The sequence below is a fragment of the Buteo buteo genome, chromosome 6, assembly GCF_964188355.1.
Source record: "Buteo buteo chromosome 6, bButBut1.hap1.1, whole genome shotgun sequence".
Taxonomy (NCBI): Eukaryota; Metazoa; Chordata; class Aves; order Accipitriformes; family Accipitridae; genus Buteo; species Buteo buteo.
The window spans coordinates 7198956-7259903 of record NC_134176.1 but is presented as its reverse complement, the minus strand read 5'-3'; the positions used below and the strand labels follow the sequence as shown (position 1 = coordinate 7259903).

At 41.7% G+C, this 60948-nt stretch overlaps 2 protein-coding genes across 2 annotated transcripts; one reads left to right on the top strand and one right to left on the bottom strand.

Moving 5' to 3' along the window:
• Nucleotides 1-8682: 8682 nt before the first annotated feature.
• On the bottom strand, nt 8683-11100 carry SIX6 (SIX homeobox 6). The gene is made up of 2 exons (XM_075031042.1): nt 10057-11100; nt 8683-8878 (listed from the first exon to the last, which is right to left on the bottom strand). The coding sequence occupies exons 1-2, from the start codon at nt 11067-11069 to the stop codon at nt 8710-8712; spliced, it is 1182 nt and encodes a 393-aa protein (XP_074887143.1). The 5' UTR covers nt 11070-11100; the 3' UTR covers nt 8683-8709.
• A 12005-nt stretch (nt 11101-23105) lies between these two features.
• Nucleotides 23106-53875, top strand: C6H14orf39 (chromosome 6 C14orf39 homolog). The gene is made up of 17 exons (XM_075031041.1): nt 23106-23154; nt 23486-23542; nt 26609-26735; nt 32135-32224; nt 36736-36923; nt 37404-37446; nt 37862-37982; nt 39194-39288; nt 44142-44281; nt 44742-44821; nt 46919-47004; nt 47100-47164; nt 48268-48335; nt 50017-50174; nt 50708-50843; nt 52359-52416; nt 53673-53875. The coding sequence occupies exons 1-17, from the start codon at nt 23106-23108 to the stop codon at nt 53873-53875; spliced, it is 1764 nt and encodes a 587-aa protein (XP_074887142.1).
• Nucleotides 53876-60948: the final 7073 nt, after the last annotated feature.

Below are 60948 nucleotides of genomic sequence, written 5' to 3'. Positions count from 1 at the left end.
TGTGCATTATTTCAGCTGGAAGAACCATGGTAGGTAAAGTAACGATGATGGATCTAAACGATAATAAAGTCTCCCTGTTGAAAATTTAAAGTGCTATACAACTATTTTTAGTGACGTCTCCAGCTGAGATAATGCAGAAAGCTAACTAGATGTGAACATCCGTCTTAGGTGAATTGATTCTTACAGTTTGCAAACCAAGGTGAATTGTAGGAGGTTAATGCTCATGCTCCAATACAAGAGATATCAGCTATATAAAAAAGATGTATACTGTACATGTAAAGAAATAACCTATTAAATGTCTAATGTGGATGCAGTGTGTTTTTTTTTCCTTTGAGCACATTTATTTCCGTAATGGACATTTAGTTTAGACACAACACTAAGAGCTCCCTCCCTTGTATCCTCCTCCTTTTCCTCCCTCTGTGTGTGTGTATATGTGTGTGATGCATGTGGGCATGAGAGGGAGAAGACTTTTGTCTTTGATTCGGGAAAGCAAACATTTCCTGGCTGGGGTGTTCTGATCCCACATTGAGACAAAGTATTTAAATTTGATTTTCCAAAATCAAAGACATTAAAAAAAGTTTTAAAATTGATTTTTCCTCCCTTCAAGCATGCCCCAAACCTGAGTTCTTGGGTTGGCATTTTCAAATTCAGGACTTTAAAATGAAGCAACTATTTTTTTGTGGCTTCCTAAATTAAAGAGCTGAGCACCGTCAGCTCTCTCTCTGCAATGAGATGCACTGCACTGGGTGCCTTTGCAAAATGCCGCACATATTCCAGGACTGCTACAAAAATTTTTTACTTCTCAGAGCTTGTTTATTTCGGAATGGTTCCACATCCAGCAATGCAGCCTGCTCCCCCTCCTGTCCGAGTCCTCAGATGGCAATTAGCAACATCAATAAGTAATAGAACAAATACTTGTCTCTAAAAAAACAAGGCACAGACAGATCAGCTCATTCACTTTACTCTGAGGCTGCATTACAAACCTTAATTTTTTATATTTCAGCTGTTTAAAGCCCCAGTGCTACAGACACTTAGTTTTGAGATGAGACACTTGAAAGTCAATGGGTGAAGAAGGATGGGTGAAAGGCAGGACCCAACACTGCAGGGGCCCAGAGTGAAAGCCCCACGCACACCACGGATGTCAGCGTAAGGAAGATTTTCAGCTGACTTCCTGCAGCTCAACTCTTTAGCGAAGAGCTTTCGGAACAGAGAAATGAGTCTGTTGACCTGCCACCTCCTGGAGGCAGTGAGTTTCCAGCAGAAGCAAAGCCACAAGAAAATGGTGAAGACCAGCTAAAATACTGTAATAGGAATGCTTATTAGCATTGCACAGTAATAAAATGAAATATTACTGGGGAAAACAGCTTTAAAAAATTGGAAACTGGTGAGCAGATACACCAAGGAGTCGTGAACTATGTGCTCGTAAGTACCAAAGTGACTCTAGCATTGCTTCAAGATCCATTCCCTACAGGACACATCCCACCACTAAAGCGCTGAAGTACTTCTGACCCACAAGTGACCTACTAAACAAGTCTGCTGGGAAACACTCCAGCAGTTTAAGCCTAACAACCAAATTAGTTAGCATCGCTCCTTCAGCTCTTGGAGATGTCAAGGGATAAAAAGGATCACCGATGGAGTGGGAACAAGAGTCACAGAAACTCAACTTTGGCCTCGGGAGTGTCACCTACCTCTGTGGTCAATAGGCAGAGACAAGCTTTCGCAGGCGGTGAACTTGATTAGAGAGCTGATCTCGGTTAAAACTGCCTAGATCTTCTTGCTGCTAAGGATGGAGGGGGAGGAGGGTGGGACCGTCTCTCCAAGCAACAGAGCCAGATTGACGGTGCCGGATTACCACGCTGGCGTAACTAGAGTGAGATTAGGTGCTGTGAGTCACCTACCTGAAAACTTCTCTCTCCTGCTGACCGCGGTGGCAACCTGCGGAGAGCAACCTCCATTGTGTCAGTTTTGGGGACATCCATCCCCACGGTGGCTCCAGGGACCAGCTGCCGACCTGCACGGGAGCAGACATGTGAGAAAGTGATTGCAAGCCAATGTAATTTTGAAGAACAACCCACAAATTGACTTAAGAAACAACCTAGCCTGAAGAGTTGTTTCCAATATAAATGTCCTGATAAAGATGTTTACAAGAAGGCTTTTTTCCCAGCTTATAGACACAGCAATTTGCTCCCTGGAGAATGGTTGCATGTCCTTGTGTTTCTTTGAAGTGCCTGAAAAACACTGGGCCCGTGTGTCCTTATGTGTGGCTGGCCTCACTGTACATTTAATGGGGAATTATCTTACAACATGATGTTCCAGAAGAAGAGCTATTATTCTGTCCTCAGCTACCTTGGTATTACAACTATGTGGTATGAAAGCATTTCAAGAATTGGTTCTGAAGAAGCACATGTATTTCAGTAGTGAAATTGGGAGGAATGGGGTCTCTCTGTTCCAAATGGAGCCACTAATGTTCATTGAAAGAAGGTTCAACACAACAAAAGTCTTCCAGCTGAAAAAAATCATGTCCTACTCTCCTGTTGTAGAGCTCTCCATTGAAATCAACTGGTCTTGAAAAAGAGAACGTAATGCTAGAATAAAACTCCTCACTTGTCCTGGTGAAGCCCCAAATAGTGTGTCATTGCGGGTTACTATGGAGTTATCGAATAAAGGCTGAGAAGCTTGTTCTGCTGATCAATACCTCTGTGTGTGTATGCAGATCTCAGCAGTGGCTGTGTATCTCCTGGAGGCTCCCCTCCGAAACATGCATTCAGGTCGTGTGAAGTTTTCTAAGGGATTGAACTTCTGAGACCAGTGCAAATAAGGTGTGGGTGCTCAGGACAGATGGACGCTCCCTTTCTGCTCCTGCCACTAGGTTATGATAACGGCTCTTTTCACATCTTTGCTTTATATCGGACTGTTAACAAATAACAAACAAACAAAAAGTATCAGGAGGAACAGCTTTAAATGGAAATAAAGAGATGTGTCTAAATCCCTTAGGCTGTTTGGGATGTCTCAAGTGATTTAGGCCAGCTGTATCTGTACATTAAAACGTATAAGGGCACTGAGGTTCATCACTCATCCTATTAAAACGTTAGAAGAGTCCCTGTCACGGATTGCCTCAGACCAGGCAGAGCTGACCCACACGGTCCCCGGGGAATGGCTCAATAGCCAGCACAGGGTGTGGAGCCTTTCCCATCTGCACTATGGACACAGCCACCCTATTTGGAGGGTGAGAGGGCTGAAACGCACCAGTGGGCAGCAGTGCCAGGACATGTCATTTAATAGTGCAGACATGGCAAAGTGGCTGCCTGCTCCGTGACAGGTCTCTACTGTGACATTAAAAAGCTAAAAACCTGCCAGACTTTTTCCAGACAGGAGTCTGTGCTGGCTGAAGGCATGTTGGGGGAAAGAGACCACCCCATGAGCCTGGTCTCCATGTGGACACCCTCCCAACAAAGCTGTCCTGGTTGTCTGAGGGTGAGCTGCAAATCCAGATTTTGGGGATAGCAAGCTCCCAGCCTTGTCTGACACCGTCTCCATCTTTATTCGGCTTGGGATAGGCACGGTGGGCAGGGAGTCCTGGAGTTCCCACCAAGCCCCTCCTTTGCCATCGCTGGAAAGGAGACGCTTTTCCCACAGTCATAAGTGGAGAGGGCGCAGATCCCATCCCACCCATGCCATGTGCATGGGTCATGGTGGGGAAAGCCACAGCGGGGGTTTAGCTCAGCGCTATGGGGCAATCCCAAGATGCAAGAAATCCCCCTTGGGTTTTACTTTATGTGGCGCAAGAAGAGTCTGTGAGGGGAAGCACTGGGTGATTGGCACCATTTTTATGCTTTCTGGGACAGAAAGAGCAGAAGCGGTGCTGAGGGCTGATGTCCCGGGGCTAAGTCCAGCGGGATGGAGTGGCACCAACTCTGCTAAGTGTAAGGGGACAACTAACGAGGTGTGGAGGGTTGTGGGGCCACGGTGCATCTCCCCTACCTCTGGGAAGAGGCAGAGGGGACAAATATGTGAACCCACTTTGCTTTTATAACATTTGAAGCCAGAAACTTCCCTCCAAACCATATTTCTTGTGGGGCAAGGTGTGTGCCAGAAAGGTCCATGTCACAGATCAGAAGGTAGTAAGGTTAAAGTGGGCTGTCTAGGGAATTTCTTCATTTGGCGGGGGGCTTAAACTGAATGTAGCAAGTAATGAAGGGAGGGGAGCCATTTCCTCGCCTTTTTCTGGGGGTCTTGCAGCCTGTCCTGAAACAGAAGGGAACAGAAATCCAAGGGCTTTATCCATCACCCCGCTGCCAAGAATAAATGCCGATAGAGTGCAAAGTGCTGTATCCCTTGGGGGATCTAAGATGGTCATGTTCCTTCACTTGATTCCCAGCTACGTCTCACTCTCTGGGCCCCCCTCTGAGGGGGGGGCAAGCCAAGGTCAGCCCAGGGTTCAGGGTCCTTTGTGGGTGCTGGGGCTGTGGGGTGGCCTTGGGGAGGGGACAAGGGAGAGGATAGGTCAAAGTTTGGCAGCTTCTGCACCCCACAGTGCCCTTTCCCTTTGGCCTCCCACACTTCCACCCTCCCCTCCAGCAAGCACATTTGGATCTTCTCCTGGAAAAGAAAGAAATAATATGAATATAAAAAAGCCAGTGCCCGGTGTTGCTGAGAGGCAGGTACAGACATCGCTGGGGAGTGTTACACTCTCTCTCATGGTATTACCCCTGCATCGGCCAGGGGTAACTGGATCTGCGATAGAGTCTGATCCTCCCAAGCCTTTAATTGGATGCGTGAAAGGTCCAAAATGCAGCTCACTCTCATGTTTCCCCCAGTTCTGAGCTACAAGGTCTTATTGTCACACAAGGGTGCTTCCCAATGAACCCAGCCTCCTTTCTAACCTCTGATACCCCCCAGCTCCCAGGCCAGCAAGCCAAAGCGGATCCGTTGTAAAGGAACCCTCCCAAGCCGAGTGCTGGTGGCGGTGAAAGATTCAACAGCTTTCCGGACACCCACCCTTTTTCTGTTCTGCAAAGAAAATGCCATGGTTAGATAAGGAGCAAAAGGGGGTGGCAGGACAATTAGGAAACAGTCGCTCCCTTCTGTGGGATCGGGCTGGGGGCCGGGATGAGTGCTCGGCAAGGCTGGTGCAAACTGGAGCGCAAAGATGGACGTGTGGGGAGCACTCACGTGTGCCAGGCAGCAGCTGGGGCAGCACTCCCGGCCTGGAAAGACCAGTGTGGCTTTTCCAAGGTTCCTGTATCCCCCAGCCCTCCCTCCACACCGGTTTCCAGCGCAAACAGCAGCAGCCCTCCTCTGCAGCGCTGGGGTTGGGACAATACATCCCGGATAAGTGGGCCTTCTGTCCCCTGCTGCACCGGGGCCAGGCTCTCCCCAACCTGCAAGCCTTTTGCTTTCCTTTTTTTTTTTTCCTTTTTTTTTTTTTTTCTCTTGCAAAATCAATTTACGGACAGCTCACTCATTTTTCCCCCTTGCAAACTTATTAGCTATTCAGCCCCGGCGAGCACTCGTAAGCATCCTTTGTCCCAGGGAGGGCTGGAGACCCCTTCATTAGCAGTGATTACTCTGAGCAGTTTGACAGCCTCCCAGCCCGCTTACAAGACTTTCCCATTCAGCCCTGCCCGGGGCTGCCCCGCTTCTCAAAAGAAACGGAAATATTCAAACATTTCTTCCCCCACCCCCCCAGCTGAATAGAGGAAAAGCCGTTTCTCTTCTCCGCCCTCCTCATTCACTTCACTTTTGATACAATATTTTCCTTCTTTGTTAAACCGGAGAGAGAGGGGTCAAGGCAGACTTTTTAGCGACCCTTTTCTGAGCGTTTTGTTTAATGTAAATACAAGCTCCCTCCGTCTTCCCCGATTATTATTATTATTATTATTATTTTTAAAACAGCCGAAGGCTCGGGAGGGCGATGGCTTGGGCTGATCTTTAGGAAAAAAAAAAACAAACCTGCTGAAAATGCCAGGGGAAGGGCATTCCCTTTCAATGCGGGAAGGGAAAGGGCAGAAGGAAAAAAAAAAAAAGGGGTGGGTGGGTGGGAAAGCGTTTTTCTTCTGTGGGTCTTATCCGTACAGCCCCGCGGCCCCGGTCCCTGCGGAGCTCCGGCGGTGAAGAAGCGGGGCTGGGAGATGCTCAGCTTTCCTGATTCTCCCACCCCGAGCAAGCCCGGGGACCGGGGCTGCTCTTCTCAGGGTGGCTCCGTGCTCCGCTCCGCTCTTTCGGAAGGGGAAAGGTTTTGTGCCCTCGCTGCGGCTGGGGGCACGGGGCATCCTCGGGAGGGTCCCTCCATAGCCCACTCGGGAGATCCAGCATCCTTCAAACCACTTAAACTCTTTGTCGAAATATATAATATTCACGCCGTTGCCTATTGTCCAAATTCCAGCTTTTTTAGTTAGAAAGTCATTCCATGTTATCAGAGGCTGAGCGTGTATATTCATATAATTCTCCACCTCTCTCTATGTCTTTTCGAAAGCTTTAATTCCCCACAATAAACGCCAGCAGAAGCCAATGGAGAAATTGCAATCCGCTTCACCGATTCCCGGCGAAGGAAAGAAAGAACACGGTGTGTTTCAGCCGATTCCGTTTTGAGGGGGGAAACGGCTTTTGCTCCCCCCAGAACACTCGTGGGTGGGAAGCGTTGCCCGCCAGCGAACCCACCAACTCCAAAACCGAGGCAAAATCCCCACCTCGTTTGAGGTTTGAGTAGCAAAACCAGGCTCCCCTCGCACGGCTCTGTCGGGCACAAACCCGCTGGGGTTTAAGAGGCAACAAACCTGGCAGAGGGTTGGGGTGCAAGGTGCGCTCCAGGGCCCCCCCCGCAGGTGGGTACCCCCTAAAAGAAGCTGGAAACTCCCCCCGCTCCCCGGCCCTGCCATCCGCTGCTTTGGCAAAACACAGCTCCCGACACCCTGAATTACACCCCGCCAGGGAAAGAGTGGCTTGTAAATGGACTTAAAAACCAGCTAATAAATACCTGCTACCTGCCCCGTCCCTGGGATGGTCTGTAAGGAAAAGCAAGGCGCATGCATTGGGGATGAAACATAAATTTAGACATCGGCGGTGCCAACGCCTTTCAGGCTTTAAATGCTAACTTAGGGGAAAAGCCACCGCCGAGGCAGGAATATACCTCTGGATAAAAGGCAGCACGATTGAATTAATCTATCACGGAGCTGAAATGGCCCCACGGACCCCCCCGCCGCCTCCGTGCCTTTGCAGGGGAGCCGGAGCCGAGCAGGAGCCGGGGCATTGCTCGCAGCCGCTGCGGGTTAGCTCTGCCCGGCTTCCCCCGATGCAAGGCTTCGGCTGCTAAATAAAACGAGCCGAGCAATCAGCTTACTGGGGAGGCATCTCTCTGAGGACAGGGAAGTAAACGCGATGAGACCGAGCAGACAAAAAAAGCACAGCTCAGGCGATTTAAAGATCAATGTCAAATTGTATAATATAAAATCCTTCTGCTGGGGGAAAAAGCTTAGCACGCTCCTTAGACCTGGCGTTTGGTCTCCTCCAGCAAAACCGCCGCAAAACAAAAGGAGGGAGGCGGATGGAGGGGACAGCCCCTGGCACATCGCAGGGCCGGGATTTGGTGTGATTTCGCCCCCGATCCGGCCCTTCCCGGGCATGGAGAGCTGTTCATTCCCCATCTTCTCCTTGCATTTGCCAGGTGAGGGCTTCCCCGGCTGCGCTGTCCCCAACCATTTCTCTCCTCCTTTATTTTTTTGTTTGTTTGTTGGTTTTTTTCCTTTTTTTGTTTTCCCTTCCTTTTCCCTCGTCCCTGTCCGAAAATTCGCCGCCGATAATCCCAAAAGCCTCAGTTTTTGGGATAGGAGAAGCTGCAGCGATGGCCTCCCCTTCCCCGGGCACCCGCATCCTCCGCCAGCCCCGGCCCCGCTCCCCTCGCTTCGGCCCGGCTCCCCCCGGCTCCCTGCCTCGCAAAAACATCACCCCCGGTCCCGGGGACCCGGCTATTTCGGTTCCTGCCGAGCTGCTGCTGAAATCCCCGTGGCCTCGGAGATCTGCTCTGCGTAAACTGGCGGGCTTGAGACCGACACCGTCATTTCAAAGCAGATGCGAGGGTCGTTCACCAAATATTTTATTATGGTTTTAGGCTGCTTCATACAGTTTCGTCCTGCACATGCTCTACAAGTCACCTGTGCACATAGAGAACAAGCCAAAAATAATAATAATTAATAATAATAATAGAAAAAATCTACCATAGCAATCCCTTAAATAAGTAAATAAACATTATATATATATATATAAAAAAACCCTTTAAAGTAAAGCAAAACCCAACCAAAAGAACAGCGTCTTTTCAACATGAAACATCCCCGGGGGATAAGGGCAGGCGCTCAGACATTTTGCAACTTGGCATTCGGGTTTTTTGTTTTCGTGTTTTTTTGTTTTTTTGTTTTTTTTTTTACGTTTTCTGGACTTTAATTAATTTTTTTTTTCAGGCATCAATTCTGCAAATCCTTCGAAATAAAGGCGACAACGACTTTTATCACGTTTTTTAATGCAGTCTGCTGCGGGACTGGGAGGGAGGCGCGGGCGGGCGGCGTGTGGCTGGGGAGAAGAGCCCCGTACCCCGGCTTTTGGCGACGGCGGCCGGGCGATCGCAAGCCCAGCTGCTCCGGCCGTGTCGGCAGGCAGGGAGGCAGGCACCGGTTAGCCGGACCTCCCGCTCCCCCCCGGTTTGTCATGGCGGTGGCGTCAGATGTCACATTCACTGTCGCTGGATGTGATGGAGATGGCGGAGGTGGCCGCTTTGCTGGAGAGGCTGGCTGCGGGGCTGGAGGCGGCCCCCACCGCCTCCCCGCCGCTCTCCTCCTCCGCTTGCAGCGAACGCACCGAGCCCTGCGTGAGGACCTGCTGCTGTAGCCTGCAAGGAACCGGCACACACACAGCATCACCGCCCGGCCCTCCGCCACCCGGGGACCCCCCCCCCGGCAGCCCCCCGCTTCCCCCTAACCGCCCTCCCCAAGGCACTCCCCCCGACCCGCATCCCCACGCCGCTTGCCCCCACCTCCAGCTCACACCAGTTAGCCCAGTCTGGCGACTCTGCCTGAGGGGTTGGGTGCCCACCCCAGGGCCAGCCCCGCTCCTCTGCTGGCACACCCGGGACCGGGGGGGGGGGGTCCGGCTGCCCTCCGCGGCCTGTCCCCAAACCGGGCCTCATCCGAGGGGTCGGTAACCGCCCGCAGCATCTCCCGGGCGGCGGTTCCCCTCCAGCAGGCCCTTACATCTTCCCTCTCCGCCGATGGAAAGGGGCTGCGGGTGACAGCACCCCTTCCCCCGACGTGCGGCCGCCCGGCTGTGCGCAGGGGCCGGCGGGGTGACCGGCGGGAGCGACCGCCCCGGGCTCCCGGAGAGGAGATAACAGGGAGACCCTGCTCCATTCCCCGCGTCCCGGGGCGTCTGCTTGTGTCCCTGGTGTCGGGGTAACACCGCTCACTTAAAGCCGCGATTTTGTTCTTTAAGATAAAAAAAAAAAAAAAATAAGGAGAGGAGAAGAGAAATAAGACAATTACCCAAGAAACGCTCCCGGCTGGCGCCGGCGGAGGTTTAGGGCAAGGCGGCTCTCTGCAATGGAGCAGGGCCCGCAGAGGGGCATTGCCGGCTCTGCTCCAGGTGGACATGTATGAAATTGGTATTTATAAGTCCGGGCAAAACTTTGAAGGGGGGGTTCTCTCCCCTTATACGCCGCTGAATGCGGTCCTTCTGCCGCCAGGTCGTGCCGGGGTCACGGCAGCTTCGCGCCCGGGCGGTGTCTCTTCCTCTCCCCATTAAAAATAATTTAAAAAAAAAAAAAAAAAAGCCGTAGGGTTTTCCCGCTGCTCCTACTTGATCTCGCTGTATTTGCCGGGAAGAAACTTCCCGGGTTACCTCTCCCCGTCCCCCGAGGCAGGGCTGGAGGGCAGCGCCGGGGCCGCGTTGCCTCTGCCGGCAGCCCCGCACCGGCCCCCGCAGCCCCCCGGCCCCGGCGGGCGGGGGCGAAGCCTCCCTAAGTTGTTGTTGGTGGGGGGCCCCTGAGCCCCGACGGGACGGGCAGCACCTTACCTGTTCTTGGCGGCTGCTGCCCTGTCCCTTTGCCTGCGGTTTTTGAACCAGTTGCCCACTTGCGTGGGGGTAAGTCCCGTGGCCTGAGCCAGTTCCCGCTTTTTGCTGGGGTTGGGGTAAGGGTCCTGCAGGTACCACTCCCGCAGCAAATGCCTCGTCCGCTCCTTGAAGCAATGTGTCTTCTGCTCGCCGTCCCAGATGGTGCGGGGCAGCGGGAACTTCTTCCTCACCCGGTACTTGTCCACCGGCCCCAGGGGTCGGCCCCGCAGCTTCTCCGCCTCCTGGTAGTGCGCTTCCAGCCAGAGGGCTTGCAGTTTGGCGTGGGACTCCTTGGTGAACTTGTGGTTCTCCAGGATGTGGTAGAGCTCCCGGTAGTTCCCCGTGTGGAAGGCCACGATGGCCCGGGCTCTCAGCACCGACTCGTTCTTGTTGAGGGCCTCGCAGGCCGCGGGGGCCACGGGCAGGGACCAGAGGAAGCGCCCCAGGCGCTCGATGTCCCCGCTCTCCTCCAGGGTCTCGCATACCCCGGCCACCTGCTGCGGGCTGAAATTGAGGATGGGCAGCTGGAACATGGAGGCGGCGCCGGGCTCCGCTCCGCGCTCCGCGCACCCCCCGGCGATGCCCGCCGCCGCCGCGCACACCCCCGCGGCGGGGAAGCGGGCAGCGGCCCCGGCGGCCGCCCCTCGCTCCGGTTCTGCCTCCTCCTCCTCCGGCGCCGGCTGGAGCTGCCGCGGGAGGGACGGTGGAGGGCGGAGAGGCGATGGGGAGCGCTCGGCGGCTCCGGCGACTGGGGGCGGTGGGCAGGGGCGAGGCGGAGGAGGATGGAGCGGGGGGGGGGAGGGCGGGCGTGGGGGGAGGGAGGGAAGGGGAAAAAAAAAAAAAAGAAAAAAAAAGGGAAAAAAAAAAAAAGGAAGAAAAGGAAAGGCACAAGCCCAGGTCCGCGCCGCCGCCGCGCTGCTGCGGGAGCGGCTGATTTGCTGCCGGGCTCGGCAGATTGGCTCCCGGGTTTCCATGGCGGGGCTGCCACTCACTGTCAGCCGCTGCCAATCACGGCGGAAGGCCCCGCACCGCCGGCCGGCACCACCTCCCAGCCCCGGCTTCCCCGCCCCGGTTCCCCCGCCCCGGTTCCCCGGGGCTCCCCCGTCCCGTCCCGTCCCGTCCCGTCCCGTCCAGCTCCCCGGGGACCGCGACCCCTCCGCCCTGTTCCTCCGCTCCGGGCAGGGGCAGAGCAGCTCAGGGGGCAGCGGGCTGCAAGGCGGAGAAGGAGGAGGGGAGGGGGGGCACCCGCTGAGGTTTGGCTGCCGGAAAGTTGGAGGGAGCGGCCCCCGCCATGGGATGGATGGCCGGGACCCCCCTACAGTCTCCCCGGTAAAGCTGTGGGGTTCGGTCCCGGGGGTCGATGCACCCGGGGTCGGAGAGGGGGATGAGGCAGGAGCTGAGAAATCAGATAAAAAACCGGCTGCGTAACAGGGACAGCGGTGCTGGGAGTGAGTGTCAGTGACAATGGATGCAGCGGCAGGACCGCAAGAAGAGCCGAGATTTAGGGGAAAACTCTCCCCCTTCCCCCTATAGGTGACTTCCCACCTCTGTTAAAACGAGGAATTACCTGCAAAGAGCCCAGCGCCCTTCTCCGTACAACTAAAGCTTTATAATTTAATTTTTATTTATTTAGGTTTTTTTTTAACATTTAAACCCGTATTGTTTTCGGCTGAATAGACGCCGAGAATAGTCGCAGGGAGTGAGAAGTCATTTGTAGGTCAGGACAGCGACTTAAAGCAGATTTCAGGAATCTTTTGAAATATTGATCACCTAGTAGTAATCACTCCCCGAGGGTTTTCCACCTCCTCCCCCCCCCCCCCAGCTCCCCGAGCGAGTGACCGCGGGGCTGGGGGCGAGGTGAGAGCCCGGCCGGCCCTTCGGAGGAGCGAGGCAACCTCCAGCCGTCTCGGGGCAGGGATGAAATCACTTTCTGAGCTGTGAGGATACGATTTGTTTTCTGGAGAGAAGGGGGGGGGGGGTGCGAATCAAGAAGCCAATCTTTATTCTACATACAGCTGCTCAGTGGCAATTTCTTCCCGGGAACGTTAGGGACCATGCTCCGAAAGGCAGCATATATTTTGAATTAAGCTCAATATGTTCTCTCCTCTGCTCTTTGCAATGCATTTTTTTCCAGAATGCTTGTCAAAGAAATCCCTTCTTAATTTGATATCTTGTTATTGTCTCTTTCCCCTTCCCTTTTCTTCTTTGTTTTTTTCTCATTGTTTTTTTTTGTTTGTTTGTTTTCCTTTCTTCCCTTCTTTAAGAAAGCTCCTTTGCTAGTTGCCCGTAGACCGAAATTAAACAGATTTACATTTTCTCCAATCATTTCTCCGCAGAAATGGAGCTGGACTGGGGCTCGCCGTCTTTTCTTTAGTATCAAGTACAATTTGTCTTTTGCTTGTGAAGATTTGGTAAATCAGAAGGCAGATAGATAGCGCAGATGGTCGGAGGTGTCGGGTCAGATTATGGTACGCCTCAGTACAGTGCTAAGCTCATTCTGACGGAAAACCCTGATATTATTTTCACAGATCTACACAGTTCACTTGAAAAAAACCCTTCGAGCCATTTACATCATTTATGTGAGGCTCACAGCTAGCGGGATGGAAAAGCTTTCAATACTGCTCATTTTCATAAAACCCGACAGAGCTGGGGAGACATAAAAGCACAGACAAAACTCACGAGTTCAGAGACACTCCACAGAAACTTAAAAAATAAAAGGGGAGACTCTTCGGCTTCACTTTACAGACCCAGGTTTGATTTGCCGATCTGCTTAGGGGGAAAAAGGGAGAGGAAAAAAAATCAGAGAAGAGGAAAGAATCATCTATAAATGTTGCTGAAGAAGACTCTCCTTCCAATCCATCTCTGTCCTCTCCGCCAGGGAAAAACAGTGATTTGAGCAGCTCAATGAAAGATCCCAAATAACCACTTCGGACAGGGATAAAAAAAAAACAAAAACCAAAAAACCAAACCAAAACCAAAACCCAAAACAAAACAAAAACCCCAAACAAAACCCAGACCTCTTCGGTATGAGCATCGGGCTTCCCTAGAGAGCGGGTGAGAAGGCGGCGACCTCCGCGGCGCCGGGCGCGTCCCAGCGGGCAGGGGACCTGCCTGCCCCGCCGGGGCCCCTGCTCGGGGGGCGGCCAGCAGCCCCCGAACACATCCCGGGACGGGGGCTGATGGAGAAAGACCTCTGCTTTGAGGGAGGTGGAAGGGTGGAAAGCCTGTGTTAATGGGTAGCTAATTTAGACCGGCCAGATGATGATGATGATGATGATGATAATGATGATTACTAATATTATTGAAGGTCTTGCTTTTTCTTTTTTTTTTTTTTTTTTTTGTTAAAAGCGTGCACATGATCTAGCGAGGGAGTTACTGGGCTGCAGCCTAATGACCATGAACAGAGAGAGACAGGCTCCATAATGAAAGCAAGGACTGTAGGCGAAAGAAATGAATCCTCATTAAGAGCAGCGAGAGCAGCTCGCAGGGGCGAGCGGTTGTCCCCCAGGTCCCCAGCCTTTGTTCCCCAGAAACCGGCCCGGATGGGGAGATGCTGGCAGCTCTGCTGGGAGGGGAGAGGAAGAGAAAGAAAAGGCAACACCGAAATGGACCCAGGAACCCTGTGTTAACCCTTTAAAGGGTGACCCGAGGTGTGGAGGGGGGCGAATCAGCCCAGCGCCAGCAGCTCTGCGCCCTCTCCGGCTGTGAACTCTGGGCTCTGTGTTTGGGAAGTGGCACAGTCCGGGGGGAACCGGCTTGTCCCTGGCTGGGGAAGGACCTGGGGGCACCTTGCTCTGTGCCACCAGTGCCGAGAGAGAGATCAGCTCCAAGGGGGCCCCTCTGTCCTTTTCCCATCCCCTCGGTTGTTTTATCCGTGGCCGGGACCCCGGCAGGTTTCCCCCCGCCCCGTCGCTCCGGAGGAGCTTTACTGCCGGGCCGGGCCGGGCTTTGCCTCCGCGGAGAGACCGGGGCCCCCAGCATCGACCCCCACCCCCGTGGGACCCGATGCCGGGTCCAGGAGAGGCTCCCCGGGAAAGCACAGGGTCCTGGGGTGCCCGGGCTCCTGGCTCAGCCCCCGCGCCTCATTAGAGCTGCCTGAGAGCCTGGGTGTGCACTCGGGCGTGTCCGCTCCCTTTCTGTTTTTTTCCCCCCCTTTTCCTTCTTTTTCCTCCCCCCCGTATAATAAGGACACTACTCGTGACATTAACAGCCGGCAATGATAACTACCTTAATTTAGATCACGGCTCTGACCCTTGCTATAGGTAGAGTGAGGGGTTGTCCCTGCAGAGACGAACCCACTGGAATAAAACTGTACGTGAAAAAAATATTTATCAAAAATTCTGCCGGCAATCCACATCATCCCGACGGCCTGCATCGACACGCTGTGCTCTCTGGCCTACGGACAGCACATCCACCCCCTGCACCCCGCCCGAGCCTTAAAGCAAAAATAAGCTGAGCAACGTCCCTATACACCTTCATATCAGCAGTTATCAGCTATCCCGGGTCCCCGAATCGCAGTCCCTGGGGATTATTTATCTAGGCGGAGTTTCCAACCGCAGCAGAGGTGGAAATATATTTTTTAAACCTTTGATTGGCCTTAAGTATTGCATTAAAAAAATACCCCCGGGAAGGAGAAGCCCCACTTTAAAGGTCTCGGCAGGATTGGCGGAGATGTTCATTAAGTGATGCTAACCGAGGCGGCAGCACTGGCTGAGAGAGCCGGAGTGCGGGCAGTCCCTCGGGCGGGAACCTGGGAAATCAGCCGGGAGTTTTGGGCCTTGGCTCGGTACCGGCAAGACCCGGCCTGGTGCCGGGGAGTGCTCTGGGTCGGGCAGGGCTGGAGCGGGCACCGGGGAGCGGCGCGGCTGCACCCCGGCTCCCCCAGCTCCTCCCGTGCCGCCGGAGGAGGAGGGATGCTCAGGCGGAGGAGAGTGCCCGCTGTGGCTTATAGAAAAGGTTACTGAAAATGTCAGCCCCTCCGGGGACCGGGGTTTTCGGGAGCCTTTCCCACCGAGCCACTCGGGAAATTTGGTGGAGGGAGGACCTCAAGCTCAGGATGTTGTGGTGGGGGATGCCTGGTAGGGAACCGACCTGTGTTTCGATGTGTTTCCGTGCTTGCCTTTTTTATTTTTAAGGGTGCCATAATTGTTGAAATAGCAGCTATCAATCGCCCCATTTCTTCCTAAAAAGAGTTATCTTTAAAGCTGTAATCTGCTTAATATTAGGGAGAGTGTGCAGGCTGGATCCTCACTTAAATTACTGATAACCGTCCAAAGCACCCAAGGGTCCCTAAAATGCTGTCGGATGACAGAGATGTTCACTCACTTTCCACTCTCAGACCATGCATTCATTAAATCTTTGTCCTTCGGCGTCTTATTTAGATTACCTGTAATACGAAGTATCAGACTATGGCTGGTATATTTGATGTTAGAATAAGGAAACACTGAAAACTCAAAAAACCTTATTTTTATACTGGTAAGGAAAGACCTCCTTCCTTGTACAGGGCCCTGGTCAAGGGCAGGGCTGCAGGCAGAAAGGACCTATAGCCCTAGATTTATCTTTAATTTTTTTTAGGGTGTAGCTATGGGCCTGGTTTTAAAGTCCCCCATCCATCGCAACCTGTTTGGCTGCTGCTTTTGCCTGCAGGTAAATACACACACCACCAAATCTCCTTTTTGACTGACGCGTGTTCACATAAAATCTTCACTCTGTTTAAAATCCCCAGTTTCATCAGGGTTTTCACTGAAAATTCCAACAAAAGCAATCAAACAAAGCTCCAAAGTGTTCAACTAAGTTTAGAAGGTTTTGACCATTCAGGTGTTTTTTTTCCCCAGTAAGTCCCCCCCCTCCTTTTTTTTTTCCCCATGGGAAATGGTCCTTTGGGAAAAGAAGGCATTTGCAGCTCCCTTCCCGTGGGAGGCAGGGAACTGAGAGCAGGAATCATATGGATAACTATTTCGTGTCTATGGAAATTTAAAAAAAAAAAAAAAGTCTTTCAACTATTACATCTTCTTCCAGGATGGGGACGAGGGCTGTCACGAAAACAATGATTTAGCAGAAAGCAGAAATGGGGACAATTCGCGTGTTTGGGAGAGGGTGAAGGACCAGGATTAGATACCCTGAGATAGTGCAGTGTCTAAATGCTCCTGGGGCTGAATGTACGGGGCTGAGTCCGGGACAAATACTGTGTCACGGCTGGCCTGGGCACTGGCGCTGAGCTGGACTCCAGCCCTTACCGGAGGTTGCTCGCCTCGGAGGAAGGCTGCTCGGGAATCGGGGTCGCTCTTTTCTTGGGAGGGAGCTCCTGCGCAGCTTTGGGTGCCCTGTGGGAGTCAGCAGCATCACGCCCAGGCCAGTCCAGCTCCTGGTCCAGCTCCCTGGCCCCACACCGGGGCTTGGAAACAGGATTGGGGCCACCGCTGAAGGTGGGCATCTGCCTGGGCTCCGGCATTCAGGGTGCTTTTATCCCAGAGCAGCCGCATGAGGATGGGGATCGTCCCCTCGAATTTGCATCTTTTTTTTTTTTTTTTGGCGAAGGATAACAGGTCCCTAAACCTTGCCGAGTTTTCAGGGCCAGTGCTTCAGCCTCTCCGCCTTTCTGAGCTAGTTATTCAGGTTGAGAAAGAAAGGCACTTGTTTAAGACACGTTTACCCTCTCCCTGTCGCTCTCCAGAGGTGATCGCTCCCCCCCCTCCGTGTCTCCAAAACACTGCAGGGACCCCGTTTCCCTCCGGTCGTTACACCCCCGTGCGAGTTTAGGCACCGGCCACTGTCCGTCTGCGGGAGGACAGCCGGGGGAGGCTCAAGGAGCAAAAGGCAACGACGCTCCCCTGCTTTCTGGGGGGGGGATTTGGCGGGGGTGAGACCCTAGAGACCCTCCCAAACTCGATCATAGGTGTTGCTGGGGGCACTGGGGGCACAAGGCACTCTGTCCTCTCTTGGGGGGGAGAAGGTCCCGGGTTTCTTTCCCCTCTCCATCAGCTGGGGGAGGCGGCGAGCGGGGGGCTGAGGGGAGCCCGCCAAAACCAGAGGAGAGGGGAGCGGGGAAAGCGGAGCCCACCGAGAGGCAGCGGCGGGGCTCTCCGCTAACGGAGTGACGGGCCCGGGGGGCTGCCAGCGGGGAAGGGGGAGCGGGTTTGGGAGCCCTTTCTGAGCCCTGGATTGACCGTATCTCTTTGCGGAGGAACGCAACGCCTTCATCATTGATTAGAGATGATACCAACAGAGAATCCTTTCTGCTTGCCGGCCGGTAATGAAAGTAGTTGTTTATGACTTTGGGGTTGGTTTTGTTTTTTGTTTGGGGTTTTTTTTTTTTTTTTTTTTTTTTAGAGGAATGCTGTTGGGAAGCAAGGCAAAACAAACAAGGCGGAACCAGCGGGACACAAAGCCCTCCTTTCTGCAGCTTCAGAAACCGCTTTTTGTGGGAGCGATAACCTCGGGTGGGGAGTCCTTGTAATAAATAAATGGGTTAAAGGAGCTCCCGGGGCCTGAAAAGCCCCAGTGGGGACCAGCTCTTGACAGTCCTTACAGGGAATTAACCGGGAAGTCCCCGCTGGCTTTATGCAAAGCCTGTTGAAATGACTGACAACCTTCCGGGTGAGCTCGGGTCCCTGGATCTGTGGGAACCTCAGCCTCCCTTGACACCGCTGCTTAAATTACCGGGACACCGGGAGGTGTTAATGAGCATCGTTGAAGTTATCTGCTACTTTGCTATTAAATTCCTACTTCTAGAAGTTTGTAGGGTCTTTAAGAGTGTCGCTTAAGACAGGACAAAGCTCTGAAGCCATTTCTCCTTGGGTTTTATTTAATGATTCGGGAAGAGGGGTTGCCAACCAGCAATTGCGGACGCTTTAGGGGCATCTAGGAATTAAACTGTCCCTGAGGAGCTGGGCAGGGAGGCGGCTTTCGCCCTCGGGGACAGGCAGGGAGATAAGGTGGGCGGTGGGAGCACCACGGAGCTGCTGTGGGAGAGGACGGGGCCTCGCCGCCAGCGGGGTGCACAGAGCAGAGGCCGCAGACGTGTGGTTTCCAAAAGAACATGCCGTTTTCCACTTGTCTCTCTCTCTTTTTTTCCCCTTCCTTCATCTCTGACCTGAAGCCAGGTAGGTCAGCTATTTCTCTTTGAAGCTGCATTTCTTGTTGGTTCAATTGACTCTTCTGAAAGCAGCATCGTATCTGACCAACACCTGTGCTACGGGTGGCAGAAAGTTTTCCGTTTGTCTCTTCCGTCCTGTTTCTGTTTTCCCTGTCCTTTCTTCTTTCATCAGACATGCCGATGTCTTTTTTTTTCCCTTTCCACCCCGTGCCCCCCGGTCTCATTTATTTTCCTTTGCTTATTGATATATTTAAATCCATCCTCTGCCTCAGTAATCTCAACAGGGAGGAAAAAACAACCCCGTTGCTACCGCAGTTTGGAGGGAAGTATCATGTTCTAGTTTCTTCCGTGCCCGGCCTATGCATTTTTGCCTGGTAATGCTGCACATCAATAAATAAATAAACGCACATGATTTTGTTAGCGCAACTTGTGCTGAGGCTGCCATGCGCACCAGAGCTGCCGGGGCTGGTGACGCTCCCCACCGTCTTCAATGTAAAGCACTGTTCCAGGACGTGAAATGTGACACTTTAATGAGTTTATAAACTGTCAGAGGGCTGGGCTGCACCTTTAGGCGTGAGGTATGGCGGGAGGAAGGCTTTATACAGTCGCTACACCTGCCCCCCACCCCCGGCTGGGTCAGCAACACGCGTGGGACCCGGAGGGTGGATAAAGCAAGTCACACGCTGCAGCCTCTATTTTTTTTTGTGTGTGTGTTACATGCCGGGGTGTGGGTCTGTGTTGAAGCCGCCGGCGCGTTCCCCGGAGATGCCCCATTTCGGCGGCCCTGCCTCCCTCCTCTCCCCGGCGGCCGCCCGGCTCCCGCCCGCCTGCGCCCTCTCCCCGGTAGATGGAGCATCCTCATCGCTTTTTACCCACGGCCGGCGCCGCTGGCTCGGCCCTCCGCCCCGAAGCCCTCGGAAATGTTGATCTTTCCCTTATAACTCTCACTGTTAAGGCAAACGGGTGGGTTTTGAGGGGACACGCACCCCGCTAATGTGCCCCCGGGGGAGCGGAGGGCTGCGGCTCCTGGCGATGGGCGGCGGGCCCCGCCGGGCTCTGCTTGTTGACCTCCTTGCAAAATGGCCTCAGCCCCTTCTCCCGGCAGGTGAAGCTGCTCCAGGTTTCCCAGCGGAAAACCCGACTGCCGGCAGCTGCCACCCTCGCCCCCCCCCCCCCCCCTCCCCACAGCCGGCAAAGGAGGGCGGCGAGGCGGCGGCGGGGAGGTGACACCTGCCGCCCTCTCCGCACCATTTGACGGGGCTGAGCTGCCCGTTCCGCCACGCAGGAGGCCGTTGCTCCAGCCCCTCCTGCCCCGTTCCGCACCCTCCTGCCGGCTCCCCGCCGCCTCTCCCCTCGGCCCGCCAAGGGGCGCGGGGGGCTGCCCGGCCATTTTCCCGCCTCACTGCGGCGGGAGGCGCGGGTCGCGGCCGGCGGTGAGGGAAAGCGACGAGGCGGTACCCGGCCCCCGCAGCGGCTGGAGCGGGCCCTTCGCCGGGGTGCGGAGCTCCTCCCGGGGTGCAGAGCTCCTCCCGGGGTAGGCTGGCGGCGGCTCTGGGCCGCCCCTGTTCCCCTCCAGGACGGCGGGGACGAAGCTGAGGGAGCGGGGCGGTGGCCGTGCTCTGGCCCCCTCCGCCTGACGGCCCTGGGTGAGGCACTGGACGGCTGTTATGGCTCTCCTCGCCCTTCTCCTTCTGGCGGTGCAGGGTCACCATGTCCTGGTCGCTTTCCCAGTGCTGATGGCCCCCCAAAATGCAGAGGGGCTACGCGGCCGCCCCGACCCCATCGCCCCTCTCCGCCGCGAGGGTCTCGCTCCCCTCTTCTTGCGCCGCCATTTTGTGGCGCTTAGGCGCAGCCCCTGTGGTACCCCACAGGATGAGTTTACCCCCCCCCCCCCCCATTTTGACAAAAATCGGTTTAATTTTTAAATTCCAGGAATTTGGGGAATAATAATCTGCCGCAATATCCTTTTGTTTGGTATGCGCCCGACTAAGTAAAATGGGGCAATCCAGTAGATGTTTGACTTTCTGAGGACTTGACAGACACGTCTGTAGCTAGCAATAAAAGCACGGTACATAATGCATGGTGGCAAGGAGCTTTAAACAGAAGTGTTAGAAACAGGGACTTAATAAGTGAAAAGCCTTACAATTACGTTAACTCAGATGTAATAACTGGAATTATCACCAGTCAGGAAAGGGCTATGATGATGTCGGAAACACTGAAAACAGCAGCGGGTTTTGAAAAAGATTGCTTGTCCTCACCTTGAATGCAGGGTTCTAGTCTCTTCACAGGGTCCCTAAAACGGTGTTGCAGAAGAGGGGAGAGGAACATAAACAGCACGATGAGAGGCACATTTTTATTTTTTTTTAACAGAGATAAAAACTTAGTCTAGACATGTGAACTCTACTAAATTTCAAGAAGACTCAAATAACCACTTAAGAGAGTCTTATACAGTATTGAATAGCACAGGAGAAATACGGCTTGCTCTCAAAAGAGCCCTGCTGGAATGAAAATAATTTATATAAAGCCAACAGAAATTGGTACTGTTTCACAGCTGACAATGGGTAGAATTGAGCATTTGATTTTAAGGAAGAAATTTGCCTCATAGATTACGGGTATTTTTCACCTTTTAATGAAGAACTGAGGAATGGCCGTTGTCAGATGGGATATGAAACTACTGCTGTAACTCTGCTGAGAAGTGGCGTTAATGTTAGTGTTATGATAATGGCTAGAGACTCCATCAGGCAGTTTGTTTGAAGTTTCTGCACTCAATGCAATCTTGTAATATATGAAACTCTATTGCCACAATTGAATTCCATATAATTACATTAATGAGGTACAAAAATGCAAGATGCATAGTAATATTTTTCTTCTGGAAGCATTCTGAATAGCACCATTAGAAATAATATTTGGAGTTTGAACGTGGTTTACCCATTGCTGTGTATTACATATTTCTCTTTAACCAAAATAACAGCCCCATATGAGAACATCCTCTGAATTTGTCATCCAGAGTTGGCTAATGGTTTGATGCTACTTTTCTCCAGTAGGACGAAGAATCAGGCTTTACTACTGTCATATCCTGGAAGTTATCCATTGTCCAAAATCTAGATGTCTTTTGTTTCAGGCTGGTATTAACTACTGTTTTTAAAATCTACAAACATCCTGTAGATTACCAGTGTAATTGAATCTCTCAGCCCTTTCTACTAGTGACACGTAGCCTTTTGATTCACAACACAGAATAGCATTTGCCATTTGCAGTTATGTTACTTCATTTTAACAATATCCAGAATAGCAGATATTTTACATATGCATGCTTTCAGAAGCACTGCCGTTTTCTGCAACTCTACCTTTTACATAAATTGTATTGCAAAATTATGGGAAAAAAAATTAAACACTTCAGTTCTGTTTCTCTCTTCTACAAAAGTATTCAAAAGATAAAATCAATCGTAACTGTCTTAGTGACTAGACAATAGAATAGTATGTATCTTAATAATACAGCTGTACAGTCTGCTCTATTGGTGAACTTTGTGTTGTGATTTGAATAGAATAGAATTAATAGAAATTCTTTGCTGTTTAAAGTAATGTTTGTGCTTTTTATTTTGCATCCATCTGTGTACCTTCTGTGTATGCCCCAATGTCTTGCAGTTTTTATGGGAACTGTCAAGTAACAAACATCGTTAAACTGTTTCTAGAGAAGAGATTTTTAATATGTGATCCAAACTAATTTTTGCATCCAAAGGAATTACTTAGGATTTTCTTTCACATGGTGTAAAAGCAAAAATATTCTGCATTGTCCTGTGGTTTGAGGTAGCATTTCTTAGATTTTTCTTAGTATTTTCAGAAAATGTTTTGTTTGCTATCTTAAATGTTTCCAGGCAGTAGGAACTAGGGTTACAAGCTTTTAATACATTTGGTAAAACTGTTATCTCTTTCTCAGAGTTTTTATCACAGCCTATACTAATCCAGTCACTTGGATTAGGTGTTCTGATCCTCACTTAACTATTAGGCAAATTCATTTCTGTCAAACATCCAGCATTTTAAATGCTCCACCGCCCTCCCATTTCAATGTCTCAGTGCTACACTATGTAGCCTTAATGCCACTTTAGTTAAATTCTGCAGTTGTTTTCTATTCCACTTTATCCTGGATTAGGATCTCATCCTCATCACCAATTTGTTGTGGCTTTACTTCTTACACAGTACTAAGGATATGGGGAAGCCATGGGACAATTAAGTATCAAATAACTTTACTTAATGTTAAGTATATCTGAGCTAACTAGCTGTATTCAGTACGTTCTGATAAAATGGTGATCGCCTCCTTTTTAGAAGACTACATGACTCCCAAACTGTTTAAAAACCCATACCTGAATTTCTGCACACAGCAGCACTATACAAACAGAAGAATTAATTTGTAATAATCTGCTTTCCATTGTATATGAGTTGTGCCTTTAATCACGCTTATGCATATAACTTCTGATTAAAATGTACTTTGCAATTAGTACAGGAGGAGTGTACAGAATGGATAAGTAGCTTTTCCATTACAGCATTGCAGTCGATAGGCTTACTAAACCAGTCGGAGTAAAGACTATACATATTGTACACAAGCACCTTTTCCTGCATTCTTCATGCCTTCTAAGAACATTAAGCCTCTCAAAGATAGAACTGCTCCAGGAACAAAGGTTTACCTAAAATGGTATACCTGCTTTTTTCCTAACTGTGGTTTAGACTTACCACTATCAGTGAGAAATTTGGTTCCATAAAGTGGTTTAGATACTAGTTAAAATGCAGTTAAAACTTTGTTTTTCTCCCCTTTACCTTAAAATGTATGGTATTGTCTTGCAATTTTGACTTGTTTATTGTATCAGTAAAGCTTTTGACTGTGTAAATTCTTGAATTGCATTTTTCTTTTGTAGTTTACACAATGAGTGACAGGCTTTTGAGCAACTTAGACAAACTTCTGCTCGAGTTTGGTAGGTCATTATATCCTATATTTTTTTAATTAATAATTACTAATGCACTACATATAGTGATGTTTTCTGCTTTAAGCAGTTATATTAACTTAAAATAAATTTATAATATTAAGGTTTTGATGTTTGCCTACATAAAGTTTTGTTAGCTGTGATGTTATGGAGAGGGGTACTAACAGCTATTTAATAGTAAAATTGTTATTTAGGTATTTTGTTAAAATCTTTGTTAATCAGTGTTTGTGCAATTAATGCTGTACAACATACATTTGTTTCACAGCTCAACTCATATATACGTGTGTGTGTGTGTATGAAAAAGTGTTTATTTTCTTCTTAGTTTTCCAGCTAGAACAAGCTTCTTATGCTAAGGAACATGTGATTCAACAGATAAATTGTGAGTAGTGATAAATTATCATTTTATTAGACATTGAACACACTGCTTTTGTTTCATTAGTCCTGGTACATGTTCTGTGTTTCAGGGGCGGAAGCAAGCCTAATAATGAAAGCTGTCCCGTGTCCTACTCTCGCCCTACCTCATCTTTTGCCATCAATACTTGCTCATTCTCCCTAGCAGACTTTGCTTTTGCTTGCGACTTTTAGCTAATGCTGTTCAGCTGTCTCATGGACAGCCAGTTTCATGCTGCGCCATTTCCTGCTCTTACTCTGTAGCTCCTCACAGTAACTGGCAGTTCTTTGATTCAGCTGTGCTTGCTCAATACATCTGCCACTTGCCTCCCTTTCTTTCTTCATGTTTTTTGTTCTTTCCAGATTTGGGCCTCTGCCTCACTGCTTCTCTCTTTCTGTTTTCTTAAAATAATGAAAGTTCTCTCAGTTGCTACTACCTACTCAAGCCTTGTTCTTCTCTTTGCAATCAAGCAGCTGGTAATCTTATTTGAAATTCAAAACAGTAAACCCAATGAGAAAGTCTTGCTCCACATCAAATTCTTTCCCCCCAGGACTTACAGATAGCATAATATTATGGACTTAGGTCTGGACTGAATTTTTTTTTTACCATGCTACTACGTGGAATCACTATCTCACGAGAATTGTGGTGAACTATTCTTTAGACAAACTGAGGACATCTGTGCTCATCACTGGTACTTCACAGGTAGATACTGAAGCTCATAACCTTCAGGAAAAAGAACAAGAGAGAATTCTGATCTAATTGCTGTTCCTCTTGATGGCAACATATCTAATAATCTTGACTGATATGTCCAAGCAAGTACTTACTCATTAAGAAGATTATTAAATTGAACCATCTTAATCATTAAACATCTGTAACTAAATCTGGGGCACCTAGAATTCCGTTTTAACTCTTCAGTCACATAACTGAACCTTAGAATTGGGGTTTTTCTTAACATTTATGCAAGCTTATGGTAAACGAGCATGCTTTTAGGGAAAAACCAAAGGCTGTGTAGTAACATGGCATAGGTATTTGCATGTTCAGTTCAGAGATATCTAACTATGTGTGAACTCACAACCAACACACAGACTTGTAAAAGTTTGGGTTAAATCTTTCAGAAACTTACCCAGAAATAGTTCCACTGCTTTAATTTCGTCTCTGTGTGAGTATTACTTGGCATAGGAACAGCTGTAGCATTCAGCCTTGGACTTTTAGTGTGAGATTCATCAGGCTTTTTTGGCTAAAGTCCCTTTATAACTAGTGGAGGGAAATAGGCACTTTTAGGGTGTGATTTGTCTTATCCTGAAGAAAGAGTTTAAAGTAGGTTAGATAAAGTAAGCTTTAAAAATTGTCCACTTGTCTCCACTGAGTGTAGCTGTAGCCATGGGTGTCTAGTTCTGAATTAGGTGCCTGCATTGTAAAGTTGGGTGAGATGGATCTCATCCACAAAGTGCTTGCGAAAGCAAAGGGTGAGTAGAACAACTCACACTTGTCACAGAAGTGCTCATCTACAGAAAATACTGAATGAAATGTTAAGTGTATAGCTTTGCTTATGTAACAGATATTTTGTTAAGACAGTTATGTTATATCTTGGTAAATCTCAAACTGTCATCTGCAGGATACTTCCAAATACACCTGTTTTTTAACAGAAATGAAGCATACATCAGTTGTCCAATATTTATGCTTCATGCTAAGTAACGGCAAGTTACTGACTTAAGCTATTGAAAATATTAAGATACTGAAGATATTCAGGATAACTCAAGATATTAAAATACATTGAGAATCTTTTGCTTTCACTGACTGATGTTTCTCTCTGAGAAGTGTTTTTTTTCTGGTATAGATGCAGCTGGCATTGAAAGTGAATATATAGCAAGTGCTGCAAAACCAGACCCAAACTTCAGGATGACCTGAAGTTCTAGAGTGGTAATTCAAACAACTCAAGAAACCTGTGGCACAACTAAGATGCCCTTCCTGGTTAAGTAGATGAGAAGGACAGGATGTCTGTGATTCACTTCTGTTTACGGCCATCAACTTTGGCATATAGCACATCAGGGCAGCAGTGATGGCGAGGTGTGATTTGACACTAATAAGTCTGAAACCTTGTATGAAAAAATAAGAAATAAACAGCACAGAAAAAAAAAAGTGCACCTAGTTGTGCTCATTGCATTGCAGCATGAGCATGCATGATAGCTCTCACAGCTTTTATTTGTGAAAGAGGACAGTGATCATGACCAACAGTATGGATTCTCTGCTAACCACTCATTCAGAAAATGTTATCAGCTGTCTGCTGTTAGAAAAGGCAGAACTAAGAATCTGTCTTAAGAATCTCTGCAAATATCATAGAGCTTCAGTATTTGTCATTATAATGCATTTTTTCATTAATTAACTGCTGCGTCTTGTATTATCATACATTACACATTCCCACCTTGAGTAAATTCCCTTTTTATTTTAATTTCTGTTTCTAGTAATAATTTGATTATATGCCTTTAGTGATGTTTTTATTTTTCCCTTGTTGTAGTCAACTTTCCCATTCAAAACATTTGTCTTTCTGGACTTCTGTAAAAGAAAACAAATGTTTGAAAGAGACATTTATCTCAAGCAACTTTTGTACTTCAATCAGGCTCCCCAGTTACAAGCATTATTGAGGGCAAAGTGGCTTACACTCTGGTTTCCCTGCATACTACTTCCATTATCTGCAGACACTGTGGACTGCAAAAAAGAAGGGTCAGCTCTAACTATTAAGTGCTTTGCTTTCTACCACTAATAGCTACTTCAGTATTATATAGACTGGGATGCACAAATGGTACAAATAATTTTTTTCTTCCGAAGTCAGTCTCACAATATTAGATGATAATCAAGGTACTCACCACACAGCTGAAACTTCTTGAGTTTTTCACTCACTTTGTTGTTGCTTTGCTTAGCTGCAGGCTGTCCACTCATCTGGCACTATCGAGATTAAGTATTTTGGAAGAAAACTTGAATCATTCTGAATGTTGACTTTTTATTTCATGAAAATGTTGAAAATACATATGCTTACTTTTTTATTTTTAATTTCAGTGTATACTGTAAAAATCACAGAAAAAAAGAATGAAATTGCCAGGTTGCAGGAAAATATAAATAACAGCAATGATGCAATAGATGATTTGCACAAGCAAAATGAGAGTAGTAAGAAGAGCTGTAATGCGTAAGTATAATATAGCCTGAACTTTTAGTTACAGATGGCATTAAGAAACTCAGTGATGAAGTAGTGTAAAAATATGTAAGTGTGTGTTCAGACAGGAGTGATGTTAAAGAAAACTTTAGCACTCTTCTGGTTTTTTCAAGCTGCAAATCATCAGGTACAAAAGTTGCAGTGTTATCCACCCCTTGAAAAAGTAATTTATAGAAAAAAAGACTACATTTAAGTTTGTTTTAGTTTTTTATTAGAATCAATGGTTTTCAGAGATCACAGGTACTGTTTGCAGCATGCTAAATACTCAAGCAGTAAGGTAGTAGAAACAGAATTTTTCTTTATTTGGATGCATGTGAGTTCTGTCAAATTTGAAAAGTATTAAGAACACTGTTCAAAAAAATTTAACTTTTTTTAACTAAAAAAAGTTAGTAACTATCAGTGATAATAAGTCTCTGTTATGTTCTTCTTTGTTTAATTCTGAATTTGGCTTCCTGAAATTGAAGCATCTGCCTACTCTTTGTTCATAATGTGTTTTGCATTACTTTTTGTTCTATATGTATTCTCTCCTAAGGTGTCTCATAACTGCCTCTACATGGTAGTTCTACTAGCAGATTTTGGTATAATTTTTACTGCAGACTGCAAAATTGTTCTAGGCACTCTGTTTTGATGAATGCAATGGGCTGCAGTTCACAGTTTTCTTCACAGAAATTTTTCTATCAGATTATTAGTGGAAGTTTTGAATGCAGATCACTTTTGAGTCTTAGTAATTAAAAGTTTCTCAAGCAAGAATTTGGCTACAAGGAGTTTTTTCATGGAATGTCTAATTTTTAAAAATGAAAATCTCAGGTGTTTGCAAGGGTAGCTGAAAAGGCAAATCTGTATTTGACAATACAGAGAGTTTGGCCCGGATGATATAATCCTGTCTTTTCATTGCAGCGTTCATCTCTCCACAATCTGTCTAGTTCCTTGCCAGTTGAAGTGATTTGTTAGCAAATTCTATACAGGTTTTTTCCTTGCAATTCTATACCTAAAGATAAGTACTTGAATAAAAATGTCTGTAACATATATTTGAAATTGTTTTTTAGGATGTCAATAGAAAATGTGGGTGTTTTTAAGAATAAAAAGAGAAGTAAAGATAGCATCAGGGTCCTTTCCAGGTTTATTTTGAACTATCTGAAAATGGAAGAAAGAATGGAATCATTAGTGAATGAAGTGGGTGTAGTGGCTGGCTGTTTGAATCAACTGCCTCACCATACTGATTTGTAGCTTTATCATAAAAAGAGTTAGGAAAATATTTGACCTTGACAAGAAAACTCCACTTTTCCTTTACATTAAATTCTTGCCTCCGATGCAGTATAAAATGAACACTTCTGTAAGTTTCTGAAACTATTCACTATTTCCTTAGATATCTTTTGAAGTTGCAAATCTGTTTGCAAATCACAAACTGTTAAGAGATGCAAATAAAGAAATAAAAACTTAAGGGTAGAACTAAGGATCTGATCTAAATTTTAATCATTGAATTCAATGGGTTTTGGCTCAGGTCCTAGAAAAAATAATTAATGGCATTAGTGTAAAGAGACTGAAAATGAGAAGTGACTCATTAATGAATACATGTATTCATAGAAGGACAATGCTTGCAGAAGAGTAGAGACTCTGTGTCTTAAATTATTGAAAGTGTCATTTAACGACATACTGAAAACAGCGATAAACAAGCCTTAGCTATAAGATCAGACAATTAGAGCACTTACGTGGTAGAATCATCTTAAACTTCTAAAATTTATTCTAGTTGATACTCTATGTATACTGGACATGATTCTAATGTTGATTTTGTAAATCCAAATATTGTTTTGGAGTCACAATCACCCTCATAGTCTATTAATTGCCAGTAATGCTCAACAGAGCTCTCAAAGAAACAACTTTTTGTCTGGATTACTAGACATTGTAAGTATATCGAAGCATGTTTGAAGACTTTGAACAAAATATGGGATTCTTATATTCAACAAGTCTACAGAAAAATGATGTATGAGACAGATGTGTTGGGATACTACTGTGTTTTCTGAAGAAATCCATATTAGTCTACATAACAAAGAACTGAAGGCACAAAATTAGCTAAATGGAATATCTATTTTTAGACAAGTGATGACATTTTTCTAATATTTAGTTTCTTGAATGATTCAAACTAGAAATGTTGATCCCAGAAGAATAAGAAATGATGAAATACTGCTGATGGAAGCTATTCCAATTTTGTTTCTCTTCTATTTTTTAAATTTGGGTTCAAGGATGGTGAGAATTCATGGAAATAAAAAAAGCCAGATGAACTCAGAATGTTGCTAATTTGGAAAATAAATTGTTGTCTTGTCCCACTAGCTAAATGACAGGATATTTTTATTGCTTTCAGATTAGTGTGAATAAAGATTTTTTTTATACACTAGCTGATGAAAGGAAGGACAAATAAATGTGATAGCTACCAAGAACCTCTGTGAAACAGTGATGCATTTAGCAAACTAGTAGATGAGCTACTAGAGTCCTGTATACCTTGTTGTGTTTACAAAACAGTGTTCTTGTATTATGTGTTTTTTGAATGTCCAGAGAATAGATATGAACACAAAATATAATGCACAACAGGGTTTGTACTTTGATTAACAAAAGCTCTATGACTTTTTCATTGCTTGGGGTTTTTTTCCTCCAAAGAAAGGTATGGAGTTTTCTGAGTAAAAGATCACAGTGTTTGTGTGCCAGTACATTTTTATATAAGTATCCAAGTATGTTGGTTTCTACTTTTTTAAAAATCTGACCCTTTAAAAATTCAGCTTTCTGCTGAATTTGCAGTAGATATGGTGAAGTAATATTTTGTAATTACATTTTCAGTCCTCAGTGGTGTCAAACAATTTGTACCAATAGTGCTGAATTTCCTGAATGGATGCTGCAATTTCTCATTCAGCTTTTTTGTTGACAAACTTTACTGCTGTTATAAATATTGATTATACGTTGTGTTGTCTCACCCCCTGGAGTACGTTATCTTTTGTTCAAGGTTATTGGACTTCATTTCAGCAAATTAATTGTCAGGTCTTTGTTCTTTATTTCCTTGATGGAAATTGCATTAAGTTAGCTGTTACTGAAGCCTCTCTTTTATTCCACCTTTGGAGTGATTGTCCAAATGCACATTCATACTTTGTGTGATTGCATGCTACACTCTAGTTTTGAACCATAGGGCATACTCACATCCAAAAATGCCCTTTGCTTACCCTACTCATGAATATGCTGTGCAAAGTGAACCATATGTCCTCAGTTGCTCCCACCTGTCCAGTAATGAACTATTTGCTTTGTTCAATTGCAACCTTGTTCTGTATTGCTAAGTCTCCCCTCCTCCTTGTTGGTGTAACTCTTTAAATGTAACTGTATCTCTGCTGTTCCAGATTCACTTAGTCTCTTCAGTCCTTACGGATTTTTCCTCCTTCTATTTCTTCAGTGTTTAGCTTTGATAGTATCTATGTACATGTTCCTACAATTGGATTTTCTGCGTACATCCCCTAAGACAGATAGTTCCACTCAGACAAACATTGAAGGTGTTTATATTGCCTTTGGGTAGCTTGTATTCTGGACAAAAGCTGAATTTATAGGTCACTTTAAGCCCTGACTAGGGAGAGTGCTAATTTTTTCTGTAGAAGGTTCCTCTGGAGGGAGCATGTGATTTTTTTTTCATTGGAAGTAGTATCTCTGTCCTACTGTAGCCCAGTCTGTTCAGATGATTCGGCAGTCATTGGATTCTCGGCTCCCAGCATCTCAGAATTTGCCTGTTGACAACCTGTCATTACAGAGGTTATTCTCTCAGAATGAGCAGTGTGTCAGTAGCACATACGCTCAGTAGACTGAAGTAATTTTTCTGCTCTTTCCCTCACCTTACAACACTTTGGTGTCTGTTAAGTCTTATTAAGGCATTACTCACTGTTTGGAGGCTCCATGCACCAGAGGTTTCTGAATTTGTTTCTTATCTTTAACTGAGCAACATCCTGGCCATTTGTTCAGTTACAGCTTTCTCGGAAAATGTCTTTTCTGATAGCTGTCACCTCAGCTGGGAGGGTAGGAGACATCTAGGCGTGGATGGCTTATGCTCCTTACACCACCTTTTTTCAGGCAGGATGCTTTCTTTTTAAAGAAATAAATACCCATTGTATGCCTTTCCTAAAGATCACATCTGAATTTCACTTGAATCAGAAAGTTTATCTATCTGTTTTTCTAGAGTTCTCACATTCAAGGAAAAGGCTTCTCTAGTACCTGGATGTTGAGAAAGTACTATTAGTTTACTAGTCCTAAGTCCTTTATGTATTCCCTGAAGTTGCTGTGCTTTCAGTACAATCTACAGCATACTACAGTGAGAAAATCACTTTGGCAGGCTGCATCATAGCTCTTCTATTATAGGAGGCTCCTGAAATGAGAAGAAGAACAAAAAATTGATTAGTTGTGTTTCAGGGCCATAGGGAAGCCCCATGAGAGGAGATCCTGGCTAAGCATTACAGAATGCGGACCCATCAGTTTGCTCTAGAGGAATCCAGTTATGAGCTGTGTATAAGCCATTCAGCACCTCTTGTCTGGAGACAGGTTTCTGGAATGGCTGCATTTAACAATGTAGACATACTATATAGCCAGATACCAACTGCATGAAATATGAAAATATATGTGGATGATGACTTAGAGGTAGAACAGAATCTTACTTGACAGCAACCAAAGCTCAGTTCTTGTCTACCATTGATTTATTATTAACTGTTAGCTGGTGTGTTTTCCTGTAGGGGCAAAATCTGAGTTCAAATCTAGTCAGTAAGAGATGGTATGTGGACTGTGACTCCAAACTGCCAGGTCAGTGCTCCCAGTGTCTGGGCTATTGTACTGAAAGACAGCATCTCTTTCTGACTGTTTTCTGAGCAGGACTTGCTTAACAAATGGAGGAAATCCTGAGTTTGTGGCTGCTGCTTGCATTTAGGTATGAGATAGGTGCTGATGATACTGATGAGAACGAAGCTGTGTGCACCTTCAATGAGAAGATCGTACATATCTAAATGATTTACTGATGGCGCTGTTCTGAGTACCTAATATGTGGATTTAGATGCCTAATTGCTTAGCAGTAGTCTCCAAAAATTTGTGAAGATCACTTTATTTATTCCTTAAAAAGTGCTTTATAATCTTTGTTAATCTCATATATATATTCTTGAATTTGCAGCTTTAAAATCTTAAGAAAATAATGTACACATGTAAAAGCTTTCTGTACTAAACCTGTTTATGTTTGACTTTCAAAACATTAAGTAAATTATTTGTTCCAGTAAGCTAGCTAAAGTAACTTGATATCTTCATTTCTGAATGGCTTTTTATCAGGAAAGACCACTTATATGCTTTCTATTTTTTTACTTTCTCCACAGCTGGAAGCCCACCTATGTAATACTTAGCAAGCATGAAGAATATTTGAAAAATGAACTTGAAGTTTTAAAAGAAGATACAGAAAAAGAGAGGTATCTATGATCATGTGAGAGGAGGTTTCTAGCAGTAGTACTTACTAACCTGTCTAAACTGATCAACAAAGATAGTCTGTGTCAAAAAGTTGTTGTAAACTTTTCAGGATAATGTAAGTGATTGAGTAATTAAAAGAATTTTTGTTTACATTATTATGAGGTCATATGTTATTTTGTAGTTACCAATGAAATAGGATAAAATATGGCTTCTTCAGATTCAATTGCTTCCCTTTTTTTCAGAACGTTGTTCAGTTCCCTACAATTTCAAGAAAAGCCCAAGAAATAAAGGCAATGAATGTTTCAGCTTTGGTAGAAATATGAAATATCAGAGCATATTTACAAAAGCATACATAAGTTTTATCTATGAATGATTTTTTTGCCATTATTATGACATGTCTTCATGTATACTGTGATTTCAGTAGTTTCAGATATTCAGATTTGGGAAGACCTTTTTGAAAATACACAGGTTTTATGTTTTTTTCGGAAGCATCATTTAACTGAACCTAAATTTTTAAATTCATATATGTACTAAGTAAGATAACAGTTAGAAGCATTCAGATAATTTTATGCTTTTCTTTATTTTTGCATATGAATTCCAATGATTATTACAATATACAAATCAAGTTTCTTTATACTGCTGTATATTCTTCAAGATAACTACAAAGCATGCAAATTCAATATTAGATCCCGAAAAATAGAGTGAGTGGCTCAGGAAAGCCTGGTCTAAAACCATTTTAAGACCAGTTGTGGGTAAGGTTCTAGTCAGTATTAGTTGCAAATTCAATTCTGTTCAGTAAGTGGCATTTCAGTTGTTTCCTCTTCATTAATTAGATTTTGCATGTTAAAGAAATTATTAGTTGTGCAATGTAGCTGCCTACATTCAATGGAATAAAGAACAGTCCCTGAAGGTTTTCACTGAAATGTTCAAAAAGTGGTGTGCCAAGTTAATCCCATGAAGTTCTATTTAACACCCAGGTAAAACCGATCTTCATTTTAGAGAGGTTGCTCACCTTTACGGATCTGCTTGTGAAGGGGAAGAGGTTGGTTGGCCCTATGGTGAAAAAATCATGGCAGACCCATCTAGATATCTAAATACCAATTCAGAGGTGTAACTTTAGGTAATTTAAAATGTTGGCTTTGATTCTTTTGCAAGTGTTCTTTTTGCCAGTTGTCCAAGACAACAGAAATAGCATGCCTGATAGCCTTTAATTGACTCAGTAGCTTATCTTTCTTCTTCCTGTTCAGAGCTCTATATTTGGTGAAAAATAAGGCTAAATTGGCTTTCTATGAGTATATGATTAAGCCATTTTGGCTTTCACTAATTTGAGCTGACAAGCCAAAGAAGCATTACTTTTAAATTGCTTCTTCAGATAACTAGTTTCAATTCCAACATGAAAGTGTTTGATCTGTTTTCCTGAGCTTAATTATAAGACATCATGACTATAAATCATAAAATAAATTTAATTAATGTATTTTACAAAAGTGGTTTCTCAGATATAGTCCCTCTGTACTGAAGCATATGATGATATATTAAAATCAGCAAGATGTGCTTTCTGCAAATTCTAAGTATTTAAATTAGGAAGAAAACCAAGTACATTTAGAATTTTATGTGCTGAATGTGCTTTTTAGCCTGGCATTTGGGGGCACTGAGGACATACTGGTTTAGATGGCAAGATGTTTTAAAAAGATGGGCAGATCAGTTTCCGTTTAACTAGGCACTTACTATGGAGGTTTGAAAAACATGCCACATTTTTTTGTTATTATTGGTTTCAAGAACATAGAAGAACGCTTATACGAACTGGAAGTTCATCCTGAAAATAAGCGATATGAAGAAGGAAAGAAGAATAAATAGCTATCCACATAATGTTCAGGGGTTTTGTGGATGCTGTCCTTTACCCATTGTCATTAGATTAAATCTTTTTCTAATGACTTTAATGTGAACAGCGCTGAATTCTAAATAGCCTATGTTTAACAACATGAACTGGAGGATGTGAATTACGAAAAATATTAAAAACAGTGGCAATTGCTCAAGACTACTATACTGTACTGTACTGTACTCTAATAGGTCATAAATATTGATCTGTGGAAAATACATTTTGGGAAAAGAATATGAAGTTTGAGGATTATTTTCAGAAGCTTGAAATGTACCTACTACAACACATTACTGTACTTATTTATATTTTTTAAATTTATTTTTAATGCATTCTTAATTGTATATCAGCAAATTTCTTTGTTGCTCAGTTATTGTTTGTAGCATCTATTAAATGAAATAGAACTGAGTATTTTCCATCTTTCATAATTGGGAAATTTTGTACAGTATACACAAATATTAAGTAAATCAAGAAACTTAGATTCCCGAGACCACCCGCGAAGAAAAACATATAGATTAATGTAACTTTCTACATGAAGTTTGGAAAGTATCAGTTCCTTGGTTTCACAGTGTTGATCTACAACTTCTTTCCCCTAAACAGGTGTATTGAACTTCAGTCAATTTAACAGAAACTAGTGCCTGGACTGTAGTTTTATTTGAAAATTAAGATCTTATTTTTTTTTTTTCCTGTGACTTTTGTTTTCCTTTTGTAGGAGCAGAAGCTTCTACTATTGAATTTGGACACAAATTTTTCTCTCTTCCATTGCCTGGGCTAGCCAGCGGGTAGCCAGGAGTGTCTGCCTTTCAGTCATGCTGCATTTAAACAATTAATGGCAGTTTGAGATAAAATGGAATACTGTACGCTTCACAAGTAGTGAGAGCTGTTCCTTAATGTAGGCTTTATTCATGGTGCAGGTAAACAACTGGGTCTCTGGTTTTAGTTGCTGTTATGCACCATTTGTTTCATAAAGGAATTTCTGGCTAATCTACAGGTGTACTAATACCTTAATATTTTAAAATTTGCCTCTCTGTTGTTCATATAACCTTTTCCTAGAGGATGACATTTCCTTCACCTTCTGTGGTTTTATATTGGCATATTCTAATATCAAGCAACTTTGTGTAGTATTTCTTTCTCAGTTAAATGACTGTTCTAGGTTTGTGGTACATGCTGGATGTCTGTAGCTGTGATATCTCTTTATAAATATGTGCCATCTGCATAATGCTCACCATCCAACTCTTCTGTATTTTGCATACGCCTAAATGTATCTTTTTTCAGGAATAAGAGGCATAGAATATCAACATTCAAAAAAAATGACATATTTTAATTTCATTTGAAGCAGTTATTAAGCTTTTGCTTTCAAATGCAGAGAGAAAAATAGTTACTGGGCACTGGTTGTTATTATTCATAATTTTAAAAACTATCAATAGTTAACTCTTGTCTGTGTAGGAAATACAGACTTCCTGCAGGTCTATACTTAGATTACCTGTGACATTAAGAACCAGAACCAGTTCCTTGATGGCATTGTTAATTATTCAGCTTTCCCAAAAGATACTACTTTTGTACTGGAAATTACCTGTAATAAAAGTTATGCCTAGCAGCATTATAGGTGTAATAAAAGACTCATCCCAATAAGATACTTGACTGTTTGATCTGTCATTAGCAAACTATCTGTTAAATTCTTTGCCTGAGTGAGAAAACCTGGGGAAAAAAGTCTTTTCCAATGTAGTCACTGTCATTGATTTAACACAAGCAGATGGCTGTTCTGTGCAACCGCACTTTTCTTTCTCTTCTTTCCAAATATATATTGATCAATTTTCAGGTTTATGTGATGAGTTACATCCTATTACTTCTTATGGTATTTATTTGTTTTTATAGTACAATTTTTTCAAAGGCTGATTTAAAGTTTTTAAAATGTCATGAACATTAATTGATGCTACCTACTATAATAATTTGTAGTTATGTACTCACATGATGTCAGTGAAATTATGTTAGTGTAACATTAATTCAGAGGGCAGTCCTATAAGAAGCTGAGCATTCTGGCTCTTTGCCAGTTAAACATTTAAGTGTTTGCTTAACCTTAAGCATGAATAGTCTTATTGTTTTAGTGTGACTAATGTGTGTGTTTAAGGCTTCACCAAGTCAGACACAGATTACTCAGCATCTCCTTGGAGGCAGCTCTTAGTTCAGTGATGCATCAGGCTGCTCTAAATATGGGATGCTAGGCCAGTTCTCTTTTACTGTAAGTTTGATACAGCTCTACCGAAACCGGTGGAGTTGTGCCAATATACACAAACAGAGAATTTGGCCTGCAGTGAGTTTCTTGATAATTACATAGGGAAAAAACATTTGTCATCTGCCAGGCTGCCTTTGAATATGGTATGGTCTACATTACTTTCAGAACAATGAGGTATGACCATTTTTTGCATCTTGAGTGTATTTGTTGTTACATACAGCATAGTCTTCCTGAAGAATAGCTGGAAGATAAAAAATAGAGCCAATTAGTGGCATATTAAATATAATTGAACTTTTTTCCAGGACAGCAGCAAGACTAATTGAGCTGATTCCATAAATTAATAGGGTTTTTTTCCTTATAAACAATGGCTTCATGTGAAAAAAATTAAATTACGTGTATTTTTATAGGAAAATGTATCAGGATTACATAACCCAGTATAAAGAGATTTTGAAGCAACACCGTGAAAAATATGCAGCAACTGGTCTTGCACAGGAGTATTACAAAAAAAAGAAAGAACTTGAAGAAATCCGAAACAGAGTTTTGAAACAGTCTGAAAAATATAAATTGAAAGAAGACGCTTGCGTGGATATTATGGGTACTACTACTATTGATGCTTTTACCGTAGAGCTTAGTGGTAGTGCAGTGCACATTAAAAGTGCTGTATAGAAATCTTCTAATTAATTTTCCACACTTTCATTTAAGCTAATAAACAGGTCTTTTTGTTACACCATTTTTAGGAAAAGAATCTGTAGCAAGCTGGAACTTTGAACAAGAATTTAGAGTATGCATACTATTAATCCTTCCTCCAACACATGAATGTAAACTCTGTTTGTCATTGGGCTTCTTGGGGTAGAAAAGGCCTAAAATTACTTTAGAACTAGCCTCTCAAAATTTTAAATTTGTTTTTCATATATTTTTAGTGCTGTTTTTAATGGCATTACTCTCTGTTATACTGCTATTTCTGTTATGTATACTAAGTAAAGATAAGTGCTTCTGATCTATTAATTTATCTTGTATTTGTAAAGAAAATTATATTTGTGAATTAATGATCTGAAATGAAATTTTATTTCTGCAGAGCCTGTTCCTTTTAAATCCCTAAATGACTGGGCTTTACAGATGTATCCTTGATTTGTAGTGTTTATGCAGTTGACAGGGAAGAAAGTTTATATTTGCCTTTTACAACTTTCTATTAGAAAGTATAGTAATTATTTATATATTTATGTTTAGAGTGGCAGCATTAGCATTTCTCTGTAAGAAAATTGAAGGTCAAATAATACTCTTCAGTTTAAATTTATGGGAACATTTTGAGGAAAGAGAATAGAATTTAACTTAATGACATATCAGTCAAAATGCTTCATTAAGGAGAGGAGGCCTAGTTGAAATCAGATTTGAAGATTTGTCTAGGAAATGTAGACTTGTCAGAACTTTCTGCACCTCCAGCATTTGTGCTTGTGGCATAGAGGGGTCAGGGATCTGATAGCATCCCTTGCTTGAAAAAAGTGATGCTGCAATCTATATTCCATAACATGAAAGTGCTTCTTCAAGGCAAAAAACACAGGAAATGTTAAAGCTTGCTGCAGTTGCTGCGCAAGAATCCATTGAACTACAAAAAGAAGCAGAGGAATTAGAAATGAAAATTAATTATTTAAAAAAGGTAACTGTATTTCAATTTTATTTCATATAAATACATTTTATATATGTAGTTATATATACCACCATTATATTTTCTGGAACATATAACAAGTAGTATATTTTCAAGCACACAGACCAACGGGATAATTCCAGTATTAGTAATTATGTTTCTATAGCATCACATATGTTTTCTCGGAGAAGAGGGGTCCATGAATGTAAAGGCTTTTAAAGCTTGCTTTTTATTGACCTCATTTTATACCATAATTTCCATAAAGTCACTGTGTCACAGTGACTTCTGTGCTAGCTCAAGAGGTCCAGAGAATACACTTCAAAATGTAGCAGGGCCATTCCTTAGTGAGGCTCAGAGCTTGAGTATACAGCTTTCACAGATCCTACTGGTTTTTAAGGTTTTGTTAATAAGAATGTGTTTAACTAAATATGCTTTACAATAAGAATCGTTTAATTCCACCCCCCACCCCCCCCAAAATAAATGTGTGGGTAAATAATACTCGGAGGTAAAACTGGCCGATTTTAGGCAGGAGATCAGTATAGTTCCACTGAGTAGAGGCAGTACTGACTCCAAAGTGATGGTCTTCCAAAAAAAGGACTTTGTCAGGACAGCATTTTGACCCACTCCTCTGGTAGGAAGTAAAAGGTCTCTCCTAAGCTTGAAATAGGCCAGTAGACCAATCTTGTAAAGATTTTGGTAAGTTTTTACACTATGGCATCTGGACACTTTTATGTGTCTGGATCAGATGATCAAGGACTCCATTTACTGCTGTGTTAGCAGTGTCCACTTCAGCCTGCCTTATGCTGATAGAAGCATATTGTGTACAGGTGGTGCTTTCTATTTATATTTTGTGGTACTGTTTGACACTTATAGTTACAGATTGAAGTTCTTGATGTTGTATGTGCTGTATAAACATACAGTAAGAAGGGATGTTGCGAATTTATTTATAAATATGAAGGAGACCATGTAAGGATCTCCTTGTCCTGAATAGATATGTAGAGCCTGTGCTTAAAAACTTCCATGTTTATTCCAGTTGTTACAGTTAGTCCAATGAAAAATAATTGCCTCTCTTTAACTTTGTTCTGCTTATTTCTTCAGATAGTCGTGGCTACAAAAACTCTACTACTGTGCACTGGTTTAGAAAACATTTAGAAAATATTTGCAACATATAGTTATAATTTTTCAATTTTATTCAATTTTTTATTTGTTCTTTATCTTTTAAGACATTTGAAGGGACTACAGAAGATGAAAATAATCCCAAAGTGATTGAAGGAAAAAATCAGAAAAGTCTAGAGAAGCCAAAGGAATTTAAAGAAAGGTACACTTAAAGATGATTTCTTTCCCTTGCTTTCATCCAGGGTACTATCTCAACATTTACACAAAGACCACAAAACACAAACTGTTGCTAAATAATGACTGGCAATCTTCTCTAACCCTGGTCATGTGATTTAATTTTGTAATTTTGAAAGTTTTTTATTTCTTGGGGTTAAGATGGTGGCAAATTTTGATTCTTGGAAACTAAATGTATCTGGAAATGTACTATTCAAAAGTGTTTTGTAGAAACCTTTGCTCCTCACAGATACTGCTGATAGATCTATGTGAATAGTTTTACAAGTTTTGAATACAACTACAGTGACTATGCAGTCAGAGATAAAATACATTAACTGTAAATGCATACTTGTGGAAAAAGAGTCAGGGTTCCACATGTCATTTGCCTTCAGCTCTGAACTACTTAAGAAATTTAACTCTTAATTTAGTTCTTAAAAACAAGCATGAGTGAAAGTTTCATAGACAGGATTAATGGCTTAGTAAATTAGTCAGTGGTCATTTACAACTGTGACTCACTTTAATTTGAGCTCAATTGCAATGATTGAAAATCACCATCAGGACTATCTTGCACTTAACTGGAGTCCTTGTGAATGTTGAAACGTCACCCTCAGAGCTGACCCTTTTAGACCAAAATCCATTTTAGACTGAGAATATGTCCAAAAGACTTTGTCCAAGGGATTTTACATTATGGTGGGCTTGAAAAAGAAGATTTTTAAGGCTTTAAATAGGGATTTAGTGGACTATGTCTATAGAGATATGTCATTTTAATCATCCCTAAGATCCTTTCCACAGGGGCATTTTACGTCCTTAATATCTTCTTACAGACCTATGCATTATTCAGATGATTTTTTGTTGTTGTTGTTTAAGCCTTTACACCTGTTCTACCTTCTTATGTAAGCTTTTTGTAATTGGCAAGACCTCAGAAACATAGGGAAGCAAGAAATCCACTTAGTTTTAAGACTAGGTAAAAAGAGAGATGGGAAGCACTCCCTTTGAAATTTCAAAGAAACCCGTGTATATTCAGTCTGCAGAAAGCAAAATGCCAATTAAAGACATATTATAAAAGGCAGAGACCTATGCTCTGCACATGGAGGCATAGGAAGTACTCAGGCTCCTCATGGAAAGAAATTCATAGGGTGCATTGCTAGACCTGCCATTTGCATGTTTACCTATGTGTCATGGAGTCTTCAGGTGTTTGTACCTTCACCTGAAGTTGTGTCTTGATTGCATACAAGTAGATCTTTTTGGTGCTCTTACTGAAGCAATAATTCCATGGCTTGCATAATGATTATAAGATGTTGTAAACACTTTACACTATCCTAACTCACATTGCCTTTTAACCTCCATGTATACATTTACGTGATATAGCATATGGTATCAGACCATAACCTGATTATTAATTAATATGTTATTCCTAGAGTAAATTTTAAAGCTTATTTATGTCAAAGATATCCATAACATAAAGGCTTGTAGAAAATGGCATAAAAATAGTTTTAAAAAATCCCTATTTGTCATTAGTGTATTAAAAAGAAGTCATCACTAGAAAGCATTCAAGTGTCTGATTAAGTAACTACTTATGTAAAAAACAGGTGTATTATGATTCTGTGATTATAAACACTGTGAAAAAAACAGAAACAGAAAATGTGCTAAGATAATGAGACATATGAATGAAAACCTTTGCAGACTCAAGGTAATGTACAAAAATATAACAGCAAAATGTGGGTACCAAAGCCAGTAGTCTCTTGTGAGCTGTTCTGCAGTCACTACAAGGTTACTCTGAGCAAAGAGAACTTTTTGAAGATAAAGGAGATTTCTTCATCTTCTGCCACAAAAGAAGAAGAAAAAAAGAGTTGCACTGTGAGTATCCATGAACTGATGCAGACCAGTGTGAAGAGAAACCAGCAGCATCAAGGGAAAATGATGTTTTGAAATGAGCAATGAAATCACTGAGCAGAACAATATACAAATTAATACCCATGAAATGCTTTAGAAAGCTACAAGACAAGAAACCAGCTTGCAAGTTAATTGATAGGTGCTGATATATATGTTCTCCTTTGGGTAGGAGGATGGCAGTGGTAACTGTTCTTTTAAAAGGCTTGGAACATTTTAGATTGAATCACTTATTGCTGGCCAGCTAGTCGTTGATTAGGCTGACTGCAAAACACAGATTCCTCTTCATATACCAGCTGTTTTCTCTGATTAGTTGGCTTTCATAGTTCACCGGTTACACAGACAAGTATCATAGTTAAAATTTCCAAATCAAGAGTTCTCATCAATGACCAAATAGGACTCAACCCTTTTGAAGCCCTGGTCTTCATTTCTCAATTAGAGATTATATTTATTACATAGAAAGGCTAACATCTTGAACTGTGCTTTGGCATATATCATGTTCATTCTCTCTGCTTTTGTAAAATGTTTGAGAGTACTTTAATTCCATTATTCTGTAATTCTGTTTTTTTTTTCCAATTTGATTATGTATTAATTCCACCTCTGAATACCTAAAATATCTTATGTTCCAAGTGAGAGATTTTTGCTAAAGCTTCTTGTAAAGGATATCCCATGGCAGATTATTGCAGTTCTTTCAGTTTCTTTGCATTACAAGTGATTAGCTTGTATTGATCAAAGAAAAAACTTTGTAATATAATTCTTGGAAAAATTATAAAGCTGTTTCTGGACTTCTAAATGTAAACATACATGAAGAGTCAACCCTTGTGCTGACCACAACCTCATAGGCAGTTATCAGTTAGTAGTCACTATGGCAGCCAGTTATTAAAAGTCCTGCTTCCAAAAGGACTTGCTGGCATGCGCCTGATTAGAATACTGAACGTGGCTTCAGTAGAGAGTCCTGGTAAATACCACGGTAGGAAGTGTCATTCTTCATATGTATAATCAAATACACTTAATTCCTATAGTGAAGATAAAGTCATATTAATCTTTGGGCTTCATTATGCTACAAAGAAGAAACTACTGCTAAGGAAATGAGATTTTATTTTGACTTAAGAATATCTAATTTTTTCTTTTCTCTTTAGTAAAAAAAATGTTATCTATTTTGCAGTATGGATCAAGATAAAGATTTTTTTATCTACTCAGATGTCTGCAAACAATGAAGTAGAGAAAGGAGACAAATTATCTTTCTTGTTACTGCAATTTGGACTATTTTGAGCTTCAGTATGCAGTTTGATTTTTCTTTCAATGGTTATTAATTATGTTAGAGAAGATGTGTGTGTTTTTTCAACTGTTTTTGGGGAGGGAAGGGAGCAGGTGTATTGCATACACATAGTTTAACTGCAGGCTCTTTTGGAAGGTTTTGTTACTTAAAAAATACATATCTTAAGAGCTTCTGAGTCCTGTTTGTAACTTTGCCATCAATACATTTTTTCTGAATAGATATGCACTGTAAAAGAATGCTTCATTTCAGGGAGAGTGAATTTCTAGATATAAAGAGTTGTCTGCTACTCTCTACAGAAGCACATGGACACTGACTCCAGGAACTTTTAAAAGCACAATTTGGCATCCTAAGTTCTGTAAAAAAAATGGTTTATGGTGATCTGACTCATGATCTCAGCAGCAGCAGCAGCAGCAGCCTTGTTCAATTCATTTTTGAATGATGATTGTGGTAAAGTGGCCAAATAAGCCATTTTGAACAAAGTGAAGCACTTTTAGACAGGTTTCTGTGCTTTAGCTCTGTTTTTATTTCTCCTTGTTTTTGCGCTCTCTGCATCTAAGTGTAAAGATACACCAGCCATATACACATCTTATTTCCTGTAGTACTCATTCGTGACAAAAGTAATAACTATAATTACTGTAACTGCAAGAAATACCGGTGTTTTTTTTTTAATCCTTTATTATTCCTAGTTTTTTTGATTGATGTATTAGGTGGTATATGGTTTTTATAGGTTGTTAGGGCTCAGTTCAGCACAGCACTAGGGGTATATGTAACTTTACAGGTGAAGATAGTCCTTTCTATCAGAGTTTTTTGATTGAGGTGCATTCCTGGTTTTATGTGATCACAATTCTGCATGTATATTAGTTTAACGTGTTGTTACATCCATATATCTTAACCAGTGCTTCTAGCTGGATGTTTTTTAGTGCTAATTTTACTCCACACTACCTTAAAAAGTGCATCCTACATTGAATCTTATTTTTATTTACAGAAAATTTCAAGAAGAACAAAAAACTGACTCGATTCTTCATTTGTTTTGAATAGCATTGTTTAGTCAGCTATAAACCAGATGTTGTAGCTAGAAGCACAGAGGCACTAAGCAGGAATGCCAGAGAGAAAAAAAATAGAACTCATTATTTTAAAAAATGGTAAATGTTCCTGTGCCAAATAGCCATTTTACCCTTCATTGTTCTGCTAACCTTTGTCTTTCTACACTGTAAAAGGTTATTTACCCTACACAAATAATTACACCACAAGTGAAAACACTTGCTGCAGTTTTCTCTTTTGTGTATGTGTAGTGTGAGTATTCCAGACAATCTCAGAGAGAGAACAAGTGTTTTTAGATGTGAAAATGTGATTTCAGAACTACAGTAATGAAGTACTTTAATTAAAGTGTAAAATGCCAAGCTACTAATACTTTTCTTTGATACTGACAAAATTTAAGTCAGCATTGTTCTTATGATTGGCTTATTACTACTTTATGTCTTCTTCTTTCAGTGGTATTCTCTGTCTGATATTATTTAAAGAAAACTTCAATTTTTTTCAGCTGCTGGGGCTGAAAGGGGTAGAACCTCCCTGGCAGTATGCATCTCCGTTGAAAACTCCACTTACCTGAAGCAGTTATATTTTATGATTTCCTTTCTTCTGCAATTGTTAACTTAATTTTTTTTTTTTTTTAGGATATTTCAAGAGAGCGAACATCCATCCTTGCTAAATGAGAAACATCAACTGTATAAACCATTACATGTCCCATGCATTCCTCAGAAATTAGTCCAGTCTGTACAGAGTATTAGATTCTCAATGCAACAAACAGAAACAGGTGCAGTGTGTTTAATGATCTTTCTGTGAGAATTTTGGATTATTTTTGTGTAAATGAATGGAAACCATGATAACAAATTTAGTGAGCTGCTCCTAATATGATAGTTGAAGCCAGGCTTTCAATGGAAGTTGGGTACTTACTTGTCTTTATGTTCTGAAAATCTTCTATGTCCGATTCATCTCTTTTCTGTGCAATGAGTAAAGTAACATGACAGGTATACCTCATGCATAGTATCAAAAAAAATCTGAAACATACCTTTAGCACTGTTTGCATAAATACAGTAAATATTAACCAAGTATTTGCAGTAAATGGATTGATACTTTCATATTTTGTGATAATTTTCTTTTAGCTCTCTATTAACAGGAAAACCTATAAGCTTTGCTTGCAAGTTCAGTTTAACAATGCCATGCTTTGGATACTTAATCCTATTAACAGTATTAAGTAATATTTGTCAATTTAGGGAGAGAAGAAAGAGAAAAGCCTGTGGAACTCTCAGTGGCCACTAGCAGTTCCTCCAGCCTTGCAGAAAATTCATCACAGGTATGCAGCTCTCCCACTGGTAAAAACATGAGATTATATAATCTGTTTTATGTGGTTGTTTAAATTTAAACCACTTCAAATATACCTAGTGCTATTATATTTTACATAAAACTTGTTAACACTGTAACCAGTACACTAATCTTGGTAATCTGCTATTACTTGGTAATGATAATAAAAATCTTTCTTTGGTGCCATTTCTAATTCAACTGAAAATATGTATCTTCTTACAAAGTGCAACTGGTAGTAGTTATAGTAAGCATTCTAATGCCAAACTTGGAGTGGACCATCTATCCAATTAATTTTGTATAATAGTTTTTTAAATTTAGAATAATCTTTGTAGATTCACTTGGCTGTATGTAGCAATTTTTTTTTAATTCCAAAGGAGGAACATAATCTCCTATTACTTATTAAATGTCAGCCATCTACTCTATAATGAATGGTTTCATAAAGGACTAAATGTGCAGGGTGCCATAGAGGACTGCCTACTGTTAACAGCTCAGTTCTGAGGCTTAACTAGAAACAAAAATCTGGGCTGAGAGGAATAAAACCATGAGAAGTATTGCTTTGTACATTTGAGGAGTCCACAACTACATTTTCCATCTCTCACCCATAAACAAATAGATCCTATGGCAGTTTTTTGAAAAGGTGGAGTGTATTGCAGCTTAATATCTTAAATATAAAAACACAATAAACCAATCCAGAAACAAGTTGGGGGAACAACTTGCACAGTTAAGAAAACCAGTAATAAAATCTCATTAAGTGCAAGAATGTTCATAGGACCAGTAGATTGTTAAAGTATAAAAGGAGTACTCAGATAAGGTAAGGCCATAAGAGATAAAATAGATAGTTTGCAACTGTGTTTGCTGTGCAGAAGCTCAGGGAAGTTTCTATACCAAAACCTTTCTTTATAAGGGACATCTCACTGGATCTATTTAAAACCAAATCTTAATGAACAACAAAAATCATCAAGTAAAAAATTAACAGAACCAGTTGTGATTTTCTTAAGAATTTCAAGGGAACTGAAGGATGAAGTGGGTGAATCACTAAATGGTTTAGAGTGGAGCCTGTGGTAGAAGAAGCAGCCTTCATAAGATAAGGCAACTTGAAGGGCAATGGCTAGACTGAGTGGAACAAGACCAGGAGAAATTTCAAGCAATTCTGATTTGCGACTGGCTGAGGGAGTTGGACATGATTAGGATGATGGAAGGGCTGTTGTCAGGGTAATCCAGAGATGAAAATGAGAATCTGGGACCTAGGATTGCACTTAGAGAATAGTGGGAAGCAGTGAGTCAAGGTTAAGGGAACTTTAAGAAAGGGTGATGGCAACAAGGAAAAGAAGATGGAGTCTGAGGTAAAATAAAACGATTGGAAGAAAGAAGGTTGCTATGCTTCAGAAAAGGCGTGCTATAAACTACAGGAGTTGAGTGGCAGACAGAGCTGCATAACTAGCCCTTTTGTCCCCCACCCCGAATTGAATTAAATTTGATACTTTTTGCAAATTAAAACCAAACTAGAACTAGCAGCTCCCTGTGAAATAATGTGTTATCTGATGCTGAGGCATAGATTCCTAGTGCCATTCTGCCCTTAAGGCATAAATACATGCTACATATAAGAGTTAGGGCTTCTGATCTGATGAAAATCTGTGAGGCAGGAGTATTTCCATGTTCTCTTCAGTTTTTCAGTCCACAGAGGAGACACTTACTGATGTGCATACTCACTTTGGCTTTGGTGGTGGAGACAGGCCTGGTTCCAGCCCTTTCTGTGTTGTCGGGCAGGAGCAATCTGGCTGCAGTAGTAGAAAACCTGGATAAAGTTTGTAAATTATGTTATGTTATTTGTGTGACAGAAAAGTTAATTATTCACATCTAGTTGTCAGTGCTGTGAATGAGACTTTATAAAAAATGATAGAAGTGGTTTGGGGTATCATGCTGTTAAAATGTAGGTAAAGCAAAGATAGGCAAAAAAGTTTTTATGTCGCCTGACCCCTAAAGAGTGGTTAAAAGAAGGGATTACCACAATCTAAGGAGAAATCAGTGTGATACTGTTGAAATGACAATTTCATATGCTGCCTCATTTGAATTTTTTGCTATGTTTTAGATGGTTATTGACACTGCAGGGACCAATAACCCACAAATTGCCCAAGTTCCATCAATGGCAAGCTTACACAACCAAATGCAGTTCAGGTAAGTTTTCTTTAATATGAAGTAGTTTTCATTCTTGAGATTGAGGTTTATGGAAATAATCTGTATTTTGACAAACAATAATTTTTGTCTTTTAGACTGGTAATTCCTCCAAAGCAGAGGACTTCCAATCAACAGTTTGAGAGTGAAAATGCAGTAATAGGTACAGTACCGCTGTCATTTTTTTTTATAGGTTGTGCTGTTACTGTATGCTGGATCACATAATTATAATAGGGAAAATTCTAGGGGCTAAATTTTCATTCTGGTATTAAGTGGGCCACCATTTGTATTCCTTTTCCACCTTGAATATTTAGTTCAAACTTTGAGTATAGCAGACAGGCAGTGTCCTAATTTAATTGACCTAACTGCTCTGTAATGTGGGATTCATTCTGCATTGACCATTGCTAATGAAAGGAATCTTCCAGCATCTCTTGTAAATCCATGCTTTGGTCTCAAATTACTTGGGTAAAAAGAAATCCAGTCTGAAAATCTGCCCAGAAGGCACTATAAAATGCAGAGAAAAGGGATATAATATACTCAGTAATTTAGGAATCTTGAAGCATCATATTAAGATTATTAAAGATGAAAATTAACTTGAGAAATACATACAGAATGCTTACAGAAACAAAACAGGGTAGTTACAAATACACCTATAGTTTTTGAAAGTACAAGGCACTGAGTTTCAATTTAATTTTTTTTTTCTAATTATACTGCTAATTTAGATGCATGTAAAAAATTGTAGTCTATTTTTTTATAAATAGGATCCTAATCATGTGTTCTGAAACACAGGATCTTAACCCACAGTGCCTGAAAGGCTGCACAGTCTGAAGCTTAGAGCAGAAAGTCTGATAACATTCTTCTCATTTCTCATCCTGACTTTTGCCCAGTTCCTTAAGATACACTTCATTAGTGTCATATGGATGTGCTTTTTATATTGTTTCCACCTGGTTTCTATTGATGGGTATTAGCACTCTCAGAGGGCAATAGCTGGATTAAACAAACATAGCACCTTGGGGAACAATAGCTAGGTTTGAAGAACATACCAAACCATATGAAGCAGCCTAAGCATTGCTTTAACAGTAGGGAGTAAGCAGCAGAACGAGAGGTAACTATCATGGACATAGCCACAAAGTGGGTTATTATGAAAACTACAGTCAGAACACTTCCTTAGTGAACCTTTCTCAAGGATTCTTTCCCACAGTGTAATTTTTATTTATCCATTTAAAATGCTGTTATAATAAAAGCAGTGCTGTCTTTTTTGTATAGCAAACCAAGAGGCCAAATGTGGTGATAAAGCAGAAGATGAGCCAAAGGATTCTTTGTATATACCTCAAGTAAGCAAAGCATTTCATATGTAATAAGTAATTATTTTATTTAGAATAGTCGAAGTATCTTGACATATTTTAATCTATTGGCAAGAGGTAAGTCCCAGAAATTGGCAAAGTGACTCACTGTAAGGCACCCAACAGGTGAGAAGCCAATCAATGCCTTCTGATTACTACTATAGTGATCATTGCTCTTGATCATGTTAGTGTTCTGTGGGTTTTTATGCTACCTTAACAGTAGGCTATTTAGGATGACTATCCTATGTACATCACAGTTTTTGTATAAATTGGTGCATATAATTTTCTTCAGTGTGAGCTGATGAAATGTTTTAAAAAAAATGTTTGCATTTGAAACTTGTTTCCCCCACAGAACTATAGTAAATAGGCTCTGTGCTGGCTACAGCATTTGTATGGCTCCATTGGTACTGCTTTTACTAGCTGTGCCTGAATGTGAGATCAAGCTCACTGTGCCACAATATTCAAGCCAGTTGTGTGTACAGCTTGCATATACAGGTGATATGAAGATGTGGTTTAACACTGGTCAGCAGCTGAGCACCACACAGCCACTTGCTCACTCCCCCCACAGTGGGATGGGGAAGAGAATCAAAAGGGTAAAAGTGAAAAAACTTGTGGGTTGAGATAAAGACAGTTTAATAGGTATAGCAAAAGCTGTGCACACTAGCAAAACAAACTAAGGAATTAATTCACTACATCCCATCTACAGGCAGTTGTTTAGCCATTTCCAGGAATGTAGGGCTTCATCCCATGTAAGGGTTACTTGGGAAGGTAGATTCCATAACTCCAAACACCCCTCCCTTCCTCCTTCTTCTCCACACCTTTTATTGCTGAGCGTTACATCATATGGTGTGGAATACCCCTTTGGTCAGTTGAGGTCAGCTGTCCCTGCTGTGTCCCCTCCCAATTTCTTGTGCACCTCCAACCTACTCACTGACAGGGCAGCATGAGAAGCAGAAAAGGCCTTGACATCATGTGAGCACTGTTCAGCAATAACCAAAACATCCCTGTGTTATCAACGCTGTTTTCATCACAAATCCAAAATATAGCACCATATAACCTATGAACTCTCAGCTAAAACCAGTACACAAGATCGAGTTTGAGATGCTTCTTATCTTCTGGTTGGCTCACTACAGGCTGATGCCTGCAGGCAACTGGTGGAAAAGAATGTCTTTAAAACAATATTGAGTCTGGTGGAAATTGCTCCACCAAATCCAAGAGCTACATTCTCATTTAGCATTTTCTGAGTAAGAGGAATTATCTCAGTCAGCTGAAATATATTCTGATGGTGAAGTCCCTTTTTTTCACTAGGGAGTATCAAGAGGATTCCAGTGTGACTTTAAACATTACGCTAAGAACTACTTTAGAGTGAAATAGTTCTTTTATTCAAAATCAGTGTTTTCAGTTCACGAGTTTCTTTATTTTTTTGGATGAAAATTTTCACACATAGTTTCATTGACAAGGAGTCCATTTTAAATTAGATAAATTAAGGTTACAGTTTTAAGTATGGTAAATATGTCACTGTGAGCATTTAATTAAAATCCTTTTATTTTTCATGAGAATATAAATAACTAAGCATAAAACATATAATGAATATATTTATAGCTAAATGGACTAATGATATTTTGGGAAATTTTATATGCCACAAACATTATTGTATATTTCTTTTTAATAGGACATACACGCATATTTTAAGTCAAATGAAGATAATCCTGACACAGCAGAAGAAAGTGCGGAAGATTTTTTAAGAGCACCTGAAACACCTGAGTTTGTAGGAACACCTAACTCAAAGGGGAAGAAAACTCCGTTCCCTAAAACACCTTCATTTGACTTGTATGATATCAGCTTTTATTTTGAGTTTGAGCAAAGTTGTATTGATGTTTATTGTAAGAGCATTTATGCTGTTTTTGAAAGATACTGTAGTAAGAGTTCTCTAAAAACCTCTTCTGAAAATGTTCATTTTTTTTGCTGAGTTATGCTAGGTAATTTATTAGATTTTCTTCTTACAGTATCATTTCCACTTGAAGCTGTTTTGAAAGAGGGAAACTCTGCTTAGAAATATATGAGACACAAGTTCTTTGTAGCTCCTTTGCTAAAGCAGTTGTCTTTTCCTGCAGTAATATTTGTTACACCGATTTCTATCTTTAAACAGTTTTTCTGGTAAAAGAGTAAGCAATTGGTAAGAACACCACCTCACTTTCCTTTAAAGAGTTGTGTGACCTGTACTGTGTTGCAAGGAGCGATTATTGATAGAAGCTTTGGAAATCTAAAAAAGTGACAAAACAGAAAAAAAAAATAGAACAAAAAAGCTATCTATGCTACTTTTTAAAACTATTAATGTAGTTTCTTCCTTTCTGTCTTTACAGCACTCACAATTTAGGTTGTGAAGAAGGAACATCAAAATCTCCTGCTTTCTTTTCTCTCATGAACTTCTCCCAGAAGTCACCTGGCTTTAATTTATTTGATTCTTCTGTGTTTGGGGCAGAAAATTCATCTGATGAGGTAAAAATGAGTACTTGAGAATATTAAACTTCCACAAAGCAAAATATGCTAAGAAAACAGCATTGACAGTGAATGAGGTTTTTCAGCATGGTTATCTTTGTAGCAAATAATTGTTTTATTAGCTTGCTTAATTTTACATTTGATATCCTTTGAAAATGCTTATCCCCTTTCCTGGTGATCCCCCTGTGATGACTTCTGATCAAGTATGAATCTTTCCAATATGGGCAAAATTGGATCTTGCGCAAATATACAGGTGACTAGATTCACAAGAAGGCTTCTGGTTCAGCGTTGCAATGCAAAACTTTAGGTAGCCTAGCAGAATTTACAACTCACATGCCTATCCTGTGTGGTTTTGTCTTGATGAAGTGGGGAATCAGGTACTTACATCCCACCCCCCCTCCGTTTTTCACAAAATGCAGAATGCTGAGAAAAGGAAGAAAGGACTATCAGGAATATTGAAGAGCAAATATGGATTAGCTATACTTAAATGGTGGAGACAGACAGGCAACTAATTGGAACCTGGAGTGAAATCCAGGTGTTCCTTTTCCTTTGCAGGTTCCCTAGCTACAGTGCTCTAGAGTAATTTTTACTCTGCTGGGCTATTAGGTAGATAATTGGGTATTCAGGATAGATGTGTGTCAGTGCATAGTGCAGTGATTAGGTATCACTGCTGGCAATGTAGATTCAAACCCCATTATGCAAATAAGGGATCTGAACCCAGGTATCTCCTATTTTAGTGGGTGTGCTCAGTCTTGAGGTTACTAGATAAAAGCTGAAGGAGGGAAGAGGGAAAACACTTTTATTTTGTGCTTGGCAAGATATGTGTTGTTGGTGTCTCCTAGCATCAGCTCTGTGTAGGAGAGAATACACCAGTGAGTAGTTTGTGAATTGTTTAGGAATGAGGTAGGTATTAAGTCACCACCTAGTACTGTCAGAACCCATGTAATTTTGTGCCTACTCAGTGGCAGAAACCAAGAATTTACCAGCCTGTAGCAGTCATGTGTGATTCTCTGAAGTTAGATGGGAGTTTTGAAGGACTTAAGTATCTATTATAAATCTAGCCGAAGAACTCTTCTCAGGAGTGACAAGTGGTTATTCTGCTACTCTTTCTTGGCAATATCAGGTCCTACTCAGTAGGCAGTAATTATGCTGTTGCTTAGAGGTTTTCTAAAATGTCACAGAATTAAATAATTTTTAATCTTTTCCATTTAAAAAACAGCAGTAGATCAGATCAGATTTTGGTCTGTTCTCAATCTGATGTTTTTTCCAGAAGAATGGAGGGGAGTGTGTTTGCAGACATAGGTTTCATGGTATTTGCTTATCTCATCAAAGAGTTCACATTGCAACTTTAGGGACTGATATATACATTTAAAAGCAGATTTTTGTGAAGGCTGCTAACATTCACTGGGACAGTGTCTTACTCACCAAAAGCAAATGACCTTTATTACACATCAGCATTAGAGCTTATCTTTTGTCTTTCTCATTTGTTAAATAAAATGGCTGTTTACATTTCAGACAGAGGAAAGTTACTCTGTGGGAAACTTGAACCCTCTGTCCCTACACAAAGATATTGGTAAGTCTGAAACTCAGATATACTTGTGTATACCAGCTGTCTTCTACTTGTACTTGTGTGATTGACAAGCTCGTGATCCTGCTCCACAAGGCAGCTTTGGTTGTCTAAAAGGATGTTCAGTTGTGATATTATAGTTCAGTGGTTTATTGTGTTCTTTTGTGTTTTGACTAGCTTAAATCTTTCCCTGCATGTTTAGCTTCAAATGTATGAGAAGTCATGAAAAAAGAGGTATGAGAAAGAAAGAAATAGGGATAGTGTTAGGTGGGTTTGAAGCAAACTGAGAGGAGCTGCAAAGGAGAAGAAAAATTCAAGTGTCAAAGCTTTTTCACTGATAAAAAGAACAGTTCTTTTAATGCAAAAACCTATAGTACTTGGTAAATACTACTTTTCAACTTAAGGCTACTAGCTTAGTGTTGGAAAGAGTACATCCATTAGGGTTTTTCCTCCCTCGACTAAAATGAAAATAAAGTTTCCATTTCATTAAAGAAATCTTGATAGTAAACTGACTTCCATCAGTTTAAACCATTGGAGGTACACAATGTAAAAATAGCACAAGTGAGAGAGAGGAGAATCAGACTTACAGTATCTGCCACTCATAGTAAATGACCCACACACATTTACACATTCTGATGTGAAATCCTGACTTTACTGAAATGAAAGGCCAATTTTTTGTGATATCAATAAGATGAAAGCTTACTCTTGATCACATGCTTCTCTGAAGGGAACTACTCTTTTTTTTTTTTTTTTTTTGAGGTGCTGCGAGTGCAAAGCTACTTTTTTGAATAATAATGGATGAATATAAGGTTGTATGCATATATAACTGTTGTAGAGAAAAGTGTGTGAATTTTGTGTTACTAAATAGAAATTTCAGGTGTTTTTCTCTCTGTAGCTTTGTTTCTTCAGGTATCTCAATGATTGATTGCATTGTTCTCTAGAGAAGAAAGAATCTGCAAAAATGTATCAGTTTACAAAGATCTCCTCAGTTGCTTAGTATTCAAAACATTTCACCCAGTATATCATGCAGAAGTGTTTTGCTGTTCTAAATCATTCAAGTACTTCACACTTCATTCTATGTAGATTCTAATAATGCCATCCTGGAAGTACCGTTTCCAGTGCAGAAATAAACACACAACTGTAGGCTGACATTCAGTGGGATGTTGGGAGTACAGTATTATTAAAGAAGCATATTACGCTGAGTGCAGTATTCTTTCAGTAAGATTTAATCTAATAATTAATATAATATGTATTCCACATAGGAAGCTTGTTTGGGAAATCAGAAAGTGAGGATGCATTTGCCTTTCCCTTCCCCTCGGAATCGACTTCTCATGCATTTGAAGATGGAAAAGATGACTTTAATTTTCCATTTGCATTTGGACAGGATCAGAGATCATCACGCTCTCCTTCTGTGAAAGGTTTTCATTCTTCCTTACAAAATACAAAGCCATTTACATTCTTTTGAATACCTTTGACATCCTTTTAAATTCTTTTCCTACTTAGCCTTGACAAATGTTTTCAGTTTCTTAAGTTAAAGTACAAAGCATTTCATCTTCTCTTTTCATTTCATGTAAGAATACATTATTGCAATTGCTGCAAGAGCATATGTATGTTCATCAGGCACACATGCTTTGAGATGCAGCTTTTATTTTTCTTATTCATTTTCTAGATATGTTGTTTTCATAAAATATTATGATACACTCTCGCTACATTGGTACTTACAAGCAGCAGAAATATCATTTTACAGTAGTGTGTCAAGTTAATTCAATATCTGTGAGAGAGCATCTAAACTTCTAGATGAGTACTTTCAGCTTCTGATATAAACTAAATAACTTGTGTTAGTAGAAGTACCTGTTTATTGTAGCAGTAAAAGCTGAATTTGAGTTAAAGACAATGTTCTTAAATTAGCTGTTATACACAGAATATTTATAAAACTTTGAAATAAACATTTCTGTTAATTTTTTGTAAAGTTTTGTAGGTATTTCTTAATATCTGAAGTGAAATATGTTGCAATTATAATACTTAACATTTCAACTTCTGTTTTTCTAACTTGAAACACTGAAAGCAAGTTCCTTTTTCTTTATCTAGTATCTTTCAAGAAAAGATACAAAAGCAGACAGTTCCCAAAGTCTAACTGTGGTCAGTACAAGTATATCCACCAGCTCTCCACAAATGGCTTTTGTTATGGAATGGCTAGCTGTGAAGACAATATCAGGGTTAGTCAGCAAGGAATGCTGACTCTTCTGAGCCACCACAGCACTGTGCCCTGTGAATCCTTGGAACCATTTTCTCTAGAACCAGCAGTTTCACATTTATGGCCTTTGAAGGAAATACCAGATCACTTTTGAGTTATTTTTTTCTGTTACATGTGAAACATAGGTTACTAATTTTTGAACCCCCTTATGAATTTGTAAGGGAAACTGGGTTTCTCACTCATTTACTATGAAGTAAAAAAACCTACGTGATAGCAGGCAATCAAAATGCTGAAATGGAATCAAAGCAAATAAAGGGCAGACCACATAATTCAGCAAACTTCACAGAAGACATTGCAAATGCACCAACTAGTCAGAGGGGCACATGGACTGAGTGGAACAAGTTGACAGAAAGCATCCTGCCAGTATAGTCTGCACAGTCTGCCAATAAAAAGTCAACAAAGTCCAAAGGGGAGTAGAGTCCCCTTTCTTCTGCTGACCTGCAAAGCCCTAAATGACCAAAAGCTCAGTTATCTATGCCACTACTTCTGTTCTGCCAAACTCATAAATGCCTTGGGATTATTTTTGTGCAGCCTAGCTTCTCCTTAAGTACTCGTGCCTAGAGGTTTGTGAAAGTTGGATTTTTTCTTTACTGGAGAGGGATTCAGGAATTTTTAGTGAAGTGCTGCTAAGATCCAGCTAATAAGTGAGACACATGGATTTGGTGGACTTTATGCTCTCCAAATGTGGGTTTCCATGTTAATCTATTTTAAACAGCTTTTCTAATCTACCGCACACCTCACAATCAGAAAAACATAAGCTAGAGGCAAGTTTGAGAGCCTGTCTACATTATCTGGGGTAGTGTTTTAGTGTACGCTACTGGCAGGTGTTCTGAGATAATTTAGAAAGCCAGAAAGTACAGTTTTGTTTGCTCAGTTATTCCATAACTGAAGCTTGCTTTCCTGTCTTCTGATGAATTCTGTCATCCATGTCTCTGACATTACAGTATGGTAGTCAAGGCTGCTGGCTGAAGTGCAAGAAACCGTAGTTCTAGGTCCTGCTGGATGTTTACGCTACACAAATTGGATAGGCTGATTAATAACATAAAAGAGAAAGCTACTTCAGAAAAGGCAACCACTAGGTATTTGGCATACTTTTCTGAGATCTGAGAGTGTGAACTGCTTATAAACATGCACTGAGATTTTTTTCATTAGTATCTGTCAAATTCTGCCTAAAAATGATTCCTTGTTATTATGCCCATAAAATCAATAGCAGTCATGTTGCTGGATTGCTGAGACTAGCATGTATCACACTGACCAATGTAAATTTGTTTTGTCCTCTACATACACACCCGACTACATCCATCTCTGGTCTGAAAGTGTAGACAGAGATCCTCTTGTCAATGTAGCAGGGGCTGCTTGAGAGCAAAGTGCTATTTGTTCATTACCACTTGTTATTTGCAGTTATTGTCCCTGTCATGCAGATACAGTAAATGGACTGTGCACTTGTTCCTCAGTCCTCAGTGTGGAGTCAGTAAGTTTAATTTGTATTACTGGAAGTGTGGAAAGCTAACTTGTCTGACTCTACTCCAGCAGATGAGGAACAGGTATTACACACATGACTACAACTTAACTAGAGACCAGTAACCTCCAGCAGCGAGGTAGCAATGGCAGCTGGGAGCTGTAATCTCTTAAAAGCAGTGCAGCTGTCTGCAAAGTGGTAATATGGTTATACTGTGTACTTCTACTGTGAATCCTTGGAGGTGGGGGTTGCCTTTTTGTTCTATCCTTGTGTTGCACCTAGTAAAAGAGTTCAGGTTCACAACTGAGCCCTAAGATAATAACAATGAAAAACCTCTCTTAAATAAGCAGAGCAGGGATTTGACTTTGAATCTTATACGAGTATCCTAACCAGAAGGCAAATGTTTATTTAGGGCCCTGATGTCTTTATGTTCCATTTAAGTTTTTAATGTTGTTTTTGACAGAAAACTATTTAACTTGAAATTTCCTTGTAAAAGCTGCTGTACCACCCAGCATTAGGAGACTGCTGGTTAAATACTTGTCCTGGTTTCAGCTGGGATAGAGTTAACTGTCTTCCTAGTAGCTGGTACGGTACAGCTTAGTTGCTGGCTGGGGTTAAACCACGACAATACTTTATGTCACCAAAATGGTAGGAAATATCACAATGTTTGAATAAATCATTTTTTTGTTGAGTAAAATTTTTGAAGAGTGAAGAATGAAATCTACACTCTTACCTACTGATGCCTCAGTTTTCTTTCTCTGACAGAAATAATACCTACATGGAGATGTCATTTTTCTGATCAGAAATAACACAAAGAGCATTTCTCCACATTTGCCTTGTTGTGCAAAGTGGTCTTCCAGTAAAAAAATTTAATTATAATTAGTAAGGTGATATAATACTGACTGGAGCCCCATCTACTATTTTACTGTTAATTTTACTGATGCATAAATGTAAAATATGCTTATAAACAGTCTGGGATATTTGGCTAACAAATAAGCAACAGCTGGACAGGTTTGAGGCTAAAAAATTAACTTAGAAACTAGGAGGTATAGACTAATGGAATGACTTCCAGCAGTTGTGGGATATAGCATTTATTTTAATATAATGCTGTTTTATGGCTTCACACACCACCATTCATAGAAAATTAGACATTCATCAAACTATTCCCACTCAAAAATCAGGTTTCCAGTTAAAAGCAATTTATTAATTTTCTGTAACTTCAGTCTAAGTCTACCAATATAAAGCATATATGCACAGCATAACATTCTTCAGGACAAATTTCATTGTGCTGTTTTATATAATGCTTAAGGTGATAAAACCACAAGAGTTCCTTAACTTGGTATCAGAAAAACTGTTCAGTGTTCAAGTATGAATGAGGCATATAATATTGTTAAAATTGTTTCTTTACCATCTTAAATTTTTAATGAAAACATTGCGTGAATACTTTGAGGGGAAAAAAATGTGTATATATATAATGTATATAGCATCACACTGTAGACTCATCTCATATAATTGGTTACTCATTTTCTGTGTAATATAGCAAGAGCAACCAGAATTCTGGGTTGGAAAATTGCAGTGATACAAGTGGTACAAAACTGAGTTACAACCTGCAGTGTTGATTAGAGAATATTGAATGTAAGTAGTGGCTCTCTTTCTAGCTACCTGTTTAAGATTAATAGTAGGGTGCAAAAAATGTCACCTGGATCTTTAAACATCAAACAATTAATTAAAACCCTGGTTTCAGTTGCATCTGTTTGCAGTCTGAGTTGCAGTCTTTCCCCACAATTCAAGAAAATTACTGCACTGAACCCCACTGAAATTCTGTACATGTTTGCCTGCCAGGTTTGGGCCCTACACAAAGAAAAAATTTCTATTTCATTTTTCATTTCAAGACTATGAACATAATTAAAACTTAATGTTGGAAGTAAAGGGGCATCACTGCATATATGTGGGTAAATGCAAACTTTGGTGGCAGGGGTAGAAGAATCATTGCATCGTAAGAAAACAATCTTACACTATAGCATTAATACGCTTAAGCATTTCAAGGAAATAAGCTTTAAGTGCTACTTATTGTAACAGATTGGAATGTGTAGACTTACAGTATTAGATGGTAGTAATCTCCCCAGTGCAAGGCTGATTGCATGGGTAGCAAGAGTTGGCTAATCCTTTTTGGCCAATGGCATAAAACAAGGATTAGTTTTTCATTTACTGCGACTGAGTGGGTCATTAGGATCCAAAGACACTAATGAGCCTGAACAGGCAATTGGATTCTGGTTTCAAAGTTTGGGCTAGTTTAAAAGGAGATCATTCTGTCTTTTAATGATTTAAAACATGATGTTTCTGTGACCTTTTTCCTGAAAAAAATGAATGAAGGATATAACCATGGAACACAAACCTGGAATGTTGACTTTTTCTCTTGGAACTTGAGTTATTGCCAGATTTGTTGCCTTGGAGGCTGAATGGCTCATTTAGAAATATCTCTGTTGCCTTGGTTTTATGTTCTGCTCTTGATGTCTCCAGAGTTGACACAAGTCACATGCAATCAAGTGTCTATTCCTGGTGGACAGGCACTGTCCTAATATTCTCTGACTCACACCCAGGTTGTTTGCAGCTCAGCAGTTCTGCTTCCAGACACATCACTTTGTGTTCTGATGCTAACATCTTGCTGAGAAATTGCCTCTTGGCACGTTGTTTCTTGAATCCTGTACCTTGCTTGATTTGATGTGAAGATGATGCTCTTTTTAGCACTTGCAACATGTTACCTTTGGAAAGGTAAATTTTCCCCCCCACCTTGCTACATCCCAGATTTTCTTCTTTTCAGTAATCACTTGAATTCAGCAATAATATGTTGCTTGTATTTGCTTTCATTCACATGAAAAAATGCTGCCAAAAGTGTATAAAAGAAAATATTAAAACAGGGACATTTCCATGTTAATAGAATGTTTAAACATATGCAAAAGGCAAACACTTGGACTGTTGTTATTCCCGAGGAGAAATCATGTCAAATGTTTTAATAACATGAACTTATTTTTCTGTATTGTACCACAATCCACAACGCAGCCACAAAATTATTTCACACAGCACAGGACTTACTCCATAATCCTGTGAGGCTTGGGTTGGGGAAAAACAGGGAAAGAAGTACAGGGCTAAGTAACGAAAGTTCTCGCTAGTGGGGAACCAGCTGTTATAACTGGTGGGAAGCTTGGTAGTTGACAGTCCATACTGAAACTCAGTTTGGAGCTTGCAGTTCTTATCTGCTTCCTTCTGCTGGAGCAGGACTGCCTTGAGCTAAGCGTGGTCTCTTGCTGCCTTTTCCTTTTTCTTGAGGCATGTGTTTGGCTAGTTTTACTATTTCCAAAAAATGCATGATGCTGTGATCAGTGATGTTGCTTACTGCCACAGCTGCAAAGGGCTCATGTCCAGAAGTGGTGGGTATCAGAAGTGGTTAAAAATGTTTCTTAACAATTATCCACAAAGTCCTTTGTAAGCAATGTTTCCATTACATTTCAGGGAGGTGCCATGCCTTTGAAGCACTCTAGCCATTACTCAAGCAGGACTGGTGTGCACCACAATTTCAAATCATGCCACGTGGGTTGGCAAATGTCACCACATACAATACATACTTCAAGATGATTTTTTGCCATGGTAATCTTGCCCCAAATACTTGACAAGTCATGTTTCTCAGTGCTACATATACTGAAGGATAATATGCAGCTGCTTATTTCTTTTTCTCCCTCACAGTTGGAAAAGGCTCTCAGTAATATGCCAGTTATTACCAATGCGATCTTAGAGGCGAGATATTAAACTAAGGCCCTGACCACCTGTGCTCATTGCAGACCAATTGCTTGCCACTGCTGTTGTTTTGTTGTAAGAAGAGTGATGGCAGAACATGCCTTCCTAGATATTTTTTTTAATCCCCCCCCCCATCTTGAACTAATACTTGTGACTCATCATTGGAGGCCAGAGAGCAGTAGAATTCTGATAAAGATGTAAATCACAGATTATGTGGAAACCAACACTGAACTTCAGAGCTACTTTTAAACCCACATTGGCCATCCGTCCAGAGCACTTAAAAGAAGCTGGTTCTTTGAAGTAGGTCATGATTTCATGTAAACCTCCACTTTACCTTGCATTGTGCTTTTACCAGGTTTCAAAAAAAAATAGACAGGGTATTTGCTAGCACAGGAGAAGCATTCTGATCCCAAAACCAGTGCAATAACTGTTGGATAGAATTTTCTGCTTTAGGCTAACTTCATTGACCTGAGAGCGATGAGAGAGGCTCTACACTGTGGGGTTTGGGGGGATTGATGTTGTTGCTGTATAAGCTTATAATTCTTGTTTGCCAATTACAAATTAATATAGTATAGTAGTGACTAAAAATTATAATCTGCTGAGTGCGCGGTGCCGTGCATGGTAGACAGAGTTGTATCAAAATGACCAACTGTAGTGACAATTTTTTGAAGAATTTTTTAAAAAGCCAATGATTTGATGGACAAAAGAGATTAATTGTCCAGATTGCTTTTTTAAATAGTCCTGAAGTATTCTTGGTGCTTATCAATAGGACACTTGGATTACTTGTGGCATTGAAACTATAGATATGCTTTAGGTGATTATATTGCCACATTATCACAGTCATTGAGCATCTCACAATCCCCAGTAACATAATGAGGAACTGAGTTTAGGGTCAGGTTGTTGAGGGACATTGAACTGTTGTAGACTTCCCACAGGTCTACAGGCAGGATCACAGGCAAGAATATTAGCTCAGGTCTTCTGGAACTGTTGCTACTGCCTGAACCGCTGGACCATATATGGGTATATACCATAT

Excerpts from the sequence above, each read along its gene's own strand:
- C6H14orf39 (XM_075031041.1), top strand. The coding sequence starts at position 23,106 with ATGAGTGACAGGCTTTTGAGCAACTTAGACAAACTTCTGCTCGAGTTT. Across the intron at positions 37,983-39,193 it reads AAATTAATTATTTAAAAAAG|ACATTTGAAGGGACTACAGA; the intron begins GTAACTGTATTT and ends TTATCTTTTAAG. Across the intron at positions 47,005-47,099 it reads CACAACCAAATGCAGTTCAG|ACTGGTAATTCCTCCAAAGC; the intron begins GTAAGTTTTCTT and ends TTTGTCTTTTAG.
- SIX6 (XM_075031042.1), bottom strand. The coding sequence starts at position 11,069 with ATGGAAACCCGGGAGCCAATCTGCCGAGCCCGGCAGCAAATCAGCCGC. Across the intron at positions 8,879-10,056 it reads GCAGCAGCCGCCAAGAACAG|GCTACAGCAGCAGGTCCTCA; the intron begins GTAAGGTGCTGC and ends GGTTCCTTGCAG.